Genomic DNA, 72,089 nt, shown 5'->3' with positions numbered 1-72,089 from the left:
TTTACACTGGAAGTACTTGGGATTTGTTTTACAAGAGATTCACTTAACACAAATGTTGAGTCAGTAGTGGATTCTACTTACAATTACTACCGGTTCGGAAATGGGAGCATGTGCGTGCAATCCTTCTGCACAAGCGCAGAGCATTTTTTGATGACGCCCGGGCAAGTGGGAGGAGCCACCCATTGCCCCCACTACCAGTTCACTATACCAGGTCGAACGGGTAACAAACCACCATTGTGTTGGAAAAACAGATCACACCCACATGCATGGAATTTGCTTTTTGGTACTGCCATGGTGCAAAAAAGTAGATCTGTGATTTGAATTCTGCTTATGCTGAAATTATCTGAAATTTGTTAACAAAATAGAGAATGTAGTCCTGTCTGAAGTTTTTAAATGGGTCAATGGTCTGAAACTTTAGCCATCATATCATCATATATTTTATAAATGAGTTAATAACCAAAATTTATAGTATACACTTCCCCCAAAAAACAGGTTTGGCTTATCTGCAAATTGGAATAAGGAGTAATGCTTTTCTTTTTAAAACTGTGTTTCTCAAAATAAGATGACCTTCAATTTTTTAAACAACTACCACCACCACAAAAAAGCATTATATATATGGCTCAGCTTATTTGCAGGTGGCACATTTTTCATAGGTCTTGGGTTGAAAATTCAAGTGTCAGCTTATCCACAGTGGGGTTTATATAGGAATATATACAGTAATCGTATTCCACAATACTGAACTTAAACTCTCTCTAGCCACCTTACAGAAAACATATATTGGTATGAAATCCAGCCTTTGGAGTTATATGACTTCACTCCAAAATAACAAGTATATTTGAGTTTATAGATTTTATGACTATATTTGTGACAAAGATATGTCTTGACACTGGAGAATTTTGAGGATGATTTAAAGCGGTTTTACGGATTGTTTAAGAGTGAAAAAATAAATTATTTTTGTTGTAGTTAGAGAAACGTTGGGGAGAGATATATGATTTGATGTAAATAAGTCTCATTTCTAATTTGTTATCTTCTTATAGAAGAAAAAAATAGAAATACAGTAGGTGCTATACAACAAAAATTCCTGGAAGCATTAAAATGACAAAACTGGCTGATTCCATTATTATTACGGCTCATTTGGTAAAAATGTCTTGCAGTGCTTTTATATTAAGCCCACTTAAATATTAGCCAGATCTGTTATGTAAATATGTATTTTTGCAACAACATGGGGGCAGAAATTTTTAATTCATGATTATTAGCTATCATTATATGCAAACAGAGGTAAACTGAACTGAGTGGATTAAGGTACATAAAACTCAATTATAAGGAATTATCTGTATTTAATTTCATATATCCATTTTAACTTCTCCTCATTTTTTACAACAAAAGTACATATATTAAGCCATAACCCAAAAAGGGGGCGTTTCGCCCTGGCCAGATCAACTCGGCTTCAGCCAAACCGAGGAGTCACCACAGTGAAGGAAAGGCGCCGGCTAAAAACTGAGCGAGCGAGAGGAGAGGGGAGCCCTTCAGCATGGGAAGGAAGAGGAAGCAGGTAGCAGCAGCAGCTGTTGCCTTTTGGTCAAAGGAGCAGGAGGTTCCCCCCTCTAGCCCGCCAGGATTTCTCTCTATGGTGCAGTGTATGGGAGGCAGCCTCCCTGCCTCCTCCTTCTCGCCGCCTCTGAGTCCCTCTTTTTTTTAAGCCTTAAAGTTTTGGGTGTTTTTTGATTTCCCTCACCTCACCTTCTTCCTTTGGCAGCGACTGTCCTCCTCCTCCTCTTCCTTATCCTCCCACCCAAATTCCAAGCTTTTATTTCTTTCCTAATGGGTCTGCACTCATTATTTTCAATTTCAATTCAATTTATTAGATTTGTATGCCTCCCCTCTCCGAAGACTCGGGGCGGCTCACAACAGTAATACAAAACAGTATAACAATGGAACAAATCTAATAATAAAAATTATATTAAAAAACCCCCCAACAATTAAAAACCATACAACACATACATACCAAACATAAAATATAAGAAAGCCTGGGGGAGATGTCTTAGTTCCCCCATGCCTGGCGATATAGGTGGGTCTTGGGTAACGTGCAAAAGACAAGGAGGGTGGGGGCCGTTCTAATCTCTGGGGGGAGTTGATTCCAGAGGGCCGGGGCCACCACAGAGAAGGCTCTTCCCCTGGGGCCCACCAAACGACATTGTTTGGTCGACGGGGCCCAGAGAAGGCCAACTCTGTGGGACCTTAGCGGCCACTGGGATTCGTGTGGTAGAAGGCGGTTCCAGAGGTATTCTGGTCCAATGCCATGAAGGGCTTTAAAGGTCATTACCAACACTTTGATTTGTGACCGGAAACCGATCGGCAGCCAGTGCAGGCCACGGAGTGTTGTAGAAACATGGGCGAATCTAGGAAGCCCCACAATAGCTCTCGCAGCCGCATTCTGCACGATCTGAAGTTTCCGAACACTTTTCAAAGATAGCCCCATGTAGAGAGCGTTGCTTTTACATTGATTCCTATGGGAAAAATTGCTTCCTCTTACAAACTTTTCTACTTAAGAACCTGGTCACGGAATGAATTAAGTTCATAAGTAGAGGTACCACTGTATATCATTTGATCTGAATATTAAACTGGTACTGGCTAGGGCAAAAAAGCCTGAAAGGTGAGTTTTGCTGAACTCATAAAATATTAGCTGCACAGGTTTGGCTGACTCTACATTGCAAAGACATCATCAAGCATTTACTAGATTCTGGGAGAAAGATACATCTTTGGTATAGCATTAAAATGTATGAATGCTTTTGTTTTATTATTGAAGCTTATAGATTATTGAATAATAACTGTCTTTGAAAAGAATAGGTCTGAAGAGCAATCTTCAATTTCTTCCTTGGGCCACTCCTTTCCATTTTAGAATTCTGTTACACTTGGTATATTTGTGCAGGCTGAACATAGATAAATGCTTAATTTATGTAAAAGTAGAACTAACGAGAGAACATCTATCAACATATGATGTCTGCAGAGTAAAGAAGATTGAGAGAACATTTATGCCTCAGCTCTTGAGGATTATTTATAGGGTACCATATTTTTTACTTGAAATCACGGATATTCTGAATTCATGAGAGAAAACCCTTCTGACAAAATTTAAGAATAAATTACTTGCCATCATGATTAAATTATAGCCTGTTATGCAAACACAGAGTAGTACATGCTGAACTGGAAGGAAATAAATAGAATATTATTTCAGTTGAACTCAACCTCTGGTGACATATTTATGCAGAGAGTTTGCTTTATTTACAATAATGCCTTTTGTCTTTTTTCCCTCTGGCGTTTAAAAAAAAACCCTTTCTAATTGGTAACATCCATTCTCAGGTAGTCCCTCATCCAAGTATTCATGAAGTTCAATCTTAAAACAAAGCATAAGGTTTTTTTAAAAGTTTTTTTAAAAAAATTTCCCTTGTCAATCATGTATGCTGCCCCGAGTCTACGGAGAGGGGCGGCATACAAATCTAATAAATAATAATAATAATAATAATAATAATAATGTCTGAGTCCAGGGGGGCATGTTCATCTCCAATTCACATCTGAAGAACAGCATTGTCTGAAGATAATTCTGTGGTTACATGGTCGGTATGACTATGTGCTGAAGGCATGCAGAATATCTTCCCATTGAAGTGGTAACTATTCATCTACTTACATTTACATGCTTTTGAATTGCTAAGTAAGCCGAGCTTTGAAAAATGCTGCAGGGGAGTTTTCAGGTCAGTGAAGGTCAGTGATTTCAGTATAAGCGGAGGTTGGATTTTTCAGCACATTTTTTGTGCTGAAAATCTCGGCTTATACTCAAGTATATACGGTACCTGCAAGTAGAATAGAAGTTAGGTAAATAGGTTCTTTAACTTTGCACGAATAAGGTTTGTAATTTGCAAATGACACAAGAGGGTATGTATAGTATTTAGAGCACACTGTCCTTGGACAAACTTTGGATAAAGCCTAATATGCAGCCCTATTTTTAGAATACTGTATAACAATAAAATAATAACCTAAAACCCCCTGATGGGACATTCTTTGAGCAGTGAGATCTTAACTGCAGTCAGTGCAGCTCCTGCAGTAGTTTGGTTACATGGATGAACCTCAGTACACCCATCACCAGTTGAATTACTGCCAGATGGCCAGGGAGCTCCAAATAGAGTAAATTGCAATATAATCTTAGTCACAAAATGGCAAGGGATTATTTTTGTAGCAGGACATTCAGTCGAAACATTCCTACAGCCATTGCAAATCTACAATGCCTTTGCTCATTAATGGTTATGAGGCTACAAAAGTATACAGAGGATATACATTTTCTCATATCCCTGTTCTGCTTTTAAAAATATATTAGCAATATGCAAGCAAGATTCCTAGTAACCTATGTTCATTCACTAAATATATACGGAACAATGCACCTAAAAGTATTTCTTATGTTGGCAGTGGGTATAAAAGGAGGGTTTGGGAGGAAGGGAGTGCAGAGGAAGGGAGAAGGGGCTTGGCTGGAAAAGAGGAAAAATGGAAAAATCAGGAGAGAAGAAGGGAGATTTGTGAACCAAGAAGATGGAAAAAAGGTGATAGATAGCAGAGGCTTTTGTGGGCCAAGCCTGGGGGAGATAAGGAGATAGGATAGCAGAGGTTTCTGTGCGGAAATTTATTTTATTTATTTATTTTATTTATTTATTTTGTCCAATACACAATGAGGGTTTTAATGGGTATATATCTATATACACATAGTAAAATACATGATGAAGGTTATAGAGGAGATACTCATAGTAAAATATATTTAAGAAATAATAGAAAAGAAGATATAGTAATAGAACATATCAATGAAAGAATAGAAGAAGAGATATAGGAATAGAAGAAAGGAATAGGAGATATAGGAGAGCAATAGGACAGGGGACGGAAGGCACTCTAGTTCACTTGTACTCACCCCTTACTGACCTCTTAGGAATCTGGATAGGTCAACTGTAGATAATTTAAGGGTAAAGTGTTGGGGGTTTGGGGATGACACTATGGAGTCCGGTAATGAGTTCCACGCTTCGACAACTCGGTTACTGAAGTCGTATTTTTTACAGTCAAGTTTGGAGCGGTTAATATTAAGTTTAAATCTGTTGTGTGCCCTTGTGTTGTTGTGGGTGAAGCTGAAGTAGTCGCCGACAGGCAGGACGTTGCAGCATATGATCTTGTGGGCAATACCTAGATCTTGTTTAAGGCGTCTTAGTTCTAGGCTTTCTAGGCCCAGGATTGAAAGTCTAGTCTCGTAGGGTATTCTATTTTGAGTGGTAAAAGTCAAAAATTTGATAAAAAGTATTAGAAATAATAATATTCCAATACATGCAACTAGTAAAAATGAAGAACATTAAGGACAGAGGATGGAAGGCACGTTGGTGCACTTATGATTTACCCATTTGGGCATTTTTTTTCACCTGTTGCCAGGCTTCAGAAAGGCCTACGCACATGCATGGAGGGCTTCTTAACTTTGCCAAATATACAATGCTTTCCTATGGTTGCGTGATGCTTGTTTTTAAGTTATATCTGTTTCACATCAGGTCAGAGGAAGCAAATTCAATTTATTCTTGCAATCATAAAGGTGTTGACATAAGGTAAGTGGTTTTAAAATGCAGAACTGTTCATACTTGTATTTCATTTTAGAAAGAGCTGGCATAGTCTTGACTGATACGGCAAATAAAAACAATCACATATATATTTTTATTAAAAAAAATAAGGAACAGTATGGAAAGAGGAAAAACAGACTACACTTTAAACTGAAATAACACAGCTGGCTATTTATCCTCTTTTAAAAATTCCACCTTGCATTTCTTCTGTCTCTCTATAAAAAACCCCCAACCCTCATGTTTGTTTTAAATGTCTGTAAGCTGTTTTTAAAAGTGATAAGAGTCCTCAGGGCAGTTTACCAATATCTTTAAAATATGTGAACATTTTAAGGAAAAACAGCTTCCTGAAATACAAAGCAGCCTGTTTCTTTGTTGTGTGATTAAAACACGCACCTAGAAATTATTCATACGTTCCTGCTGATTTCACTGAATATATACATTCTTCCTCATACTTGCATTTCTTGAAAACAAATTTCCTTAACATCAGACTTTTCTATGTTTCTCATACTAATGCACGACCGGTGGCCAAAATTGCCCCCGGAGCAAGGGGGACGCTGTGCACGGCTCTATTTTTTTTTTTAAAAAAAATAAATTTTATTGATTTTATAGGTTTACAAAAAACAAACATATAACAGTGCACAGTGCATGTGCCCATCACCAAACAACACACACACACCGTCACCCCCACCACCCCTATAGAAGGATTCAAAGACTTTTAAATTATTTGTCTATCTACAGTATTGATCCTTGGCTCTATCTTGAACGATTTTTACTAAAAGAGTGATTGTAATTTATTTTTCGTATTTACATCACAGATTCTACTTAACATATAATCTTTTACCTTGTTCCATCGCACCATCAGCTTCTCTAGTTTATTCTCATCAAAATTATTTAATCTTATTTCCATAATTTCAAAATGTATGTGATCCACCATGTACCAGTACCAATTCTGTAGTGTCCATTTTGTAGAGTCTTTCCATCCTAATACTATCACCGCTTGAGCACTTTCCAATGCTACAGTTTTAATTTCTTTAGATTCTCCTAGTTCCCTATATTTAATTAAGATTGCTGTTTCTTTTGTAATTATCCAATTAATGTTTAACATTTTATTAATTTCATTCTGGACTACCTTCCAGAATTTCTGTATTTCTGTACATTCCCAGATCATATGCATAAAAATTCCTTTTTTCTGGCATCCATGCCAGCATTTACCCTTCTCTTTCCCCTGGAAGTGTGCAAGTATAGTACCACTTATGTAAGATTTTTCTTCTCATCTCTTTAACTCTCGTGTTTTTAATCTTATATATATTTACTATTATTTCTTCCATTTCTCTTTCGTCTATTTGTAAGTGCACGGCTCTATTGAGCCCCAAACTTCCGGGTTCTGGGAAACCCAGAAGTTCGGCTTTTGGCAGCGCGCCAGGTCGGCGCAGGGGAGGTCCTGGATCGCCGTATTTAAGGGCAATCTGAGCAGGACCTCCTCCTTGCCTGCTGCGTGCTGAAGCGAACACCCGCCCACCCTCCGCTATTAACAGTGTGTCCTAAGGAGGTCGCCTCAGGGCCGGATAGGAATTTTTGCGGCCTCCCCTTTAGAGGCGGCCGGTTTTTCGCCTATTCCACACTGACGGTACAGACTGGATTGATTAGAGGGTGCGGCGCACTTAGATGTCAGTACAGGTCTCCCTCTGGTCATTGGAGTTTGGCAGGTTAGAATCGACTGTGCATGCTCCTTTGGGCATCCTTTAAAGAGTGATGGACCGCCTCTCTCCAGGAACTAGAGGTTGGAACAACTTTGGGGATTGGAGAGAGGCTGTCCATGGGAATCACCGGATCCAATTTCCCACGGGGATTGGAGGGTGAACTCCTCCCACATGATGAAGGGGCGTGGCTTGGATCCAGGTGAAGGTGGCTACCTTCACCTGGTTCAGCAAGGAGTTTTTGCCCAATGTTGCCAAGGAATTTTCTGGTAGGAATTTCCACCCCATTAGTTTTGGCCTCCGCAGGTTCTTAGTTATGTTGAATTTAAATATTTAAATTTACGTATTTAAAGTTACGTTATTTAAATTTATGCTAATTTAATAAAATGACCCTTATTTAATCCACAATATGTCTCAGCGTCTTTACTCCGCTTCCGGGGCAAATTAATAAGCTCATTACTGTGACTACTTCCTCTCAATACACTTTGGCTTGGGGGGGGGGCAGAGATCTTCTTCCATTTCAGATCTTGATCAAGCATGAGAATAGTTAGGGGATGTCCTGTTCAAATGTAAACCAAACAAATTCCTTCCTCATTGTTGCTCCAGGTATAAAACAACTTGGTGGCTCCTGGACATCTGGTTGAGGGATAATCTAAGAACATCAAAAACAAGTAGTTATGGAAAACTACTTTGACATTTTCTTGCGCTACAACTTTTCTATACCTTGACTTCTGCACCATGTAAGTAACTATTACTTACGCTATAACTCCTCCTTTCTGGATATGGTTATATTAGACCAGACATATAGAGCTATTTTGGTTACAGTTGCGTGTTTATCCTAACAGCTAATTTGGCTTTCAGCCTTGGCTTTACAAGGCAAAATACAAAGACTTTATTGTTAATTGTTTGATTTCCCTCAGGGGGAATGATGTGTTAGAAATTTGTTATGTCTCAAAAACAGGGTTTTGTTTGTTTTTTACTGAAATCCTTTCCCTCTTCCTTCATTTCATCCTATGTCTTTATTCCTTCTCTTCTGTCTCATTATATGAAAATCATATTATTGTGTGTGCTTTCTTCTTGGCAATCTAACTAAATTGTACATAGAATACTTAAGTTGGAAATATAAAGATAGCGAAAAGTCATTGCCACAATGTGCATATTTTATATCAGTTGTAGACCTTCTGTAATGCCTTTACAGAATGGTTGCAAAGCCAGCTCATAACACATTAGCTGTTTCTATCCCAGGCTGTGTTTGTACAATTTCTGCAGCCTCCCACTTCAAAGCCTAAATGAATTCTTTGTTAGCAGAATACAAAGTCAGACAAATCATTTCATTAGCTGGCCCTTCCGTTGATGTGTCACCGTCCTTCTGAATGTGGGCTCTTAATTACGGCCTTGCTTTTTTGGAGCCAGGAAATGTTGGGGCTTCACTCATTTGGACAGCTAATAGTGGACTAAAAGTGGAAACCATTCATAATCTTCCACTTTGAAAACCTTTCACATCGCACAGGCCTAAATGTCACGCAAATTGTCTCCGACTCTGAAATTTAATAATGTTTTTGGCTTTCCATGAAAGACACCATAAAAATTACAGTCACAGACATTCAAAGAGTCATAATCACCCAACTTTTGGAAAATAATCAACATGTTATCATTCTGCAATGGATTTTAAAGCAGTTGCATTTTCTTCGAAACGCTATGGAAAACTGACATCTATATATACAGTGTAACATCTGCATCTGTATGACCTCTGGATATTTAGAAAGTACATTGTAGTCTGCACACATTTGTAAGTCATTACATTTATTAAGTTGACTTATCTGTTCTATCATTTGAGAACAGCTGAATTTGTAAATAGACGTATTTCAAAAAATTTTAAAACCCTAAATAAAATAAATAAATAGAATGCAATGGGATTTTCATTCACTGGGTTTTAATTTGCCGTTTTTAAATTTTGAACTTTGGCAGTCGTATCTTAGTCTTGTCTAATGACTCTCTAAAGCTTGTACTCTACTTTGTATAGTGGATTTAAATGGATTTGAGTTTATTTTTCTTAATAGTCAACATTTTGTTTATCAATTTTTGGTGTAATGGCAGCTACATCGTGGCTGTTTTGGGGACCTAAAATGAGACATGATGTTGTAAGAAGAAAAAAAGAACTAGATCTACCTCTTTGGTAACTTTCATACCATTTTACACATGCTGGAGAAAACAGACAGACATATAGAATTTTTAATGCTTCAATAATTAGCCAAAAATTGTATCTGTTTAAGAAATATAAATTCCAATAATTTTCATTGAAATATAAAGAAATCTTTGAGTCTAGTTCCACACTCAAAGAATGCATTTGTGCAATTTTCTTTGGCAAAATTCAGAAACGATTTGCCACAATCCTCACTCCATCCTCCCCAACCTAGACAAACCAGAAACCCAGAAATTCTCACATACACTCTTCTTATAAGTACAGACAGAGCCATCCAGTCCTGCTTAATATCTAAGAGCAGCTAAAACATGAGTATTGCCGTCATATGTTGTTTCACAATGTTTTTCCCACTTGTGGAGCTGGGGTGGGTGTGGCCTGTGCATGATATATCTGGTCCATAGGCTGCCAGTTTAACACACCTGAGCTAAGGTAAAGTAGAAAGAATAATAGAATAACAGAGTGGGAAGGGATCTTGGAGGTCTTCTAGTCCAACCCCCTGCTCAAGCATTCCAGATAAGTGACTGCCCAGTCTTTTCTTAAAAGCCTCCAGTGATGGAGTGCCCATAGAAACATAGAAGATTGATGGCAGAAAAAGACCTCCTGGTCCATCTAGTCTGCCCTTATACTGTTTCCTGTATTTTATCTTAGGATGGATATATGTTTATCCCAGGCATGTTTAAATTCAGTTACTGTGGATTTACCAACCACGTCTGCAGGAGGTTTGTTCCAAGCATCTACTACTCTTTCAGTAAAATAATATTTCCTCACGTTGCTTCTGATCTTTCCTCCAACTAACCTCAGATTGTGCCCCCTTGTTCTTGTGTCCACTTTCCTATTAAAAGCACTTCCCTCCTGAACCTTATTTAACCCTTTAACATATTTAAATGTTTCAATCACATCCCCCCTTTCCCTTTTGTCCTCCAGACTATACAGATTGAGTTCATTAAGTCTTTCCTGATAGGTTTTATGCTTAAGACCTTCCATCATTTTGTAGCCCTTCTTTGGACCCATTCAATTTCACCAATATCTTTTTGTAGGTGAGGTCTCCAGAACTGAACAGAAGTATTCCAAATGTGGTCTCATACAGCGGGATCACAATCTCCCTCTTCCTGCTTGTTATACTTCTAGCTACTGCCTGACAACCCCTGAAGGCAAGCCATTCTTCTGTTTAATTGTTCTCACTGTTAGGACATTCATCCTTGGATCTAGATTGCTTTTCTATTTGATTATTTATTTATTTTTTTCTTTGTTTGGATTTCTATGCCGCCCTTTTCCACAGACTAGTTTCCATCCATTGTTTCTTGCCCTGCCTTCTGGTGCTTTGGAAAATAAAAAGACATTGCCATATGTTTGTGATGGTGAACCTATGACATGTATGCATGCAGAACCCTCTCTGGGCGTGCAAGTTGTTGCCACGGCTCAGCTCCACTGCGCATATGCACGCGACTCCGATCAGCCAGCTGAGTTTTGGGTCTCTACTGTGCATGCATGAAGGGCGGGGTACATTGGAGAGATGTACACATTTGTGCAGGGATGGGAGTCACACATGCATGTGCAGGGTCACACATGCACACATGGGTCATGCGCAAATGCATAGGGAGGGTGAATATGGAGGTCAGGGTACAGGGGGGTACACATGCATCACACACTTTTAGCACACAATGACAAAAAAGTTAGCAATCACTGCCATAGGTGTCTACTATCTTCTATCTACGATCTACTATTTACTACCATTTAATGAAACAATGTCGTTTGGCGGGCCCCAGGGGAAGAGCCTTCTCTGTGGCGGCCCCGGCCCTCTGGAACCAACTCCTCCCGGAGATTAGAACTGCCCCCACCCTCCCTGTGTTTTGTAAACTACTCAAGACTCATTTATACCACCAGGCATGGGGGAGTTGAGATAGCTCTTCCCCCTAGGCCAATACAAGTTATGCATGGTATGTTTGTGTGTATGTTTGGTTTTATAATAGGGTTTTTTAGTTGTTTTTATTATTGGATTGTACATGTTGTGTTTATTATTGTTGTTAGCCGCCCCGAGTCTGCGGAGAGGGGCGGCATATAAATCCAATAAATTATTATTATTATTATTATTATTATTATTATTATTATTATTAATTTATTTATTCGATTTTTTAATGCTGCCCTTCTCCTTAGACTCAGGACGGCTTGCAACATGTTAGCAATAACACTTTTTAACAGAGCCAGCATATTGCCTCCACAATATACAGTAAATTTCACAGTATTAACAAACAACCCTCGAAAACGTCCAAAGATATTTCACCAGAAGAGCCCTTCACTCCTCCACTCAAAACAGAATACCCTACGAAAATAGACTAACTACCCTGGGTCTAGAAAGTTTAGAACTACGGTGCCTAAAACACGATTTAAGTATTGCCCACAAGATCATATGCTGCAACGTCCTACCGGTCAATGACTACTTCAGCTTCAACCGCAACAACACAAGAGCACGCAACAGATTCAAACTTAATATTAACCGCTCTAAACTTGACTGTAAAAAACATGACTTTAACAATTGAGTTGTCGAAGCGTGGAACTCTTTACTGGACTCAATAGTGTCAACCCCCAACATTTCTCCCTTAGACTCTCCACGATTGACCTCTCCAAGTTCCTAAGAGGCCAGTAAGGGGCGTACATAATTGCACTGGTGTGCCTAACGTCCCCTGTCCAATTGTCTTTCCTTTATGTAATATATCATACATATTTTCTTCCTCTCATATACTTTCTCTTCTATATTACATATTATCTTTATATATACTTTATATATCTCCGGGACCGCCTTCTGCCGCACGAATCCCAGCGACCAGTTAGGTCCCACAGAGTTGGCCTTCTCCGGGTCCCGTCAACTAAACAATGTCATTTGGCGGGACCCAGGGGAAGAGCCTTCTCTGTGGCGGCCCCGACCCTTTGGAACCAACTCCCTCCAGATATCAGAGTTGCCCCCTCCCTCCTAGTCTTTCGTAAGCTCCTTAAAACCCACCTCTGTCGTCAGGCATGGGGGAATTGACACTTTCCCTCCCCCTAGGCTTATAAAATTTATGCATGGTATGCTAGTATGTATGATTGGTTTCTAAATTGGGGTTTTTAAATTAACTTAAATATTAGATTTGTTTACATTGTATTATTATTGCTGTGAGCCGCCCCGAGTCTGCGGAGAGGGGCGGCATACAAATCTGATAAATAGATAGATAGATAGATAGATAGATAGATAGATAGATAGATAGATAGATAGATAGATAGATACTACCCAATGTCTATTCTCTTCAATATGTATTGTGTATTGGACAAAGAATAAATAAATAACACCCTCAAAGTCATCCTTTAAAAAAGCCACCAACATTGTCTTGAAGATAAAGCCCTCACAATGTCCAAAATGGCACGCAAGCTGCAACCCCAGAACAATACATAAATCTCCGATATGACTGATGAAAAACTGCAATTGGTTTCACAGTGTGGAGTAGAAGGAAAGCAGGCGTGTGAGCAGGAAAGTAGTTTCCACTTTTCAGAATATAAAACCCCAGTGTTTCTCTGCTTGTGACATGGGCTGCTGGTTTTGGATCATTACTTCACTCATAGTGAGAACATTTTCCCGAGCTGAATGTGTGCTTTGCAGCCATCAAAAAGTTATCCAGCCTTTGGATTATAGCAGCGAAACAAGCCATACCCCAAACGTCTGCTTCCTTTCCATATCAGCAGAAATGCTTGACGGAAAACAGGGCAAAATATGAATATTAGAGACCCGAGAGGGTGATGAGGACACATATATTTCATGCCGAGTTTCCTTTTCCTACAGATTTTTACATGGCTAACTAAGAAGGTGCTTTTAACTTTAAAGGGCAGTCTGCAGTTTTCGCTACACTTTATCCGTGTTTAATGTGCATGCAGATTTATGTTTTATACATAACAATTCTATCATTTTATTAAAATTGCAAGATTTTAAACATGGCAGTCCAATTTTTTTTTACCTACTGTGGTAGGTATTCACCTCCACACTACTAAGAAATAAGAAACATCTATTGCAGTATTGACCTGATATTATAGATTCAATACAGTTGTAATTCTGAGTTTCTGTTCTTTGTGAAAATTCCAGACTTTATTTCAAAATTAAAAAGTAATCTAATTCAATGTACTATTTAATCATGGCTCATGCATTATATATAATTAGAGAATTATAAATTCTTTTAAAATAAAAATAAAAGTTGTTTTTCAAATAAAAGCTAACTAACTAAAACTTTGGTTACTTTTTATTTGAAATCTGCATGAACATTAAACATGGATCAGATGAAGCTAACATTGCAATCTGTTCTTTAAAGTTAATGTACCTTCTTAGCTTTGTAAAAATTGTATGAAAAGGAAAACAGTATAGTACAGTGATCCCTCGATTATCGCGAGGGTTCCGTTCCAAGACCCCTCGCGATAATCGATTTTTCGCGATGTAGGGTTGCGGAAGTAAAAACACCATCTGCGCATGCGCACCCTTTTTTTTCATGGCCGCGCATGCGCAGATGGTGGAGTTTGCGTGGGCGGCGGGGAAGACCCAGGGAAGGTTCCTTTGGCCGCCCAGCAGCTGATCTGCTCGGCAGCGCAGCGAGGAGCCGAATCGGGGTTTCCCCTTTGCGTGGGCAGTGGGGAAACCCCGATCTTCGTCTGCTCGCTGCTGCTGCGGCCACCCAGCAGCTGATCAGCTCGGCAGCGCAGCAGCAGCGAGCAGACGAAGATCGGGGTTTCCCCGCCGCCCACGCAAAGGGGAAACCCCGATTCGGCTCCTCGCTGCGCTGCCGAGCAGATCAGCTGCTGGGCAGCCGAAGGAACCTTCCCTGGGTCTTCCTCGCTGATGCCCCCGCTCGCCCGCCCGCCGCCCGCCCGCTGCCTGCCGCCCGCCAGCAAGAGGGGGAAAGATAGAGAAAGAGAGAGAAGGAAAGAAAGAGATGAGAGAGGGAGGAAGAGAGTGTGAGAGAGGAAGAAGCAAGAGAGAGAAAGAGAGAGAGAAAGAAAGATGAGAAAGGAAGGAAGAGAGTGACGTCATCGGGTGGGAAAAATCGCGATATAGCGTTTCGCGAAGAACGAGATCGCGAAAATCGAGGGATCACTGTATAGTGATTAAGATATTGAATTGCTGAGAGGAATCCCAGTCCAAGTTCATCCTTAGGCTTGGAAGCTCATTTGATGTCTTCAAACTCTGACATTCTCAGCCCAGCCCACCTCAATGTAGTATAACAATAGCAATAGCACTTATATACCACTTCACAATGTTTTACAGCCCTCTCTAAGCAGAAACAGAGTCAGCATATTGCCCTCAACAATCTGGATCCTCATTTTACCAATCCTGGAAGGATAGAAGGCTGAGTCAACCTTGAGCCAAAAATTGAACAGCCAAACTAGGGGCAATAGGCAATCAGCAGAATTAGTCTTCAATATTGCATTCTAACACTAGCTGGATATGGGAGTATTTTATATATGCCACCTTAAATTTCTAAACAAATTGAAAGGTATGATTCTAATTGACTAATTAAAATCTATCGAAAGGCAAAATATTTTAGGACCACTCATGACTTTTAACAGCATCTTAAAACCATCGTGATAAATGAGATAAGTACTTATGCTTTGAAACTTAGAAAAATGTTCACAAAATATCTCTCAACAGTTGTCCACTTTTGATTTTGAAAATCTATTTTACCCACATATTGGACTGGTGCAAACAACAAGGAGATGTCTAAGGGAGACTGACAATAGTCTGGATGCTAAAAAGTTCAAAACCTTCCTAAATTTTGTTGAACGCATGGCCAATTTGAGACTGACTTTGTCAAACATCAACCATTTTCAAATCAAAGTAGTTCTTGATCTAATCTCTAATATCTTTTGGCCACTTTAAACATCGGGGTTGATGTTCTTTAAACCTGCTGTGTTGGGATTGAGTTACACCAACCATTCCAAATCATGTTATTGAGTAACATCTCATTAATCTCAATTTTTAGACTCTATTTGTCCCCCCAGGGATTGTTTAAGCAACGTGGTCTTTCTGGTTTGACCATGTGCAATTATTTTCCACCTAACTGTGCTTTGAGAAAGGATGAACAGCAGGCTCACACATTTGACATGCTCTATTATACCTTTCAAGCATTAAGGACAAGCTGTGCATTTTGTTCTGCTTGCCTGTTCTCCAGTTCATCCATTTCTGTCTCATGCGTTCAAAGTTAAGAGCATTAGACTTTGCGGGAATCTGATAAAACAGATCAGCACAATTCATGACCTGTCTAGTCATATAGAACCCAAAGCATGGTAGGGCCTGTTCTGTCGGGCTCTCTGGTAGACTCCTCCCAAACATTCACAGGTACAAATTTCAGACACACACACGTTTGAAAATTCAAAACAATGAAAATTCACTTAAACCAAGCCCTCTTTTTGTATAGCAAAGAGCACACGTCTCCAACCAAACTGGTAATTTGTACAAGTCCCTTATCATTTCTTAGATACTTAGCTTGCAGCTGTGAGGCAATTCACAGTCCTTCTTCTTTCACAAAGTGAAACACACTTTGCTCTGGTTTAGTTTCAAAGCGGGGAAAAATCAGCACACAAAAAGTCAAAGTCAGTAAAGCAGTCACGAAACACAACGATCAGATAATCCTCCACAATGGCCAAACCCACAGGCTGCCTCACTAATTACCACAGCCCCACCCAACCACAGGTGGCCTCATTTTCTTTGATAATAATATCTCAGTTATTAAAATAAAACAATGATTCATTTCTGGGACAACCCAAACTCAAATTTTGTTTGCCTATCCCAACTCTCTTCTCATTAATTTTCTAAATAGTCCCTTCCTATTCATCTAAATAAGCTGTTTGACCAATTAAATGAAGGAATAGCATTCAATTTTATATATTTTTAAAGTTACTTGCAATCAACCAGAGATAGACAGACACAAAAGGAGAGAGAGAGAGAGAGAGAGAGAGAGAGAGAGAGATTCCACTAGAATTAGAATTTTAATTCTACTCTTTGTTCATTAGTTATAAAGTCCCAAATACTTTTGCTGTCAGAGGAATTGGCAGATATAGAAAAGGAGAGATTCAGCCCGTTAATAAAATAGAAGGTATATATTCCCTAAACTGAATTAAAATGTGAGCCAAAGGAGAATGTCAGAATACATTTCCCTTGTATTAGAGTGTGCAATATGAATCACCAGAGCATTGAATAATCTTTTCCCCCTCCCACAACTTTGCATAAGGCAGAAACAATTTTATGAGGATATGGAATAGCATCTTGCTTAAAACTCCCTGGTAATGTACTATTAGTAGCAGACTGAACATTAACAATATTATTCTCTGGCCACAAGATTTGGGTTTTGTTTTAGGATCAAGCAAAAGTATGGATTATAGGAAAAAAGAACAGTCATAATTTTTCCTTGATACTAAATAGACAAAGGAAGTCACTTTAGCTGACATTTAAATGTCATATTTCTTAGCTAATAAGTTACATCCACTGATTCTGCAACAGATAATCATGCATAGACACAGTTGGATACACACACTCACACACCCATTATACCAACAACTTTTTCTCTTTTTTTGTAAAAGTTTTTTTCTCTCCAGTTTCCGTATATACATCAGAACATATGCGTTAAAACATATCTATAAGATACATAGTTATACATTTTTATCTAATCAATCATGATTCAATATCCTATTTCTGCAACTATTTTATGCTATTATTTATCAGTCTTTCTTCTTTTCTTTACTCCCCTCCTTCTGTCTCCATCTCCTCCCTCTACCTTCTTACTTCTTCTCTCATCCTTTCTACATCCCTCCACTCCTTCTCTTCTCTCTTCCCTTTCTACTTCCTCTTTCTCCTTCTTAATCTTTCCCTGAGTGATCTTAATCCTAATTTATCATATATTTAACTGACTGATAACATATTCCCATACATCTTTAAACTATCAGTGTCTCTTCTAGAATCATTATTTTTATATCATTTTTATACATACAGCTCTTTATTCTAGGTATATGCCGTTAGTCTGATACTGCCTCCTTACAATCTAATTTTGTTACCTAGGTCTATCCCCATTTATTCTCCATTTTCTTCTCTACAATCCAAGATTTTCTTGATTACTTCTCCTTCAGTAGGAATTTTGGCTGCTTTCCACTTTTGTGCAAATGCAATTCCAGCTGCTGTCATCACATGAACAGTTATATATGTATCGTCCTTGTTAAATTTCTGTGGTTTTAATTCTATACATTGTTTCACTATTTTTCCTATCCATATTTGAATCCAACTCCAATATTCTTTGGCCTCTGTAGACATCCACCACATATGATAAAAAGAGCCTAATATCTGCTGACATTTCCAACTTTTCATTGGTTTTGAAAAAGAAGGTTTCATAAACTTATCTAGCTATCCTTTCTGGTAACAGCTTCAACATCAAAGGATTACCATGAATCATCCATACTTTTGTAACAGCATCAGTTGTTGCTGTTTTCATTGACATGTTTTTATTTGAGCTTTCTGAATCTATTCTCAAGCAGGGATCTTATCTCCTAAAATTTTTATTACTATTATTACAAGAAGGAAATGCATAGAAAGGAAAAGATTTACACTGAGCAGTACAATAGAATGACACAAAAGGGAATCCACAGCTGATTGTTGCTAGTTTTTTATCCATCCAAATCTTATCTATTAAAAAGTCTAAAGCAAATGCAAAAAAATAGGGAATAAAATGGGCACCTTTTCCCTTGTGTTTTTGCTTATTTGAATATTTTTGGAGACATTGCCATGTTTGTTGAAACATTTACTATTTGTTATTAAAAGCATGATTTTAAAACTGCTAACAAGAAAGGCCACTCCAGTTTGTCAAAGGAAAATGTATTTTTCCTTTGTGCTTCTATTTTTTTTTTTATAAAAAAATCCCTTTTGTATTTTAACATTTTTGGGGGCCTAAAATCCATCAAGACAATACAAGTCACTTGAATTTTTCATTCAGGTTAAAATAGAAGAATGAGAGTGTACACTAGATAAATTACATTAATACACAATAAAGTATTTTGATATATTTTATTCTGAACAAACGTGACACATTCTCTGGAGTTTCAAGTGTCTGTACTGTATTCATTTCTGAGTTTGTTAGGATATAAGTTAACGAAATATGCAAAAGCTGCAGACCATGACAATCACATGATTAACTGTGGCTAATTACAAAACAGCTGTCGCTAATAACATTAATATCTTGACATTGAGTTAGACAACAAACATGTGTTGATTGTAAAAATAAATAAATAAAAGCAAAGAGAAACAAAAACAAATCTACATGACACGGATCTTGCTTGTTTGGGTACCTGTAAGTCTACCATAAAGTCAGTCTGGTATATTTTTATTTATGTATTTATTCATTTGTCCAATACATATATACATAAGAAGAAAAATAGACATGTGGTAATATATATAAGGGTAAAAGTGAACTTAGAGGAGAGAATATATGAAAGGAAGAGAATATATATGATAGGTGAAAGAAAGGAAAGACAACTGGACAGGGGACGAAAGGCACACCAGTGCACTTATGTACGCCCCTTACTGGCCTCTTAGGAACCTGGAGAGGTCAATCGTGGAGAGTCTAAGGGAGAAATGTTGGGGGTTAGGGGTTCATACTACTGAGTCCAGTAATGAGTACCATGCTTCGATAACTCGATTGTTGAAATCATATTTTTTACAGTCAAGTTTGGAGCGATTCGTATTAAGTTTGAATCTATTGCGTGCTCTTGTGTTGTTGCGGTTGAAGCTGAAGTAGTCATTGACTGGTACGACGTTGCAGCAGATGATCTTGTGGGCAATACTCAAATCGTGTTTTAGGCGCCGTAGTTCTAGGCTTTCTAGGCCCAGGATTGTTAGTCTATTTTCGTAGGATATTCTGTTTCGAGTGGAGGAGTGAAGGGCTCTTCTGGTGAAATATCTTTGGACGTTTTCAAGGGTGTTGATGTCCGAGATGTGGTATGGGTTCCAGACAGATGAGCAGTAGTCTAGGATGGGTCTGGCAAAAGTTTTGTAGGCTCTTGTGAGTAGTGTGAGATTGCCTGAGCAGAAGCTGCGTAGGATCAGGTTAACAACTCTAGAAGCTTTTTTGGCGATATTGTTGCAGTGGGCTTTAGCATTTAGGTCATTCGATATTAGTTTTAGTATAACTATTAAGGCATCAGGTTAGAAAACAGGAGACAATGAGTTCTTGTCCCATCTTGTGTACAAAACTAGCTGGGTCACTTTGGGCCAGTCCCTATCTTTCAACCTTAGGAAGGAGACAATGGCAAACCACTTCTGAAAAACCTTGCCAAAAAAACCCCTCTGAGGTCTTCAAAAATTGGACACAATTGAATAGAAGCAAATTAAATAAATGCATAAATAAAAATATAAAAATAAACTCTTTACCATGTCATCCTAATCTAGTCATATCATATCCCAAATGTAAAACTACAGATAACCAAAGGATGGCAGCAAAGAGTACTTTTTCTGTATTTCTTTCCTTTCCCTGGTGGTAGCCTGGATCTCTGATCTCACTTATGGGATCTGTTTTCTATTTGTCTGTTAATGTTTCCAAAGTTCAGGATAAGTCTTCATAGTTTTGAGAAACGGAGTGCAGTCCATGCAAGTTTTATGCTGCAATAAATAATCAGCATAGAGATAATTAATTTTTCTTACTGCCAAAGATAAATTGAACACCATGCAACGTAAGTTATGTACACACAGACAAGTGTTATTACTGATGCATATATATTGATAACTGAAGAACAATAGGGAAATATTTGCAAGTCTGCGAGTCCATGTGTTTTACTAGGATGTTAGGCCAGCAAAATAGCAGTCTCTGAGCAGTTTATAATGTCACCTTGTTGTTCCCAACAATCTGGATCCTCATTTTATCAACCTTGGAAGAGTGGAAGGCTGAGTCAACCTTGAGCCCCATCAGGAACTCCAATTTATTTATTTATTTATTTATTTGTTTGTTTGTTTGTTTGTTTATTTATTTACTTATTTACTTATTTATTTACTTATTTACTTACTTACTTACTTATCAAACAAGTATAGTATTATAGTACATATTAACATAACATAACATAACACAACACAACACAACACAACACAACACAACATAACATAACATAACATAACATAAGTAGAACGTAGAATAGAAAGGATAATAAGACAATAGGACAGGGACATTAGGCACAGAAGTGCACTTATGCACGCCCCTTACAGACCTCTTAGAAAAGGGGAGAGGTCAATTGTAGATAATGTAAGGTTGAAGATTTTGGGGTTGGGGGAGGCAACAACAGAGTCTGGTAAGGAGTTCCAGGCGGTGACCATTCTATTGCTGAAATCGTATTTTCTGCAGTCAAGTTTGGAACAATTTATATTCAGTTTGTATCTATTACGTGCTCTTGTGTTGTTGTTAAAGGTGAAGTAGACACTGACAGGGAGTACATTATGATTTTATGAGTTTCCTTGCAATAACAGTGCACTGCAACACTACATTCTAACCAGTGCACCATCAGGGTTCCTTTAGAGAAAGATCATTATTAGAGAATAATTTGGAGCAAGCCAATACTGTTTGTAGAAGGGAAATGGATATGTTGTTAAATTAAAAATTATCATAGGCCAGAAAGGAATAGCTGAGGTGCCAATCAACATCTAGTGAAGATGTTGGTGTGTGGGGGAGGGGGTGTTGAAGTCCTCATCAATATTTTGAGGCAGCAGCAATAAATTTATTAACTTTCAAAAATGTTGGTGTGCAGCATATGGCTGATTGCCAGTCTACATGCAGTCTGTGGGTCATATATTTAGCCACATTTTCCCCTTTACATTCTTATTAAGGAATATGCAAAGTTGATTGGATTTTTGTTTTGTTTTCATTTGGGTTTTTGGTCAATGGTACTTTAATGAAGTTGAAAATGTTCAATGTTCCAAGTCTCCCAAATCAGGCAATGATGGAAATCAGTGAATGGCTACGAAAAGTTTTACTACCACACTGTGGGCATGGCTTATGCAGGACACCCTGCATTTTCTTTCAACATCTTTCAGTGCAAATTGGGTGCTCTGGAGTGGAGATCCATTTTTGCTACCTCGCTGCATTCCCCCCTCCCGTTTGGGCAGTAGCCCACCCCTGATGGAAATAAAACTTAGTTCTTACCTGATTTTTGTAATTGTTGGATATCCATAGCATCAAATCTTCATGCATTTTTTAAACAAGAAGCAACACATAGTTTCGGTCTTTTTGCCTTTGAAGTGCTCCTGATTCAAGTTAAATTTGGTTTGACAAACTGAAGCCAGATGTTACTGTTGTCATTGTTTTAAAAGTCAATTAAAACAAAATATCACTCGGCTAAAACAACACCATAAAACCCCGAAACATTTGTAGAGTTCATATGTTCTGTTTTCATGCGCACCAAGGGTTGTTTCTTTGAACACTATCCCAAGAATAAAATGTTGCATATTGATTAAAGGACAACTTTATGGTTCTGCAAAGTGGTTTCATCATGATTTATCAACAGGATGTCATGGTGAATGCTCAGCGGAGTCTGTAGGTGGTTGAGTCTAATGGAAGCCAGAACAAGTAAGGGAACATCCCTGAAGACAGCCCAATATGGAAAATGATACAGTAGAAAATATGGCTGCGAAACCTAGTGACAGGTGATTTGGACACATGGGATGATCCCTTCAGCTGCATGTTTTCTATTTTATCCTTGGAGAGGAGCCAGGTTCCAAGGGAAATTGATTTGTCCAAGGTTATTCATAAGTTTCCATGGTTGACGTTTTGGATCACTGGTATATCTTTTATGGAATCAAATCAAAATCCTCATTCAGCTGTAGAGGTCACTTTGGAGCAATCATAAGCTCTTAGCAAAATTTTCGGTAGAGTTGTTTAGAAGATAAAATCAGAGATGACCCGCATTTAATTGTTTTGATCTACCAAGGGGAAGGCAGGACGTCAGTGTTGTTTTTGCTGTTGTTTCTTTAAAACTAGCATTAGTCTTCAGATATAAAAACAACTATCTGGTGGTTTCATCCCTCATTCAAATTGTTTGCAGGTAATTTTCCTTTATTTTTAAAAAGTATTTTAGCTTAAAAATAAACTTTCCTGTTCTAAATTATAGGATGCAGCCATCACTCTCTCAGACATTATGACACCAACATCTAGACAAATCTGTCTGCCAAAGACAAGGATGAAATCCATTAAGATGTGGTTAGGTGTCATGTGGTAATTTTGGGTGGTTATATAACTTAATCTTGTTGTGATTATGAAATGGGACAGATAAAATATTTAATTAAAGCCTTTGTTAGGGTGATTGATTGCTCTGTTTAGTTCCTCTTAATGGCTCATGCTCTTCAAGAACTATGGGAAAGAGTATTTTCCATAGAACTATATTATTTCAAATCTCTGTTGCTACTGAGACAGGTAAAACGGGGCAATTAATAATAAACAGCAAACTTCTAAATGCTTCAGTTCAGTAATACCTGTGGGAGGACATCGTTGGTGCCAAATTTCATACTTTTGTGGCAATATGAATGTATGTAAGCAATTTGCCAAATTGCTTCTCGCAGATATACTGTGTTTGCCATCTGCAATGCCTAAATTGAAAACCAGAATTAGCTGTTGGAATTCTTGCTGTTAGGTGCACCAAATGAATACACAACCAACGATTTCCCAAGTATCTCTAAACAAATAAAACTCTGAATAACTTTGTCATTGGGTGCTCTTCTCCAAAAAACAATATTATCCCCAATCTTTACATCAGATAGAACTGTAAAATAGCAAGGACCCTGTTGCTCCAAATTGTTTATAGTTATGCCACATGAAATGTATTACCTTTCTTCTCCTGTTTTCCTATTTTGGTGTAACTCTTCACTTATAATAACATTATTTAAAATAGGTTGTGACAAAAAGTAGCATATAAACTTGGTTTTTTATTATTATTATTATTATTATTATTATTATTATTATTATTATTATTTATTGGATTTGTATGCTGCCCCTCTCCATAGACTCAGGGCGGCTAACAACAGTAATAAAAAAACATCATGCAAATCCAATACTAAAAACAACTTAAATACTCTTATTATAAAACTAAACATCCATATACCATGCATAAATTATAAAGGCTTAGGGGGAAAGAATGTCTCAATTCCCCCATGCTTGACGACAGAGGTGGGTTTTAAGGAGCTTACGAAAGGCAAGGAGGGTGGGGGCAATTCTAATCTCTGGAGGGAGTTGATTCCAGAGGGTCGGGGCCGCCACAGAGAAGGCTTTTCCCCTGGGCCCCGCCAAGCGACATTGTTTTGTTGACGGGACCCGTAGAAGGCCCACTCTGTGGGACCTAACCGGTCGCTGGGATTAGTGCGGCAGAAGACGGTCTCGTAGATACCCTGGTCCGGTGCCTGGTCCGGTTTAATAAGAATCCGTCCCTAAACTTTACTTAATTATACCACATTCAACCATAAAGTTGGCTTAGAATATTTTGCTGGAGGAAGGTTGCTCAGATGGCTTCCTCTCTTCTAGTGAATAGCACTGTAAGGCACAGGCGTCACGGCCCATAGAGTTCTTAGATCCAGCCCATGGAGCTGCCCTGGAAACAGGCAGCCTAGAACTCAGGCAGCCCTCACAAGCTCTGTTTTTGCTAGCAGAGGCTTGCAGGAAGCCATCATAGCCAAAAATGGAGCTCAGGAGTCCATTTTCACTGGCAGAGCACTCAGCCCACAACTGGTGCCTCTGACATGAGTGATGTCAAGCTGGCCAAGTCCACCCGGCCATGCCCAACTGGCCCCCAAGGTCAAACACAACCCTGATGTGGCCCTCAAAGAAATTGAGTTTGACGCCCCTGCTATGAGATATGATAAAGGTAAAGATTCCCCTCACACACATGTGCTAGTCATTCCTGACTCTAGGGGGCGGTGCTTATCTCCATTTTAAAGCCAAAGAGACAGCACTGTGCAAAGACATCTCTGTGGCCATGCAGCCAGCATGATTACATGCCAAAGGTGCACGGAACACTGTTACCTTCCCACCAAAGTTGGTCCCTATTTTTTTACTTTGTTATTTTTCACGTGCTTTCAAACTGCTAAGTTGGCCGAAGCTGGGGCAGCTGTTCATCCTGTTACACTGCACTAGGGATTCGAACTGCTGAACTGCCGACCCTTTGATCGACAAGTTCAGCGTCTTAACCACTGAACCATCATGTCTCTTATAATGGTATAAAGTATCTAGATACAAAATTCCACCATCAGTTGCTTCTTTCTGCTGTTTGGCTCCCCCCCCCCCGAACTATTTCCTAGATTAATATATGACTCCTTATAGCATTCATGAACAGGGGGAAAAATCTTTTTTTCCTGGAATAGTAGTGATGACAAAGAATTATTTCCATTTGTAACAGTCTACCCATGTCTCTTCCTTCTGGTCTGAAGTATTTACATAGATTACTACAGTTATCAATCAAAGGATTAATATGTGTCCATAGTTTCCTTTTGCTGAACATATTTTAGGTTCTAAGAGAAATATTTACTGTAAAGAATTAGCATTATTTTTTGTTGACTGCCACCGGAATCTCCCTAACTAAACATTGGTGAAATAAAACTATGGCATTCTAGTAGCAGCATTTTGGCATAATGCCATAGTTCAGAAATTGACCTACTCTGTTAATCTGCATTCTGGTCAAACTAAAGTCAAAATCTTCCCAGCTTTGTAGTTTGATATTATGACAGCTTAATGCCATAAGAATATATTAATATGTGAGATGACCCTTGAAGGATTATTAATATGAGAGTTGTTTTTCCTGCATCTCTGTTTAACTCTCATATGTTTGCATTGAATTGTTTATTACACTATTTATGGTTACTGTATTATAATTTGCTTTAAAATAAATATATACATACAATATCCTGTATATACATATGTGTATACAATAACCCCTCGCTACTTCATGGTTCATCTTTTGTGGATTCACTACTTCACGGGTTTTCAAAGTGGGCTTAAATCCATTAAATCCATTGAAAATTTTAAATCCATTAAAAATTCATAAAATTCTTCTACAGTACTACTGTACTGGTAGGATATCACATGTACTCTTTCAGTTAAATAATATTTTCTCACGTTGCTTTTGATCTTTCCCCCAACTAACTTCAGATTGTGTCCCCTTGTTCTTGTGTTCACTTTCCTATTAAAAACACTTCCCTCTTGAACCTTATTTAACCCTTTAACATATTTAAATGTTTTGATCATGTCCCCCCTTTTCCTTCTGTCCTCCAGACTATACAGATTGAGTTCATTAAGTCTTTCCTGATACGTTTTATGCTTAAGACCTTCCACCATTCTTGTAGCCCGTCTTTGGACCCGTTCAATTTTGTCAATATCTTTTTGTAGGTGAGATCTCCAGAACTGAACACAGTAAATTTATTTTATTTTATTTATTAATTGGATTTGTATCCCGCCCCTCTCTGAGGACTCGGGGCGGTTCACAACATATATAAAAACATAGTAGTACATCTAATCCAATTAATATATTTTTAAAAAATCCTAAAATAATTTAAAACATTCATTATCATTCATTCCATAAAAAACACTAAAAAACATAAATTAAATTTATGCCTAAAATTAGTGTTGGTTTAGATCTGACTTCTTCCCCACCAAGATCCAGGGTATGTCTAGTAATTTACAGAATTCTCCAAACTGGACTAGTTGTTCTCTTGTCCATACCAGAAACATGAAATCTTGCTGAAGTTATTTGTAATGTACCTGTCTCCCCACCTCTCCTTTCCCCTCACCTTTCAGGAATGAAGACAACTGAATTGTATGTGTTTTAATAAGTGGTGGCATATACTGAATAAAACTAAATAAATTATTAGACTGGGTGGATTCTACCTCTCTTTTCAAAGTTTATCTTTTCTATATACAGGAACACTTGAATCAACAGCTACTGCTTTCTTTAAAAATGCATAATTCTACCCAGAGGGAAGCTACATTTGCATAACTCAGATGAAGGGCAGTTGGTACCACTGTAAGATGAATAAATCAAGTAAAGAATAGGCTTTGCATTTGACTTTATGCAGCTTTCTGTTTGTTACTATGATCTTTGGGCACACGCTAAAGCAAAACATCTGTTATGTAATTCAATTAGTATTATCTATAGCACAGTTAAGGCTGCGAGGAGTGGGAAAGTGGTTTTTCTGTGTTGTGTCTGCAGTGAAATTTTACACCAGTTGTATGATCCTGATGACTGAGAAACAGTAAAACAGCATGATCTGGAAAGTATATATGGTTAGAAGTAAAAAAAATTGAAATCAGAAGGGTTGACTTCAAACCAAGCCAGTAGCCGGTTCCTACCAGTACGGATAATTGCGTGCAGCTTCGTGTCTCCGGCACATGTGCCCATCTGTGCATGTGCAGGAATCAAAATCTTATGAGAATATGCACACGCATGAGATTTTGGCCATTTTTTGCTTTTGTGCACAGAGGCAAAACAAATCACCGAAATCTCATATGCTTGTGTATCCCCTCGCAAGATTTTGCTTCTTCCACATATGCAAGACCAAAATGTTGCTCGGATGTATGCGCGCACACCAGAGACACGAAGCGGCACAGAATTATCTGTATCGGTAGGAACCCACTACAGATCCAAGTGAAATAGTTCACTTAATGTAGGAGCCGCTCCGAGTCTGCAGTGAGGGGCGGCATACAAGTCTAATAAATTATTATTATTATGTTCTGCCGGCATGTTTCAACCGCCCATAATTACAGGGTAATTAGTCCAGGAAGACACACACCACACGATAAAAGGAAAACCCAAAGGTTTTCATAAACAGAAAAACAGAAACAGCTCCCTTTTTAAATGTCAAAGGGATTTTCTGGTACACACAAGGCACAGGTTAAATGCAGTCCAATTGCTCACCCAGTAACTGGGAAATTGAGTCCAATTCTAAAGTCCAGAGAATCCACACACAATCTTGAACAGCACAAAAACCACGATCTTGACGAAACAATGAATCAGACAAACTGCCATGAGGCTAAAACACCAGGCTGCACTTTTATCTGTAGCACTAATTACAGCAGCCCCACCCAACCAAAGGTGGCCTCATTTTCTCTTGTAATAATCCTTCAGTTGTTGTCTCCTATGCATCACTCTACGCATGCATGGATGTGTCATTAATTCTTGTTCAGAATCCAGGGATGATACAGATGATTGATCTCCTCCTGGGCTGTCTGCCAAACTCCTGTTTTCCCTGTCATTCATGCTTCCTTGGTCAGAGGAGGCTTCGTCGGCAGATTTCATCGGGAGCAAAACAGGCCTGCGGCATGTGGATGTTTCCCCCACATCCACCTGCACATTCCTTGGGGCAGGAGCTGGGCCAGAGCTAACCACAACATATTATTATTATTATTAATTACCTACTCAATTTTTTTTTACTAGTCTTGTTGAATGTTAGTGGGTGACTTTTTCCCCATTTCAAAATATTCACATTGTTTTAAAGTGCCACCATAAGCCTTCAATTTAGTGCAGAAAAGAAATCTGAAAAAAGTGAATTGTGACAAGTCCTTATGTGTATAACTGGTCCTTGTACCTGCAACCATCCTCACATTTATGTTGCAGCATTCTTGACAATTGTATTACTCATTTCACAACTGCAGTGCTTCTTTTCACCATGGTGACAAGATAGGGCGCAAGACGTAAAATGTGAGGACATTTTTCAGTCCTCTGAGTAGTCCCGATATGCACATGGCATGCCAGATGGTCTTGTGACTTGGTGGGCCTGGCCAACTCGACATCACTCACGTCGAGGGACACTTCTCTTCACCTGGCCTCTCTGGACTGTGGGGACATTGCAATGGTCATAAGTATGAAAAACAGTCATAAGTCACTCTTTTCAGTGACATTGTAACTTCGAATGGTCACTAAATGAACTGTTATAAATCAAGGATTACCTGTACCAAAATGCAAAAAGCTTCTTTGTTTGCAAAAAGCTGCCCTAAATACCAATCATTAGATTAGAAATACCTGCAAGCTGGAGTTACAAATCAGGCAGGGTGCCAGAGCACCTTGAGGAATTAAAATAGTTAAAATGCAATGATAACTATCAGCAGCCAACTCTTACTCATAAAGTGAAACCCTTTCACAACGATGTATTTAAACTCTCCAGAAAGAGCACACCCAGGAGAAGTAATCCTTAGATCCATTTGCACCACTTAAAGATACCAGCTGGTCTCACTCACCTCATAAGATTTCCTAAGGAAACCATCCAGATTTAACCCTGCTGTTCTGTTCGGGTCGTATGTGACCCGAAGCCAAGTTTGAGTCCCTGTAAAAAATTTTCCCTGCATATCTGAAACTTGAAATTTCATGACTATTCATCATTTCAGGGGTTCTCTCTATGAGAATTTTTTTTGGGGGGTGGGGGGCTTAGTTTTTGCTGGGCAAAAAAAGTTACAAATCTTATGTTCCCGGGTCACCCTGACCCGGACCGAAAACTCTTCATTTGCAGTGCTTATGTTTGGTCTTTTTGAAAGCTTTTTTCACTTGGAAAGTAGTCTGAACATTTCTGCACACAATGATATGAAAATTGAAATGAAAAAAGTAAATCTTATTGGTTTATTTTGCGGATATAATGCACGCCCCCCCCGTTTTTGTGAAATTTTTTTCAATTTATGGATAGTTTTGCTTGCAAAATGCATTCTATTTTACTAAAGTTGGTGTGGGATTGGTAGCTTGAACATTTCTGAATATAAGAAAAATATAAAGGAACTGAAAAAAATGATTCTTATTGGTTTTTTAACATCAGAAATAAGGCCTCCCCCCCCCCCCTTGGCTGCTTGCAACCATTTTCACTTTTTATTTTTTTATGCTCCAAATCCGAAATATTCTTTAAAATCTTAGGCATTCATTTACTCAATTTAACAATGCTGATCATCAAAAAATATTTTTGGGGTGGTGGCTAATTGTTTTCTGGGCAAAAAAAAATCATAACTTTGAATCTGTTTCTGTTCGTATGTGACCGGACCAAAAATATTTTTTTTAGGTACTTGAATTTGATCTTTTTGAAAACTTTTTCAACTGGAAAACTAGTTTGAACACTTATGAACATAATGATATGAAAATTGAACTGGAAAAATTGAGACTTATATTTTTATTTTGATCAAAAAGCCCCTCCCCCCATCCTTTTTTAATTTCGTGTCAATTTCTATTTTTTAAGGCTACAAATCCCTAAGGAATTTTCCCCCAAAAGGTTTGATATACTAAATTGAACATTTCTGAATATAAGAAAAATATAAATGAACTGAAAAAAATGGTTCTTATTGGTTTATTTTTGCCACAAAAGGGCCACCCCCCCTCGGCCTTGCTGTGTGCCATTATTGTCACTGTTTATACATATTTGTCTAGAAATATTTGGAATATCCTTTTGAAAATCAACCACATTGTAGCCAGAGAACTAATTTTATGAAACAAATCCATTTTACTAAAAAAAAGTATGTAAGTTTGAAATTAACAGCATAATTTTTATATAAATTGAAATAATTGAGGCATACTTTATGTGCAAAATAAACCAATATGCATCAATTTTTCCAGTTCAATTTTCATATCATTATGTTCAGAAATGTTCAAGCTACCAATCCCACACCAACTTTAGTAAAATAGAATGTATTTTGCTAGCAAAACTATCCATAAAGTGAAGACTATTTAAAAAAAACGGGGGGGGGCGTGCATTTCATCAACAAAATAAACCAATATGCATCAATTTTTCCAGTTCAATTTTCATATCATTATGTTCAGAAATGTTCAAGCTACCAATCCCATACCAACTTTAGTAAAATAGAATGCATTTTGCAAGCAAAACTATCCATAAATTGAAAAAAATTTCACAAAAACAGGGGGGGCGTGCATTATATCCGCAAAATAAACCAATAAGATTTACTTTTTTCATTTCAATTTTCATATCATTGTGTGCAGAAATGTTCAGACTACTTTCCAAGTGAAAAAAGCTTTCAAAAAGACCAAACATAAGCACTGCAAATGAAGAGTTTTCGGTCCGGGTCAGGGTGACCCGGGAACATAAGATTTGTTACTTTTCTTAAACAGAACAGTAGGGTTTTAAGGAAAGATCACATGCTCCCTAGAAAGGCAGTTAAAAAAAATCAGTGCCAAGCTTGCATCCTGCTTCTTGGAAGTACACCCCAAGAGAACAGTGGGCGGAACCACTAAAGCAGTGAAGGAAGACCCCCTTCCCCAGATAAAAACAGCACTTGAGGTAAGCCTAGCTATAATGAAGCAAAGGAGCAAACACAATAGCTGTTGCTTGTTAAACCAATTACAGAACAAATGGACACAGAAACTAGCCAGATTTCTGAAGCTGCTTCTGTTCCTGAAGCTGCTTCAGGAACAGAAATTAACATTTTCCCCTCCAAACAAAGCCGAAAAGGGAAAATTATCCCATTAATATAAACACAGGATTAAACATCACCAAGCACAGAATAAACTTCTCCAAAAATAAGTTTTAGACCTTAATCAGAAAGGTCAAAAGTCATTTGAATGTTAATCTTTCTAGCTAACCAAGAAACCTTGCTCAATGTCACTCATCTTGGTTCCTTGTCGTTAAAAGTTTCTTTATTACAGCTCTGTGCTGGAAGAACTTCAACTGGGGAGTACTTCCTCCCAACAGCAGTGTAAAAGCTTAAAACAAGCCTTCCCATCTAAGAAAGTCAAGAAAATATTTTAAAAGGGACCATCAAATCAAAGAAAAAACCCCAGAGACAGTAAGTCTAGGCGTAATACCAAGAATGTAATAAGGGTTAATGTGGAGAGGCAGTTTCTGTAAGCAGGGCATTAAAGATTAGGATATAGAAACAACACCAGACTGTTAGTGGAAAAAAAGAAAAGTATTTCTTCTAACAACTGGTTCTCCAAACTACTTAGAAAGTCAACAACTGGTACCTGTTACAACTGGTAGAATCACACCTGTGGATGGATATATAATGTTATCAGAGAGCCTAATTTGTGGACAGAGCAGAAAGTTTAAGGAATGTTTCATTTTATATTTTAGGAGACATCTCAATATTTTTCTACTGGGTACTTATTCAGCTGAGAATAAGCAATGGCCAATTTAATTTTCAATGGAAAATAAGAAAATTAGAGATAGCCATTAATGTTTAATGGAATTGTTACAAACATACCTAGCACAACATTTAAATGCTATTACTTTTTTTTCAAATATATTAGAAATACTCAAGTTTGGTTGCAGGCTTTACAATCAATCTCATTTGCATTATTAAATATATCTTATTTCCTAAGCAAAAAAAGGATCAACAAATATGTGTTGTGATGAGAAAAGGCAACCTTCAGGAAATTACAAGGACTCAACATTTGGGATGTTCTGATCTTTAAGCACTTTATAATGCTCAGATGCTGAGATGAGTCATTATTTTGGTTATTGAGTGTTACATCTTTAACCAGAGTTGAAAGCACTATTAGATAATAGGCACATTTCTCCCATTAAGTAGCTCATTAAACTTAGTTAATTGCTTAAATGTAAAAAACTACTTCATTTGTCCGTTGATCTCATTAAGGAATATGCATGTTTAAGCAGCAAACTTCCATATGCGCACACCTAGTTGGGTTAAGAAAGAAAAGCACAAATAAACAGTATGGATTATCTCAATGTTTTTATTTGGGCTACATACATGCCAAAAATCACAAAGACAACCAATCAGCTACTGTATATGCGAAGCAAAATACATATCTAAATATGTATACATACAAAATACATAGAGTGACAAAGATGATTAGGGGACTAGAGGCTAAACATATGAAGAAGGGTTGCAGGAACTGGACATGGCTAGTTTGATGAGGAGAAGGACCACAGGAGACATGATAGCAGTGTTCCAATATCTCAGGGATCGCCAGAAAGAAAAGGGAGTCAACCTATTCTCCAAAGCACTTGAGGGTAGAACAAGAAGCAATGGGTAAAAGCTGAGCAAGGAGAGAAACAGCTTAGAACTAAGGAGAAAATTCCTGACACTTAGAACAATGAATCTGTGGAACAGCCTGCCACCAGAAGTGAATGCTCCAACACTGGAAGTTTTTTAAGATGTTGGATACCCATTTGTCTGAAATAGTGTAGGGTTTCTGCCTAAGGATGGGTTTGGACTAGAAGATCTCCAAGGTCCCTTCTAACTCTGTTGCTATTATTATTATGTACCTTTTCCTTCTAAAGTGTTTTTTATTTCTTGCACCTTTCTTCCTCCCCTTCCAAAATCTCTCTTTTTAAAAATTCCTTCTTTTATCATAACCAAAAACCTCTTAAAATATCTTTAGGAACGTAATCAAACCTGTTATCTTAATCTTCATTACAATATCTGTTCTGTTGGGCTCTCTGGCAGAATCCTCCCAAAAATGCACAGGTACAAATTTCAGACACACACACGTTTGAAAATTCAAAACAATGTTCTTTATAATGAAAATTCACTTAAACCAAGACCTCTTTTGGTATAGCAAAGAGCACTCATCTTCAAACAAACTGGTAATTGGTACAAGTCCTTTATCAGTTCTGCGATACTTAGCTTGCATCACAGTGCTTCTTCTTTCACAAAGTGAAACACACTTTGCCCTGGTTTAGTTTCAAAGTGGGGGGAAATCAGCACACAAAAAGTCAAAGTCAGTAAAGCAGTCACGAAACACAATGATCAGATAATCCTCCACAATGGCCAAACCCACAGGCTGCTCTTTATAGCAGCCTCACTAATTACCACAGCCCCACCCAACCACAGGTGGCCTCATTTTCTTTGATAATAATCTCTCTGTTGTTGTTGCCTATGCATCGCTCTCCTCATGCGTGGCTGTATCATTAACTCTTGTTCCAAATCCAAGGATGAGAAAGATAATTGATCTCCTTCTGAGCTGTCTGCCACACTCTCCTCCTCCCTGTCACTCATGTCTTCTTGGTCAGAGGAGCCTTCATAAGCAGATTCCACCGGGGGGCAAAACAGACCTGCAGTATGTGGATGTCTCCCCCACATCCACAGTCCTTGGGGCAGGAGCTGGGCTAGAGCTAACCACAACAAATATCATTATAATTTTTTTAAATAATTGAGATTTCAGTAGAACAACTTGCCTCCAGAAGTTGTGAATGCTCCAACACTGGAAGTTTTTAGGAAGATGTTGGATAACCATCTGTCTGAAGTAGTGAAGTAATCTGAAGTAGTCCCTACCAAAGCAGGGGTTTGCACTAGAAGTCCTCCAAGGTCCCTTCCAACTCTGTTGTTGTTATTATTATTATTATCTGGTTGAAGTCTTCCCCATCCCATCATACAGATTATTACCACGCAGGGATAAAATGCTCCTGGTTCACTCGTGGCTGTCGGTTGTCGGAGAGCCACTCACGGAAGGAGAAGCTCCGCCCATCTGCCCAGATGCCACCATTTGGGTTCTTTTACCCTCGGCGCATGCGCAAAGCATTCTGTGCATGCACAGAGGGTAAAAGAACCCAAATGGCAGCATCTGGATGGGTGGGCGGAGCCTCATCCAATGCTCTCCAATGACCAACAGCCTCTCCAATGACCAACAGCCAGGAGCAAACCGGGAGCATTTCACCCCTGTTACCATGTTATCTGTCTGATCTGATTTATCTCTTTCCAAGATCAAACTGTTGGAATACTTTCCCTTTTTGCATGATACAGAAAATACAGATATATTTATTTATTTTATTTATTTATTTTGTCCAATGCACAATGAGGGTTTTAGTGGGTATATATCTATATACACATAGTAATAGAACAGTCCGCAGTCTGCATTGGTTGCCGATCAGTTTCCGGTTACAATTCAAAGTGTTGGTTATGACCTATAAAGCCCTTCATGGCACCGGGCCAGAATATCTCAGGGACTGCCTTCTGACGCACGAATCCCAGCGACCAGTTAGGTCCCACAGAGTGGGTCTTCTCCAGGTCCCGTCAACCGAACAATGTCACTTGGCGGGACACAGAGGAAAAGCCTTCTCTGTGGCGGCCCCGACCCTCTGGAACCAACTCCCCCCAGAGATTAGAATTGCCCCCACCCTCCTTGCCTTTCGTAAGCTGCTTAAAACCCACCTCTGCCGCCAGGCATGGGGGAACTAAGATACACTTTCCCCCTAGGCCTTCACAATTTTAGGTACGGTATGTTTGTATGTATGATTGGTCTTTATATAATGGGTTTTTTAACTGCTTTTTAGTATTGGATTTTTTTTGTACTGTTTTACTGCTGTTGTTAGCCGCCCCGAGTCTGCGGAGAGGGGCGGCATACAAATCCAATAAATAATAATAATAATAATAATAATAATAATAATAATAATGATAATATAAATGAAAGAATAGAAGAAGAGATATAGGAATAGAAGATAGGAATAGGAGATATAAGAGAGCAATAGGACAGGGGACGGAAGGCACTCTAGTGTACTTATACTTGCCCCTTGCTGACCTCTTAGGAATCTGGAGAGGTCAACCGTAGATAATCTAAGGGTGAAGTGTCCCAACACTTCACCCTTAGATTATCTACGGTTGACCTCTCCAGATGACACTATGGAGTCCGGTAATGAGTTCAGGTGATCGTGCATTCTTACCCCCAAAATCGATATTGTTTCATACCAACAACACTGTCAAAAATATTTAACTGCATTTTTTCCATTCTCTTTCAGCATGCTGTATGTTATTAAGTGCATACATCCTATTTTCTTTTCTTTTAACAAAAAAAAAAGAACATGGGAGGGAGAATAGTGTCTGCAGATTTGGCAACAATAATTCCTATGATGTAAATAATGGAATTTTTTTTCTTCATTATTCATGTTGTTCACATGCAAAATGAGATCAAACCAAGAACTATAGTTTCTGTCACGGCAGGATATTTTTTTTCTTTTTTTTCTTTCTTGCAGCTATATGGCTCTTCATCAAAATGCCTTTCCATTCCTTTTTCCCTGTGCCCTAGACAACAATATAACATTCAAATTTATTTCAGCAATGGCAAGATTGTTTTGATAATGGGAAAACCAAAGTCCAAGTTAAAATATGGAGCCTGACTCACTGACTTTCTCCATTTATCTCTTCCGTGGCTCACGTAATTATCCACCCTAGCTATTTTCTGTACACATTCTTCAAACTATCAAGAAAGCCTCAGTCAAAAATCCTTTCTTATTATACAAGAGACAGACAGTCTAGGCACAGTATTCATGCCCTGGAATATTTGGTATTGCAATTTCTTTCTGTGAAATCACCAGAGCAATGTACCACATGTACTTATTCACACACAAAGTGCTTTTCTGAGGTCTTTGTGTTATTCAAAGACCTGGAACTTTAACTGGGTGTTTAACATTGTCAACCTTTAACCTCATTATGGTTAAAGTTTGCTTTTCAATAATGCTTAGCATTAAACTGGCTGTATCTGGGGAAACATGCTTAGGTTTCAGTGCCATTGAAATCTTGTTAGGATCTTTGTGGCTGGCAGAAATGGTCTTAAAATAGTTAGGGGGAAAGGCAACATTTAAGGGGAGAAAAACCATTAGAAACAATGTGGTGACATCATACAAAGTAGATTGTTGTTTACTAAAAGTAGAATTGATTGATCTGGACTTACGGTATATGTCAGACCACACCTGGAGTACTGTGTTCAGTTCTGGTCACCACACTTCAAAAAAGACATTGAAACTCTGGAGAAGGTGCAGAAAAGAGCAACCAAAATGATCAGGGGTCTAGAAACCAAGACTTACGAAGAGAGACTGTGGGAACTGGGCATGGATAGCCTAGAGAAAAGGAGGGCCAGAGCGGACATGATAGCAGTCTACAGGTATACAAGGGGTTGCCACAGAGAGGAGGGGATCACTCTATTCTCCAGGGCACCGGAGGGCCGGACAAGGAACAACGGCTGGAAGCTGACCAAGGAGAGATTCAACCTGGAAATAAGGAAGAACTTCCTGACGGTCAGAACGATCAACCAGTGGAACAACCTACCAGCGGACGTTGTGAACTCCAATACTCTGGACATTTTTAAGAGGAAATTGGACTGCCATTTGGCTGGGAATTTTATAGGGTTTATAGGCAGGGGGTTGGACTTGATGACCCACATGGTCCCTTCCAACTCTAACAATCAATCAATCAATCAATCAATCAATCAATCAATAATAATAAAGTCTTCCAATCTGTAAAGATTTGGTCCTGAAAGTTGTCAGTTGCTTCTCCCCCCTACAGATTCAACATGTTGCATGGAACAACTCGAGGACAAGGCCCCCAAAGTTCAAACCACATGATTTAGCCAAGTAAAATGCAGCACGGAGAAGAGGAAAAAATGAATAAAAGAAACTGATTCAAGGATAAGATTTAGTGGCTGGTAGGTGTTTTGTCAAATCAGAATGACTATGTTTACAAGGCAATACATTATTTGCTCCAATTGCACAGCCTGTTAAAAATGTCCTGGGACAAGATTTGGTAATTCTAGCATTTTGCTTTAAGTTATTTTATTGTTGTTTGGACTCTCATTTTCTGAACTGTGTTTGCTAGCTGACATGGTTTAATGACTGTTTTATCACATGCAAAGAACAATCTGTTGTTCTATTTACTTCTACCATACTCTCCAATCATTAAGTTGCTCACATTCAAGAATGGGCATTATCTCATCCCTTACAAGCAATACCTCATCCCCTTGTAAAGCTTCTCCTAATGTGCCTGTTTAACACTGAGTAAAAAGCATTCTCTATAAAAAAGACCATTAGCCCTGGAAACTTCATTGTCTTCTTTACCAGGACAATAAAGTTGCAAGCATGAAGATTGTTGCAAATACCTGCACAGATGTTTATGGCATTTGGCACCATTCCCTTCTTAAAACATCAGTTTGTTTCCATTAGACTGAGAAGGAAAATAAACCAAAAACATTATTTCTTATGCTAGTATATGACAATCACAACTGAATTTTTGGCTGCTAAGTGATGTAGTCATTAAGCAGGTCATCACATGATAAGGCCCAATTTTATGATTACTTTTAGCATGGTTGTAAAGTGAATCAAATATTCATTAAAGGGATTGTGCAGTTACTATACAAATCTGACTTTTTCCCCATTGATTTTGCTTCTTGGATGCTAGGAGAGTCACAAATTGTAATCATCTGACTGTAGGGTGCTGCAAACATCATAAATGTGTGTCTGTTGCAATGACACTACAGGGGTTGTACAATAGTCGTAACTTCAATCACGGATTGTATGTCACATTTTTCAGTACTGTTGTAGCTGTCATTAAATGAATGGTCATAAATTGATACATCCACCTGCTTTATTTATTCATTCATTCATTCATTCATTCATTCATTCATTCATTCATTTATTTACTGGATTTGTATGCCACCACTCTCCAAGGAATTGGGGCAGCTCACAACATAGCAAACAATACACAATGTACAAATCTAAAAATCCACTTAATTTTACTAGAAAAACTTTAAAACTCTACTAACATTTAAAACCATTCATTCCCATTCAAATAACAAAACATACTACATTTGTCGGCCAGGGGGCAAGGGTCTAATAGCCCCAAGCCTGGTGGCACAGATAGGTCTTTAAGCTTTTAAAGGAAGGCGAGGAGGGTGGGGGCAGTACGAATCTCTGGGGAGAGCTGATTCCAGAGGGCCGGGGCCCCCACAGAGAAGGCTCTTCCCCTAGGTCCCACCAAATGACATTGTCTAATTGACAGGACCTGGAGAAGCCTGACTCCGTGGGACCTAACCGATCGCTGGGATTCATGCAGCAGAAGGCGGTCCCGCAGGTATTCTGGCTCAATACCATGTGATAGTTTTAATGGGATTTTCCCCGTCCCCCTCAGATCTCATTCAATGGTGGGTTGCCTACCATTTCATCCCGGATTGGGCAAACTGGTAGCGGCAGTGGCAGGAAGCTCCACCCATCCATCTGGACGTCATCATGGACAATCTGTAGAAGGGCCAGTGAAGCAAGCACACTTGCACATTCACAGTTCCGAACCAATAGTAAAGATAAGTGAAACCCTCTACTGATCTCATTCCATCTTCTTGAAATGATCCAGACCAGATCAGACCATTTCTAGATCTTTGCATTAGGACCTTCAAAACAGATTATTTGCCCTCTGCATAGGTTACCTGGATATCCACATGACAGCACCAACATTTTCAGGAGGAACATCTACCTTTAAGCAGCTACTTGTCCCCAGTCCCTATAAACTGCTCCTTACAGATAGTGACACTAATGTTTAAATCCCTAAAGCAAAGGCCCATGGGACAGTTAACAGTGAAGACAGTTATTGCTACACCCCAAATAATATGTTGTTTCAGTAGGACAGTTACAAAGTGGCTTGAAGGTGACAGCCTTTCGTTCTTGTTGAAATATACGAAACCAATATGAGTCTAATTTGAACTAACAAGCCTAATTTGTCAAATTACTGGAAGGCATTAAGCAAATGACACTTGCTTTGCTTTGCAACAGCCTCATACATCTTTGGCATAGACCTTACATAACTGATCTATGTGTGGTGACTGCTATGCAGAAATAAGCATTAGCCTCCAGGTAATCTTTTATTTGACACGCTGTCATTGGAATGCATGCTGTGTTTACCTGAGAAACTTTGGATGGTGGGCGTAGGAGGGATCCGCCTTTTTCAAAATACTTTCTTGCTCAAGCTATTGTAACTTTCCTATGAAAAGGAGGTAATCTTTTCTGAGATGAATATTAATGATTAGATATTAATATAGCATAACTAAAGGAAATTGTTGATCTCTCCTGATTCCTAAGAGGTCAGTAAGGGGCGTACATAAGTGCACCAGAGTGCCTTCCGTCCTCTGTCCTAATGTTTCTCTCTTACTAGAATAGAATAGAATAGAATAGAATAGAATTTTATTGGCCAAGTGTGATTGGACACACAAGGAATTTGTCTTGGTGCATATGCTCTCAACATACACAAAATAAAATATACATTTGTCAAGAATCATGTGGTACAACACTTAATGATTGTCATAGGGGTCAAATAAGCAATGCAGAAGCAATATTAATTAAAAAAAAGATATGCACAATAGAAATTCGGACCAAAATCAATACAACCCCTGTCTGAGTTCAATCCACTTGATAATTACTAGAAACCTACTAATATTACAACCTACAATTACTTCTCACTAACAAAGACAACAAACATAATCAAACTAAGCCGTCACAATCCAAATGCCTGCTAGCTTGCAGGTCCTCCTCCTCCTCTCTCTTTCTCTCTCTTCTCTCTTTCTTCTTCTTTTCCTTCTTCCCGCTTTCCTTTTCTATCCCTTTTCTTTCCACGCTATTCTTGGACTATTAAATATTACAGCTATAAGATTATCCAAATAAGAATATTGAATACGAAATATTTACATATAGACAAATACTCGGAATGTGTATACAATAATATATATAAGCCGTTGTATAATAATACTGTTTACTCCCTCCCCCTCCCACTTCTCTTTTTTTGTATTCCCATCCCCTTTTCCCCTGTTTTCTTTCTTTTTTTATAAACTAATAAAGTATATTTTTTAAAAAATCTTAGGATATAAGCAACAAGTTAAAGTCATACAGTCAACATTGGAGGAAATGGGTGAAAGGAATGATGAGAAAAACTAGTAGAATAGAAGTGCAGATTTAGTAGAAAGTGTGACAGTGTTGAGGGAATTATTTGTTTAGTAGAGTGATGGCATTCGGGAAAAAACTGTTCTTGTATCTAGTTGTCTTGGTGTACAGTGCTCTGTAGCGTTTTGAGGGTAGGAGTTGAAACAATTTGTGTCCAGGATGTGAGGGGTCAGTAAATATTTTCCCCGCCCTCTTTTTGACTCGTGCAGTATACAGGTCCTCAATGGAAGGCAGGTTGGCAGCAATTGTTTTTTCTGCAGTTCTGATTATCCTCTGAAGTCTGTGTCGGTCCTGTTGGGTTGCAGCACCAAACCAGACAATATCATGTATATAGATATTATATCTTTGTCTACCACTAATATGTACTTGACAAAACATAGAAATGAAAATAAATAAATAAATAGTTGTGGTTTCACAAAGCTGTGGCTTTCAGTTGCTTACATTCACAGGTTTCAGCTGCCCTTCTTGGCCATTAAACAAGTTTGGAAAAGCTTGGATTAAAATGTTGATTAATAGTACTAATTAAGATATTAATTAATTAAGAACTAAAGATAAATTTCTTAATGGTGGGAACAATTAGCCAGTGGAATGACTTGCCTTCTGAAATCATGGATGATCCAACACAGGAGGCTTTTAAGATAAGACTGGACAGCCAATTGTCTGGAATAGTTTAGAGTCTTCTCCTTGAACAAGGGATTGAACTAGAAGACCTCCAAGGTCCCTTCCAACTTTGTTATTCTACAATTCTATATTACACTTGATAAGTAAAATAAATTTTCAATGCCAAATAGTGTTGCAGAGTTGCAATAATTTAATCCATTGAATTGAGTAAATAAATTTGGTAAGAATTTAACCTTTGTAACTATATCTGGTTGTCCATTAAAAAAACCATTAAGTTCTATGTATTTTGTTAACCTTGTAGAAGACCTTCTGCATAGCATTTGGATAAGGGTTAAGTCATACTCATTATTAATTTCAATTTTCTAGTCAAGAACAGGTTTGCTAGGTTATTTATATACCGGTAACCCATCATTTAGATAATTGCAATGTACTTTATGCAGGACTATCCCTAAATGTGTCTACAATACATTGAATGGAATTGTAAGATTTCATGAGGGACCTGCCTTCTCCATGTAATCTCATCTCTTCCCCCTCATTTTTAGTTGCAACATATTGTATTTTATTGCAATGTTAATGGGATTTTATATGTTTATTCATATATTTATTGTAAGCTCTTCAGAGTCATCTCGTGGTGAGATGTCAGGCAAATAAATTAGATGATAGATAGATAGATAGATAGATAGATAGATAGATAGATAGATAGATAGATAGATAGATAGAATGATGGATGGATGGATGGATGGATGGGTAGGTGGATAGATGGACGGACGGACAGACAGACAGACAGACAGATAGTCAGACAGATAGTTAAATACAAATTTCAGTCCTAAAGTGTTGCAGTCTCATATTTTATCAATAGACCTAATACTGAAGGAAAAAAATGAGTAATTAAATCCTTTTTTTCCCTTGTGTAGCTTTTTACTTATGTATCAATACAGGAAAAAAAGTGAAAAAAACCCTTAATGCAATTGATTACATTAAGTTAAAATAGCCATCAAACTGGCAGTTATTTGCCTGCAGTACCAGATTAGCAAGTATAGGTGGGTACTGTAAATATTTGGTTTACCAAAAATGTTTGGGCATAACTCAATTATCAGCTAATAAAAAAACTTGGCACCATTGAAAGACCTGAAAAACAGGTTAGGGACAGATCATCATGGACAAAACTCTAGTATGTGATCCCTAGGAGTCAAATACAACTTAGCTTAATTTATATGGTTAAGCTAAAATAAACTAATCAACACAATGCAATGCATTGCAACCCAACATAATGCAAAATTGGACTCTAGTAGAAAACATGCACACTGCAGTGGTTATGATATGCTATACTGAATTCTTCTTCTTCTTCTTCTTCTTCTTCTTCTCCTCCTTCTTCTCCTTCTTCTCCTTCTCTTTTTCTTTCTTCTCTTTCTCCTTCTTTTTCTACCATATCCATCATCAAATGCTGGTGATCATGTTGGCGATCCTATTTTTATCAACCGCTACATGAAAAAGTGCTGCTGAATTTTATTTCCTTACCTTTCTCATTCTTTCCAGATAAATTCTGCATATTGCACTTATTATCAATCAGCTGATCATAAGGCTCAAATCCTAAATATGCTCCCCTAAATATTTTGCCACTGCATTTTCCTTTAGTAGGAAGCTGTCTTGCCCTTGGTAGTCTGTTAGCTTATCAAACACCTTGTCTATTTTATCCTTCTGATAGTAGAACTTGCTCTGTAAAATTACTGGAAATACCAAAAATTCGACTCTAGACATTTTGCAGTTTGCGCTAGGCCAGCACTCTCTAAGCAGTTTACAGAGTTAGAATATTTTCCCCAACAATCTGGGTGCTCATGTTACCCATCTCGGAAGGATGAAAGACTGAGTCGATCTTTAGCCTGGTGTGATTCGAACTGCCAAATTGCAGTCAGCCGGCAGTCAGCAGAAGTGGGTGCACCAGTTGCGGCCCTATCTGGATAGGAGTCACTGCTCACAGTCACTCACGCCCTCATCACCTCGAGGCTCGACTACTGTAACACTCTCTACATGGGGCTACCTTTGAAAAGTGTTCAGATCGTGCAGAATGCAGCTGTGAGAGCAATCATGGGCTTTCCTAAATATGCACATGTCACACCAACACTCGGCAGTCTGCATTGGTTGCCGATCAGCTTCCGGTCACAATTCAAAGTGTTGGTTATGACCTATAAAGCCCTTCATGGCACCGGACCAGATTATCTCAGGGACCGCCTTCTGCCGCACAAATCCCAGCGACCGGTTAGGTCCCACAGAGTGGGCCTTCTCCAGGTCCCGTCAACTAAACAATGTCACTTGGCGGGACCCAGGGGAAGAGCCTTCTCTGTGGCGGCCCCGGCCCTCTGGAACCAACTCCCCCCAGAGATTAGAATAGCCCCCACCCTCCTTGCCTTTCATAAGCTCCTTAAAACCCGCCTATGTCGTCTGGCATGGGGGAACTGAGATATTTTTCTCCCTAGGCTTCTACAATTTATGCATGGTATGTTTGTATGTATGATTGGTTTTATAACAAGGGTTTTTAGCTGTCTTAGTATTGGATTGTCACATGCTGTTTTTACCACTGTTGTTAGCCGCCCCGAGTCCACGGAGAGGGGCGGCATACAAATCCAATAAACAAAAAAACCCCAACAACCTGCAGTATTGCATTCTAACCATTGTGCTATCTCAACTCTTCGAAGGACAAATCAATAAACTCGGAAATATTTAACAGAATATACCTAACTACCACAACATAAATGAATATTCAGGATTGGGTCTGATAAAGGGTGTAATATTTTTTGCTAAGCCTTTATTCCCCAAGTGTCACCTCAACTGCTCAAATCAGCAGCTTGGTTGAAATTTTTCAAGTAAATGATTATCAGTTAGTGCTTGCTGAATTGATTAATCCTGCGGAGCTGCAGTTTTCAATAGGGAAAAAGAACAGGTATAGCAACTTATTATTCTTTACTCAAAGGAATGCCTATACTTAAAATAATAACGAAGACAACTGGTAACTGGTAATCATAGCTTAAATTGCAGACTTCATTCAGCAGTTATAATGCTTCAGTGGGGAACTCAATGAGAATGTCCTTAAAATTCCCACAGTTACAACATGGCAAATGGCAATAAGACATAGATCTTTCACAGTGGTATTATTCAACTCTGAATGAAATTATTTGGAATTATTTGGAAAATGTTCTGCATATCTCCTGAAAAACTGTCTGATTTTATAACTCATGTTTCGAATGTGATGTTTCAAAGTTAAAACTCACAAGGCTCAAATTACTAAAACACACAGTGGGCCCGCACCAACAAAATGATGTTCAACATCGACAAGAGCAAAGTCCTTCACCTAGGTAAAAAAAAACCTGGACACACATACAGCCTGGAAGAAACCCCTCTTAGCAGTAGCGACTGTGAAAGAGATCTCGGAGTCTTGGTGGATAATCAACTAAACATGAGCCAACAATGTGCAGCAGCAGCAGCCAAAAAAGCCAATACAATCCTAAGCTACATCAACAGGGGAATACACTCCAAGACCAGGGAAGTCTTAATACCACTCTACTACGCCCTGGTCAGCCCACACCTGGAGTACTGTGTTCAGTTCTGGTCACCACACTTCAAAAAAGACATTGAAACTCTGGAAAAGGTGCAGAAAAGAATAACCAAAATGATAAGGGGTCTAGAAACCAAGACTTACGAAGAGAGACTGCAGGAACTGGGCATGGATAGTTTAGAGAAAAGGAGGGCCAGAGAGGACATAATAGCAGTCTACAGGTATACAAGGGGTTGCCACAGAGAGGAGGGGATCACTTTATTCTCCAGGGCACCGGAGGGCCGAGCGAGGAACAACGGCTGGAAGCTGACCAAGGAGAGATTCAACCTGGAAATAAGGAAGAACTTCCTGACGGTCAGAACGATCAACTAGTGGAACAACCTACCAGCGGACGTTGTGAACTCCAATACTATGGACATTTTAAAGAGGAAATTGAACTGCCATTTGGCTGGGATGCTATAGGGTTCCTGCTTAGGCAGGGGGTTGGACTTAAACAATAATGTAAAATTTCAGAAATGGCCATTTCCTGTTACAAAATACCCTTGATTGGTATGCATGGTGATAGGTCCTTTGCATTGTTGATGGAACATTCTGAATCAGTTTCATGTATGTATAGCTCTTTGACACATTTGAGTGGATGTTAGGAGTGGAAGAGACTTTCAAAATCACTGGAAAACAATTTTCAGTGAAGAACTATTGAATGAACATGTATATGAACAAAGGTTTAGAGATGAACACTATTTAAACACATGTATTTAATCAGGCAGGTCATGCAGGAAAATCAAAACAAAATAAACACACAAAAATCCCTGTTCATTGCTATTGGAAATATAATGAATCCCAGAACAAAGAGAAAGGTGCATATTTATTTAGTTATTTGTCTCCCACCTATAAACAACGCCTTAAACAAGATCTAAGTATTGCCCACAAGATCATATGCTGCAACGTTCTGCCTGTCGGCGACTACTTCAGCTTCAACCACAACAACACAAGAGCACACAACAGATTTAAACTTAATATTAACTGCTCCAAAATTGACTATAAAAAATATGAGTTCAGTAACCGAGTTGTTGAAGTGTGGAACTCATTACCGGACTCCATAGTGTCATCCCCAAACCCCCAACACTTTACCCTTAGATTATCCATGGTTGACCTATCCAGATTCCTAAGAGGTCAGTAAGGGGCGAGTACAAGTGCACTAGAGTGCCTTCCATCCCCTGTCCTATTGCTCTCCTATATCTCCTATACCTTTCTTCTATTCCTATATCTCTTCTTCTATTTTTCATTGATATGTTCTATTATTATATCTTCTTTTCTATTATTTCTTAGATATATTTTACTATGAGTATCTCCTCTATAACCTTCATCATGTATTTTACTGTGTGTATATAGATATATACCCACTAAAAACCCCCATTGTGTATTGGACTAAATAAATAAATAAAAATAAAAATACATAAATAAATAACTCAGGTAGCAAATGCATCCAACTCACCTTCTTCCTCTATTTTCCCCACAATGACAACCTTGTAAAGTAGATTGGGTTGAGTGTGAGTGACTGGCCCAAAGTTACTGGCCCAAAGAGCCGGGGTGGCGCAGCAGGTAGAGTGCTGTACTGAAGGCCATTGAAGCTGACTGTAGATCTGGAGGTCAGCGGTTCAAATCTCATCACCGGCTCAAGGTTGACTCAGCCTTCCATCCTTCCGAGGTGGGTAAAATGAGGACCCGGATTGTGGGGGCAATATGCTGGCTCTGTTAAAAAGTGCTATTGCTAACATGTTGCAAGCCGCCCTGAGTCTAAGGAGAAGGGTGGCATGAAAATCAAATGAATAAAATAAATAAATACTCATTTGGGTTTCATGGCTAAGGAGATTAGAATTCACTCTCTCCCATTTTCTATTCTGGTACCTTAACTTCATCTGGGAGAGGAAATAGAAGATCTCCAGAACAGAAGGTCCGAAACCCAAAGGCACTGAGTCATTTGGGCTGTGCTAAATCTGTTGTGCCATGTCTAGAGCCAGGCATTGAGACAGAATCTCCATACTCTTACAGATCAACAGAGTTGGAAGGGACCTTGTAGGTCATCTAGTCCAATCTCCTGCTCAAACAGGAGACCCTAGACCATTTCTGACAAATGGCAGTCCAATCTCTTCTTGAAAGTCTCAAATCATGAAGCTCCCACAACCTCCAAAGGCAATCTGTTCCATTGGTTGATTATTCTCACTGTCAGAAAGTTCCTCCTTGTTTCTTGGTTGAATCTCTCCTTGAACAGTTTCCATCCATTATTCCTTGTCTGTCCTTCAGGTGCTTTGGAAAATAGTTTGACCCCGTCCTCTCTTTGACAGCCATCAAATATTGGAACACTGCTATCATGTCTCCCATGGTCCTTCCCTTCACTAGACTAGTCATGCGCAGTTCCTGTTACTGTTTTTCATATGTTTTAGTCTCCAGTCCCCTAATTATCCTAGTTGCTCTCCTCTGCACTTTTTCTAGAGTCCCAACATATTTTTTTTATAATGTGTTGACCAAAACTGGATGTGAGGTGTTACTAAGACTTTATAGAGCAATATTAGTACCTCTCTTAATCTTGATTGTATCCCTCTGTTAATGCAATTTAGGATTGCATTGGCTTTTTTGACTGTCACTGCACATTGCTAGCTCATTTATTTTATTTATTTATTTATTTATTTATTAGATTTGTATGCCGCCCCTCTCCGTAGACTCGGGGTGGCTCACAACACAATAAAACAGTTCATAACAAATCTAATAATTTACAATTTAAAATATTTTTAAAAACCCATTATTAAGCAGACAAACATACAAACATACCATACATAAATTGTATAGGCCCGGGGGAGATATCTCAGTTCCCCCATGCCTGACGACAAAGGTGGGTTTTGAGGAGTTTACGAAAGGCAGGGAGGGTAGGGGCAGTTCTAATCTCTGGGGGGAGCTGGTTCCAGAGAGTCGGGGCCGCCACAGAGAAGGCTGTTCCCCTGGGGCCCGCCAAATGACATTGTTTAGTGGACGGGACCCGGAGAAGGCCCACTCTGTGGGACCTAATCGGTCGCTGGGATTCGTGCAGCAGAAGGCGGTCCCGGAGATATTCTGGTCCGATGCCATGTTTACATGGCTGTCCACTAAGGCTCTGATGACCTGGTATGGAAATATAAAACTGTGTATCATCATCATAAATACATGACCATGTATTCTGCAAAAGATTTCCTTTGAATCCTTATTGCTATGCAGTGTTATTTTTGTTTCAGTTCATTGAGCTTTGGCAGATAAACACTTGACATATGTGTGCTATTGCTGGTCAAGATTTCTTTTGAAAATGGTCAATTCACTGTACAACTGTGTTTGGAGTAACACAAACAGTTGGACACACATAATTCAGAAATTTAAATTATGCATGCAGAAGGAGAAAGCCTCTATGAAGCCAACTGCTAGAAAGAGGCTGAGCCTCAAAACAGACATCAGGAAGAATGTACAGCAGGGAAAGCTGTTCGGTAATGGGGCAGCCTAACTCAGAAGGTGATAAACTCACTTTTCCCTTAAGCAGAGGCTGAATTATCATCTGCTAGAGAAATTGGATGGTGGATTGCTAAACTGGACCAGATTGTTTCCAACAATGATGTTCTGTGATTTTATTCTTACATATATAGAAACATAGAAGATTGATGGCAGAAAAGGACCTTATGGTCCATCTAGTCTGCCCTTATACTATTTCCTGTATTTTATCTTAGGATGGATACATGTTTATCCCAGGCATGTGTAAATTCAGTTACCAACCACATCTGCTAGAAGTTTGTCCAAGTATCTATTACTCTTTCAGTAAAATAATATTTTCTCGCATTGCTTCTGATCTTTCCCCCAACTAACCTCAGATTGTGCCCTCTTGTTCTTGTGTTCACTTTCCTATTAAAAACACTTCCCTCCTGAACTTTATTTAACCCTTTAACATATTTAAATGTTTTGATCATGTCCCCCCTTTCTCTTCTGTCCTCCAGACTATACAGATTGAGTTCATTAAGTCTTTCCTGATAAGTTTTATGCTTAAGACCTTCCACCATTTTTGTAGCCCATCTTTGGACCTGTTCAATTTTATCAATATCTTTGATTAAATCTTACTGTTCATTGCAATATTGAAGCAAAAGCACCTTCTCTTGGGCTTTATACTTGAGCTTCCTGTCCTGTTCAAGAATATGTATTCTATTGGCTGTTGTCAGACTACCATGAGGCCATGTAGACATTATGCAGGAGTCATAGCTGGCTCCATAGGCAAAGTTCAAATCCTATGATTTTGTCTGAGCTAAATTTGGTTGAAGTTTGGGCTTTCTTTTATCTCCTTTACCTTAAGAAGAACCCACAAGATCATATGCTGCAACATCCTACCGGTCAATGACTACTTCAGCTTCAACCGCAACAACACAAGAGCATGCAACAGATTCAAACTTAATATTAACCGCTTCAAACTTTACTGTAAAAAATATGACTTTAACAATCGAGTTGTCTAAGCATGGAACTCATTACCTGACTCAGTAGTGTCAACACTTAACCCCCAACATTTCTCCCTTAGACTATCGACGATTGGCCTCTCCAGGTTCCTAAGAGGTCAGTAAGGGGCGTACATAAATGCACTAGTGTGCCTTTCGTCCCCTGTCCAATTGTCTTTCCTTTATCTCATATATCATATAGATTTTCTTCCTTTCATATATCTTCTCCTCTATTTTTACATATTATCTTCATACATATTACTTCATGTCTATTCTCTTCCATATGTATTGTATATTGGACAAATGAATAAATAAAATAAAATAAAATAAATAAATAAATAAATAAATAAGTAAAGACACCTTAATCAATGAAACGGGAAAATAATCCTGGAAACGATCTATTTGTTATCTGTTTCTACTTCTCAATATATTCACCAGCATCAGAGACACAAGGCACATAAAAGAGCACCACACTTTGCTGCTCATCCAGGTCCTGACAATTCTTTCCACCTCTGAGTTATCTGAGTGAACCTTATTGGGGAAAAGGTAGGTCTGAATTATATGACGGGTGTTTGGTAAACTCCAACTTCACTGCTATTTTTTGGGTGATTGCTGAGATGTAAGAGCTAGTAATATCATACTATTGCAAGAAGAAATATCCATCTGGTTCAGTTCCAAACCAGAAGTTCTGGAAATATAATGGAGGCTGATTGGAAAAATGGTCCATTTATTGACGAAGCAGAACCACATGTTTCTAGGGAGCTGATCAAATGGAATTGAGAGTTGGGAGAATGTTATACATTCTCTTTGGCTTTGCACTTGTTCCTGTGCAAGAATATGTATTATTTTGGCTGTTGTCAGACTATCATGGGGCCTTGTGAAGATTTTGTAGGGATCATAGCTGGTTCCATTGGCAAAGTACAAATCCTAGGTCTGAGCTAAATTTGGGTAATGTTTGGACTGCTCTGAGATGATGCAACAAAGAGGACCCTTGTGTTCTGAAAGGATATTGGGAAAATACCATTGTGGCTTAATGGCTTTGTCTTGTGTTGGATCTTGAGTCAGGGCTAATCCTATTATATCCTCAAGAATAATCTCATCATCTTGGAGCTGAAAGTCTTTTGTTTTGTATCTAGGCTGGCCCAGTCTTTCTTAATGGGCGCAAAATATTTGCTCGGGTGGGGAAATAGTAGTAAGAATGAGTCTGCTTCCTGCCTCTTTAAAAAAAATGTTTCCCAACTTCTCATTTAGAGAAATATAACATTTTGTCCCCTTTAATCTTCCTCAAAATACTTCATTCTTCTAGCAGGGTGGGTGCTGAATTCTATAATATAGTATCAGGTCAAACCATGCAATTAATTCATTAATACATGTCACCAATATATAACCATGAATTGTCTGGATAGCCAACCCTTAATTCCTCAGATATGTGATAAAATTCCATGGGCTGATATTTTATTTCTGGATCCTAATGTTGAACCTAAATCACATTGCTGTGAAGAAACCTAACCTCCAATTCCCATAGCATAACAATGATTTGCTGGCAAATATATCAACTCCTAAAACTTTCAATTTTGCCATCAGCAACTAAGGAAGCTTGTACAAACATTTCAGTATTAATAAACATCAAATAATGTGATTGACATGTTATTGTAAAAGGCTGGTCTTGACAGCAGTTTCCCTTTGAGTAATTCATTGGTAGGCTCTAATAGTCCACCAACATAAGTGAAACTCTTTGGTTGTCATAAATCACTACTTCCTTTTTCATTACCCAAACCAGTTCTTCCCTATTAACATTCATTCATTCATTCATTCATTCATTCATTCATTCATTCATTCATTCATTCATTCATTCATTCATTTGTCATATAGATATAGTATTGTATTGTAGTATATTTAACATAATATAAGTATAAAGTAGAGATAAAAAAAAACATTAGGATAGGAACAGTAGGCACAAAGGTGCACTTGTGCACGCCCCTTACAGACCCCTTAGAAAAGGGGAGAGGTCTTTGTTTTCCTCAATGCTGCCATTTATTCTCCTCAGCATAATTATCACCATTCCTCTTAGAGAAAAAGATAAAGATTCCCTTGTCCAATTTTGTCCAGTGGTGCTCATCTCTATTTCCTGGCCCAGGTATCCAGTGTGGTCAAAAAATGCCCCCATGGTTATGTGGTTCGCATTAATACAGTATATGCTAAGGCAGTGATGGCAAACCTTTTTTTCCTCGAGTGCCGAAAGAGCGTGGGCACGCACCATCACACATCCACACTCATAATTTAATGCCTGAGGAGGGCAAAAACGCCCCCACTGGAGACCAGAAATGGCCTTTTTTCAACTTCTGGTGAGCCCAGTTGGCTTGTGTTTCACCCTCCCCATGCTCCAAAGGCTTCCCTGGAGCCGGAAGAGGGTAAAAACGGCCTCCCCCATCCCCGGAGGCTTTCTGGAAGCCAAAAGTGCCCTCCCAGAGCCTCTGTGCAAGTAAAAAATCAGCTGGCCAGCACACGCATGGATGTTGGAGCAGAGCTAGGGCAACGGATCACCTGCCAGCAGATATGGTTCTGCGTGCCACCTGTGGCACCCATGCCATAGGTTCGCCATCACTGTGCTAAGGCATACAAAATGTTGTTACCTTATTACCAAAGTGTTACCTATTCAGGTTTGTATCAGTTTGGGTGAACCAGCTGGCTCCGCCCACCCATCCCCGCGCTATCCTATCTTATATTACTTGGTTTGTCATGTAGATGGTTGAGTGGTTCAGGGTGGGGAATTTGTAGTGGGTGGGACATTTTATTCTATTTTTTATTCTATTTTTTATTCTATTTTTTATTCTATTTTTTATTCTATTTTTTATTCTATTTTTTATTCTATTTTTTATTCTATTTTTAAATTTACCAATTCTCATTTTATGTATGGTGGGACTGGTCTCTGGGTGTCACATGACTTTCGTTGCCAATGACAATCCGTTGTTTTTGACAATGACAATAAATTTATTATTATTATTATTATTATTATTATGTCAGTACAACACAGCAAATGAGATCACTATGCTGGATTTCGTATTTCATCACCAGTTGGGCGCTTCCCAAGCCCCTAGGACTGCATGATGTAGCGGCGAATTATGTTTGCCGATCCCAGTAAAGCAGCCTTTTGCAATTGACAGATGGAGATTTTGTCAATTCCGATGGTTTTCAAATGTCCGCTGAGATCCTTTGGTACTGCGCCCAGCGTGCCAAGTACCACTGGGGCCACTTTCACTGGCTTATGCCAGAGTCGTTGCAGCTCGATTTTTAGATCTTCGTATTTCACTAATTTCTCTAGCTGCTTCTCCTCAATTCTGCTGTCTCCTGGGATTGCGATGCCGATGATCCATACTTTCTTTTTCTCCACGATCACAATGTCTGGTGTGTTATGCTTCAGAATTCGGTCAGTCTGAAGTCGGAAGTCCCACAGTAGTTTTGCCTGCTCATTTTCGACCACTTTTTTGGGCTTATGATCCCACCAGTTCTTTGCCACTGGTAAATGGTAGTTCCGGCACAAGTTCCAGTGGATCATCTGTGCCACAATAATAATAATAATAATAATAATAATAATAATAATAATAATAATAATAATAATAATCATAATAATCATAATAATCATAATAATCATAATAATCATAATAATCATAATAATCATAATAATCATAATAATCATAATAATCATAATAATCATAATAATCATAATAATCATAATAATCATAATCATAATCATAATCATAATCATTATCATAATCATTATCATAATCATTATCATAATCATTATCATAATCATTATCATTATCATTATCATTATCATTATCATTATCATTATCATAATGATTATTATGATTATTATGATTATTATGATTATTATGATTATTATGATTATTATGATTATTATGATTATTATGATTATTATGATTATTATGATTATTATGATTATTATGATTATTATGATTATTATGATTATTATGATTATTATGATTATTATGATTATGATTATATTTATTTATTTCTGGCTCAGCTGATTTATGCAGCACATCTGATTTACATGCCTCCACTGTTCTACATACCGGGGCTGCCTTAGAAGATAAGCATCTGAGCTTCAAATTGCTGCATTTTGAATACTGTGTGCAAGTGTATAAGGCAGCGTGCATGCACATGCAAAGCGCACAATCACCAAACCACTTGTTAAACCGATTGCAGCCCACCACTATACCTATTTATCAACTGACATTTGCATACTTTCAAACTGCCAGCTCGGCAGGAGAGGAACCCCCTCAGGCAATTAAAATTCAATCACAGGATGCTGCTTAGACACTGATGAGTACTTATTGCAAACTTCTATTTCACGAAGAATGCAACATATCTTTTTCTCACAGCAACCCTGTCAACTGGAGTGAAAGAACAGATTTAAAGAACATGTCAGAGCTTCTAGCAGGTCTATTGCTGACTTGAAACACTGACAATATTCGGCCCTCATAACCATTTCAGGCAATGTTCAAATTTGCAAAAGGGGTTCGAGAAGACATAGAATAGAATAGAATAGAATTTTATTGGCCAAGTGTGATCGGACACACAAGGAATTTGTCAAGAATCATGTGATACGACACTTAATGACTGTCATAGGGGTCAAATAAGCAATGAAGAAGCAATATTAATTAAAATCTTAGCATATAAGCAACAAGTTACAGTCGTACAGTCAACATGGGAGGAAATGGGTGATAGGAATGATGAGAAAAACTAGTAGAATAGAAGTGCAGATTTAGTAGAAAGTCTTACAGTGTTGAGGGAATTATTTGTTTAGTAGAGTGATGGCGTTCAGAAAAAAACTGTTCTTGTGTCTAGTTGTCTTGGTGTGCAGTGCTCTGTAGCGACGTTTTGAGGGTAGGAGTTGAAACAATTTGTGTCCAGGATGTGAGGGGTCAGTAAATATTTCCCCCGCCCTCTTTTTGACTCGTGCAGTATACAGGTCCTCAATGGAAGGCAGGTTGGCAGCAATTGTTTTTTCTGCAGTTCTGATTATCCTCTGAAGTCTGTGTCGGTCCTGTTGGGTTGCAGCACCAAACCAGACAGTTATAGAGGTGCAGATGACAGACTCAATGATTCCTCTGTAGAACTGTATCAGCAGCTCCTTGGGCAGTTTGAGCTTCCTGAGCTGGCGCAGAAAGAATATTCTTTGTTGTGCTTTTTTGATTATGTATTTGATGTTAGGTGACCATTTTAGGTCTTGAGATATGATAGAATCTAGAAATTTGAAGGTCTTTACTGTTGATACTGTGTTGTCTAGTATTGTGAGAGGTGGAAGGGTGGAAGGGTTTCTCCTAAAGTCTATCACCATTTCTACGGTTTTGAGTGTGTTCAGTTCGATTGTTCTGGTCACACCACAAGGAAAGTTGTTCAACTTCCCGTCTGTATGCAGATTCATCATTGTCTCAAATGAGTCCGATCACTGTTGTATCATCTGCAAACTTCAATAGTTTAACAGACGGATCGTTTGAGATGCAATCATTAGTGTATAGAGAGAAGAGAAGTGGTGAGAGTACACAGCCTTGGGGGGCACCTGTGCTAATTGTACATGTATCTGATGTGATTTTTCCTAGCTTCACCTGCTGCTTCCTGTCTGTTAGACATATTCAGGTTGTAGCTATTGCTACAATAGCTGATAGGCTTTGTTAAAGTAAATCCTATTATTTGGTAAGTTCACCCTGACTGCTGGTTTGCTCAAATATTCTTAGAATTAATTGTCATAGTTGTCTATGGAATTTTACACATTTCTCTTTTTAAACAAACATTTTTTTCTTCAACAATATTTATTATCTTTGATGGCAAACAGCATTCATCCCAGCCCTGGATCATGAGAAAACAAGTTGTTTTTCTGAAGATATCATTGTGATTTTTGGTAGAATATTGAAATCATTTGTAAATTGAGTGCATCTGTCAATTGACTGCAGTTCTTTTAAATGATTTGTTAGACTGATATCTGTTTATTCGTATGCATCATTGTGAGATTCTATCAATATTTAAATAAATAAATGATTTACAGCAACATAGCCCAGCATGTGTTCTGTTACTAAATCTCTCTTTTTTTTTAATGGTCATTATGTTTAATAGCAGAAAGCCATAAATGGCTTCTACAATGTTTTCATAAATTTCATTCAGAATTGTGAAGATTTTTTTTTAAAAAAAAATTAATTTTAAAAAAATTTAGCCATAAAGAATAAAATGGGTTGAAACTTTCATGGATCAGTATCTTTTTTTTGTTGGTTAGAAATTATATGTCTCATTTGTCCTAAAGACAGTGATAAAACTCATCTGAGAAAATATTTCACAGAATTTCTGTGAAATGGAGGAGAAGACAAAAGGAAAAAATACAAACAACAGCCTTTGTTCTGTTTAGAATACCTGCCAGTGACTTCATCCCCGGCTCGTTTTGCGGCAGGGCCAGGGAGACATGGCCCTTCCCACAGTCGCCATCTTGAAAGGTCGAGATCTTGCGAGATTTTGCAAGATCTCGGCCAACTTCGGGTGGCTTCGGCCTACCTGATGACGTTGTCCAGGGCGGAGCCTGCCAGCCCTATAAAAGGGCTGGGCAGGCTCCAGGGCCTCCTTTTTGCCCTGGACAACGTCAAAGCGAACACCCACCCACCCTCCCTATCTTTCAGTGTGCCAACGAGGGTCACCCTTAGGGGGGGCCGAATAGGAATATTTGGCGGTCTCGGCACTTTCTGAGACCGTTTTTTTGCCTATTCCACACTGCGGCAAAGGATAGGCGGTTAGGGGGGGTGCTTCGCCCCTGTTTAGGCTAATTGGCTTACCTCTGGTCATTTGGGTAGGCAGGTTAGGGGCGGAAGACTGGGTGGTGGTTTAGCAACTGCGTGTTCTCCGTTGGGCATCTTTGGAGATGATTGACAGGTTCTCTCCAAAGGCTCATGGTGGAAGCGACCTGAGCAATTGGGGGGAACCTGTCTTTGGGTCCCGCCCATTTCCTTCCCCTTGTAGGGATTAGAAGGCGGGACCTCCCACATGCAGGTGCATGGCAGTGACTCAGGTAAGGGCATGGATCCTCACCTGGATCAGCATGGAGCTACGCCCATAAGTTGCCCCGGAAGTTTTTCTGACGTCATTTTCCACCCCGGAAGCAATTGTTTGACCCTGCGGGTCCTTGTTAGGGTTATAGTTAATTTATGCTAATTTATGCTAATTTATTTGAATAAATTATGCAAATTTAATTAATAAAAATGACCCAGTTTTAAATCCAGCTCTTGTGTCCATGTCGTTACTCCTCCTCTGCTGCAAAGCATTTTGATGGAGAAGCTATTTTGCAGAAGAAGAAAACATTTGGGAGATGAGATTTGGCACAATAATCAATAACTTTCAGATAATAAGATAAACATTTAAGCAACATTCTATCTCGGAATTTGAATTTTCATCTGTTAGCATTTTCTGAAAAAATTTGAAGAAACTTTAAAAAAAAAATAGTGCCATGCAGAGCAAAGATCAGTTGAGGGAAGCTTACCCATCATTTTCCTGAACAGTCATATGTCCCCCACCCCCCAAAAGGAGGGATAATAAAGGAGAAACAGCATGTATTTGAGTAAGAGGACAACTTGACATAATAGTGCTTATATTTCTTATATTTACGAAGCAATTCTGTAATGACTTCTTTTTCAGCGATCTCTCAAACAAGCTCTGATGCTATGACCTCATGAGTTACCAAAATGTATCATATGCTGAATATTTTTATTTCAAAAGATGATTAGGTTCAGTGAAGCATTTTGCAGAACTCCTCTGTGCAGTAAATTATATGACTGAAGAAACTGTTTCCTTGGTTCCCTTCGTTCTGTCCATGAGCTTCGCAGCACAAAATCCTTTGTTACTCCAATCATTTTCAGGCAAAATAGAAGGCTATTGCTGCCAAAACAGAAATGTAAATATTAATACTGGAAGAGTTAGCCTGTAGCCTTATAACAGCATTTTTATTTATTACATTTTAAGGATTCCACTTTTTTTAGATAATTAGGAATACTTTAGGTTTAGTTGAGAGCAATGTCATGAGTAAATATTTTGTTATTTCCCCCAATCTGTGCAAGAAGTATGTATGCCCAAACTGTAGAATAGTCTTATTTCCTTTCTCATCATTCAATAAAAATAATTTGTGAATGGAAATACAGTGGTACCTCATCTTACGAATGCCTCTTCTAATGAACTTTTCAAGATACGAACCCGGTGTTTAATATTTTTTTGCCTCTTCTTCCGAACTATTTTCACCTTACCAACCCAAGCAGCTGCTGCTGGGATGAAGGGGTTTCTTTCCCCCCCTTTTTTTGAAGAAAGAAAAGGGAGGGGCTGCTTGGAGTAGGAAAATTTTGCCGAGAACAAGGTGCTTGCAAAGGAATTGAAAGGGTGTCTTTTTAAGAAAGAAAAGGGAGGAGGGAGGGGCTACTTGGAGTAGGAAAATTTCGCCGAGAACAAGGTGCTTGCAAAGGAATTGAAAGGGTGTCTTTTTAAGAAAGAAATGGGAGGAGGGAGGGGCTGCTTGGAGTAGGAAAATTTCACCGAGAACAAGGTGCTTGCAAAGGAATTGAAAGGGTGTCTTTTTAAGAAAGAAAAGGGAGGGGCACCCCCTTGCCTTTCTTCCTTCCCACTCACCTTTTAGCCTAGCCTTGCTTCTTCCACCCTCCCCCTTTAGCTGCTCCTCCCTGCCCTCTGTTCGCCTCCCTTCTAAAGTTTGGGATTTTCCTGAAGGATTTGCACGCATTATTTGCTTTTACATTGATTCCTATGGGAAACATTGTTTCATTTTACGAACTTTTCACCTTACAAACCTCCTCCTGGAACCAATTAAGTTCGTATGATGAGGTACCACTGTAGTTTTACAAGCAGCACATAATCAAGCTTTGGAAATTATAGGTGTGAGATGTGACTGGGCACCAGTTTATAAAGCTTTAAGGGGAGACTCACACTCCAAGGAGCTATCTGTCTTAATGTCAGTTTATGACTTCCTGGATCATAGCCATTGACTAAATATTATGGGACTTCATACTGTGCAAGGATTTGAATGTTTGCTCTCCATATATTTAACCTTTTATCTAGAAATTGGCTTTCTGGATGAGCCTCAGCTAGAGGTTTCAGATTGATTTTATACTTCAAAGAAGAATAAAGACTACTGCATGTTCCAGTCTATAGACTGGTTGTATGCTTCATAGTTTAAAGATTTGAATTCTTCACTCCAGCCTTTTCAAGTCAATAGATGTTTAGCCTTGATAGCCTTGAAAGTCCTTGATTTGGGTTGACATAGTGGCTCTGTTTAGCTTAGGAATTTTTGGTTGTAGTCTTACCAGCTTAATTTGTTATGAATACCATCTTTGAAATTTATTTATTTGTTTGTTTGTTTACTTATTTACTTATTTACTTACTTATTTACTTATTTACTTATTTATTTACTTACTTACTTACTTACTTACTTACTTACTTACTTACTTACTTACTTACTTACTTACAATTTGTGTTGGAAGGGTCCCTGTGGGACTTCTAGTCCAACCTCCTGCTGGTGCAGGAGAGCCTATACCATCCCAGACATATGGCAATCTAGTTTCTTCTTGAAGGTCTCCAGTATCGGGTGTTCACAATCTCTGCAGGCAGGCCATTCCACTAGTTGATCGCTCTCACCATCAGAAAGTTGAATCTCTCCATGCTCAGCTTCCATCCATTGCTCCTTGTCTGGCCCTCTGATGCTTTGGAAAATAGTGTGACCCCCCTCCTCACTGTGGCAGTCCCTCAAGTATTTGTAGACTGCTATCATGTCCCACCCGGACTTCCTCTTCATTAGACTATCCATGCCCAGTTCCTGCAGCCTTTCCTCATGTTTTGGTTGCTAGTCCCTTTATCATTCTGGTTGCCCTCTTCTGTATTTTTTCCAGGGTTTCAATGTGTTTTTTTTTGTAGTGTGGAGCCCAAAATTGAATGCAGTACTCTAGATGGAATAAATTTAGTCCTTCTATGTCTTTCTAAATTTCTTGAATGACTCTTCTGGGTAGCAGCAAAGCGTCACTTCAGATATGACGAGGCAGATGCAGAGTCCTGGTGGCAGCTTCTCTTTGAGGACACCGGCAGCAGCTGCAGTGGCAGCTTCTTTTTGGGACAGCGGCGATGGCTGATGGGCGGTGGCTCCAGAAGCTTCCTTTCGAGGAATACCAGCGCCAGGGACATTACCTCCATGCCCAGGCCCCCAGGCCCCCACCGCCCCTGCCACTGTCCCCTAAAAGAAGCCACCACCACAGCCAGTGTCCTCAAAGAGAAGCCGCTGCCGGGACCAGTAAACTCAGCGCCTGCCTCCTCATAGCCGAAGCAACAATTTGCTGGCCCCCTGGTGAGAGGACAAAGGCTGAGAGACAAGAGGTAAAGAGGTAAAGAGAGGGGGTGAGTGAGGGACAATGGGGGGTAAGGGGTAAAGAGGTAAAGAGAGGGGGGCAGGAGTGAGGGACAATGGGTGTGGGGAGAGAGAGAAAAAAATCCTCAATTTTCAATTTTCCCCATAGGAAATAAAGGCTGGGGACCAATTAAACCCATTTCCATTATTTCCTATGGGGAAAATTGTTTCAGTTAATGACTATTTCGGTTAACAACCAACCTTCTGGATGGATTGTGGTTGTTAACCGAGATACTACTGTATATAAATGGACACATAACTTAAGAATTCCAAGCAGCAAAGCCACTACTTTTAGATTTTCACAGATATTCCAAAAATTTGAACTGTTTTTGAAGCACATTCAGTATGTAGACATTGGTGTACTGGATGTGCTTCAACAACAGTTCAATTTTTTTTTCATGCATGAAGCATAACCAATAGGTGTGTACATTGTCGTCATTTTAAAAACAAAGAAACAATTATAAAACTGAATGTAGTAGTTTAAATTACAGGTTATTTCCATGATTAACACCAAAAATCTATCTGACACACCCAAAAGTGTTCAGGAAGCAAAATTGTCCAGTGAACTTGATGAACCTTTATTTTCTATCAGCATGTCTGCATGTTGGCTTGGCTAAGCTTCCAAATCCATGCTAAGTCATGTACTTGTATTTGAAATATCAATATCTTAATCTGCCATACATGATTTTCTATAATAATTTAGATTCTTCTGTAATGTAATAGAAGAAGACAGCAAAATCAATATTTCTTGTTCGTAGAGATAATGATTGCTTTCTAAGTAGATTGCTGGATCTTTGCTGGATATGAAGGACCTTCACTACTGAGGAGAAGAAAGAAAATAAGTAGGTAATTAACAAAAAATTATAGCAACCACAAAGGAGCACTGTATATTTCAGCATTAAAAATTATTTCCACTTAGAGATCATTTCTATTAAACATAGAAGGGAGTGGGGGAGGGAGGGAGGGAGGGAGGGAAGGAAGGAAGGAAGGAAGGAAGGAAGGAAGGAAGGAAGGAAGGAAGGGAGATTATAATAGTAGATATTTTCAAATTTTCATTATTATGGAATTTTAAAGATAATACAGTACATTCAAAGCTTTTGAAATGGAATTAGTCAGAAGACATGATAAAAAGAAGAAAAAAGAAAGGAAGGAAGAAAGAAAGAAAGAAAGAAAGAAAGAAAGAAAGAGCCATAATCACAGGCATAGACACAGACATACAGACACAGTCAAAAAGACATTTTTCCAAGCAAGTCAAAAGCAGAATTTCCTGCTTTGATGAACAAATTGCCTGTTGAAAATAGAGAATAGAACAAACCTTTACACCCAAAGAAAAATTGCCATTCTAAAAAAAGGTATCACGCTATTCTCTAAAGACTCTCATTCTACAGAACATTCTATATACAGAACAAAAGCTAAATACAGGTATCAAGAACCTATGGCTCACAACGTGGCTAGATTATAACTTTCAGCAACTATTGAGCAAGAAAGCTGTGATTTTGGGAGATGAGTATAAGATTTCTAGACCCAGCATCTAAGGGAGAGACAAGGACACAGATTAGCATAGTTGGAAGGGATCTTATGGATCATCCAGTCCAACCCCTCACCTAGCAGGAGACCTACACCATTGATGGTAAACCTTTTTTTGCTCAGGTACCAAAAGGGCATAAGCACCTGCAATAGTGCATCGGCATGCACCCCCACACATAATGCAATGCATGAACGCACAACCCCCCATGCTGTCCCAACATTCATGTGTACAGGGTTCACTGAAGCCTCTGGAGCCTGTGGATGGGGGGAAATGGGTTCCAGCTTATTTTTGACCTTCTGGAGGGTGGGGGAGGTCACTTTTGCCTCCCTCAAGCTTCAGGAAAGCCTCTAGAACGGAAGGTGTAAAATGGACCCAACAGTGCAATCAGAAGTTTGGAAATGGTCCAACCAGAAGTTCCTGAAGCCTTTCTAGAGTCTCAACTAGCTTTCAAGTGTCTGAAGTCATCATGTAAATGATGATTTTTAAAATGCTGTTAAGCGTTCCAGTGTGTGAGTTAGACAGCCATATAAATTTGCGTAATAAACAAATCAAGGTGCTGTCCATTAGTACAAACCTCTCTTTTTTTCTTTCTGACAAAGCTGCTATTAAAGTTTGAAAGAATATCAGAAGCCATGGATGGCAGGCTGTCCCACCTTGTTTCAACCAGTTTTTAAACCAGTGGAATGGCTTGCATTCATTCAGGAATTGTTGGTGCTTCATCACCTAGGCAAGAAAAAACCCTGGACACACATACAACCTGGGAGAAACCCCTCTTAGCAGTAGCGACTGCGAAAGAGACCTCGGAGTCTTGGTGGACAATCAACTAAACATGAGCCAACAATGTGCAGCAGCAGCTAAAAAAGCCAACACAATCCTAAGCTTCATCAACAAGGGAATACACTCCATGACCAGGGAAGTCTTAATACCACTCTACTATGCCCTGGTCCGACCACACCTGGAGTACTGTATTCAGTTCTGGTCACCACACTTCAAAAGAGACATTGAAACTCTGGAAAAGGTGCAAAATAGAGCAACCAAGATGATTAAGGGATTGGAAACCAAGACTTACGAAGAGAGACTGAGGGAACTGGGCATGGATAGCCTAGAGAAAAGGAGGACCAGAGCGGACATGATAGCAGTCTACAAGTATACGAGGGGATGTCACAGAGAGGAGGGGATCACTTTATTCTTCAGGGCACCAGAGGGCCGGATGAGGAACAACGGCTGGAAGCTGACCAAGGAGAGATTTAACATGGAGATAAGGAGGAACTTCCTGACGGTCAGAGCGATCAACCAATGGAACAACCTACCAGCGGACGTTGTGAACTCCAACACTCTGGACATTTTTAAGAGAAGATTGAACTGCCACTTGACTGGTGTGCTATAGGGTTCCTGCTTAGGCAGGGGGTTGAAATCGATGGCCTTCATGGTCCCTTTCAACTCTAACAATAAATAAATAAATAATCTTGTGCAGAGGGTTGGGCTGGAAGACCTCCAAGGTCCCCCTCCAACTCTGCTATTCTGAAATTCAAAATAAGTAGGAGAAAAGGTTGAGGTCATTGAGAAGATTGATGCCGCTGTGAATTCAGTTTGTAAACAATATCCAATTATATTTCCTGATAACATTCTGACTCTGATGCCACCCTTATTAGAGGCTCATAGGTTGAGTTGGCCAACAAACATTATTTCTCTCAGTTAGCCCTTGTCTGGTATACAAATACTGATTTCTGAAAAAGCACACTAGTGCGAGAAGTTGTCACTGAGCAGGAGTTTTCCATTCTTAGGACATTTGTACAAACTGTGTGCCCTGATAGTGTTAACACCCACAGGAAGTACAGGAAGAGCCTTATTTCACGAAAGGCAATATCAATATGGGGATAATAGAAGCCCAAAGGTTAAATACCAAAGTGGCATCGACAGCAGAGTCCAGCGCAGTGTGCTGGACATGAATGAAAAGTATTATTATGTGACTTGCTTTGAATATAACCATACATATGTCTAACGGTCTTTAAATAAATGTGTCTGTGGTAGAAAATCAATAGATTTCAAGAGGTGTACTTTATCAAAGCACCAGCAAATATTGCAAAAGTCCAGCAATGAATATTATCATTTACTATTCTTTGTAAAGTTCTGCTGAGAGAAAACTACCATACGTGTGCACAAAGTATAATTATTGTAAACATAAATTTCCTATAGCTAAATAGTTTAATGTACAAACAGTTTTGGAACTAGAATATTTTCTCAAGACATCATTAACTCCTACCTAGTCAACATCCTGTTTCCCACAGTGGTTGTACATATGGGAATCCCTTAAACAAGACATGAGAATCATAGGGTTTTTCTACATTATTTCTCCCCCAAGGGACTGGCATTATTAAAATGTACAGTATATTGCCTCTCATTTTGGAGATAAGTCAATCAGCAGTAGTAGAAATAATAGTCACTGATTGTTTACTGCACAGGAATTTATTTAATCCCGTTGTAGAGGCTTAAAATACACCACAGCACATAGAATGCATCTTATTATGCTCTATTTCCTGTTTATTCCTAATTTTTTTTTAAAAAAAATCAATGCCTGATTTAGAACACTTATTCTTCAGTTCTTTCATTGTTAAGGGGAAAATGCTCAATTAAAAAAAAACCATGGACATGCATGGGTAGATAGATAGATTATCTATCTATCTATCTATCTATCTATCCATAAATGTCCATGTTTCTACTTTCTACAGTTCTACTTTCTTATTCATAGATAGATAGATAGATAGATAGATAGATAGATAGATAGATGGATGGATGGATGGATGGATGGATGGATGGATGGATGGATGGATGGATGGATGGATGGATGGATGATAGATTAGATAGATAGATAGATAGATAGATAGATAGATAGATAGATAGATAGATAGATAGATGAGGTAGAAAGAGAGGGAGAGGGGGGAGGGGGGAGAGAGACTCCTAAGTTGTTTTATACATAAGGTGGGATTAAAAGTTAATGGTTTCTAGCCCATTGCCTTAACTACCACACTAAACTGGCTCCCTTTATCTCTGTACTCATTACACAAAGCTTTTAGGGCAACTAACAGGTGGATGGATGTTTTGGGGGCTTAAATTGGTTTTCCTTTTTCTTTTTAATAATAATTTCCATTGTTGTATTTTAGTTATTAATGTAAATTATAGGGAGGGAGAAATTCGTGTCATCTTAGTATACTGTACATAGTCATGATTTAGTTGAACCTCCAGTGGTTTATGATTTTAAAATGTAATGAATAAGAAAGTAGAACTGGATAATACAGCTAGTAATTGTCTATTTTGTTTTTAGTTGTTATATTGGCCAAAATAGCTTCTTTGGAGAAATTCACTATTTTGAAATGCACTGTGTGATGAAACATTATTATCTATTGTGATTCAGCTTTATAAAATAATGTGAACTCTAGCGCTATACCATCATGAGAGAGAAATCTTTTCATTTGTTTCTAAATAAGGTTCGGATGAAATCAGAATCTTATACCAACCATAAATCAAAGATTGTGGTGTGTATCAATTGTTTCCCAGTTCAGATTTATATACCATGTTCATTTTTACATCTTAGAAATGGATAATATATTCTATTAACTTAAGTATTAAGCGGCATATAACTCAATGCTAAGATCTTTTATGGCGACAAATAACAAAAACCAGATAGCTTCTTTATAACTCCCTGCATTTTATTTAAAGTTACCATTTTTTTCCCTTACAACAGATGGAATGGAGAACTTTTCATTGCCCCGGAAGTGGAGTAAAGATGCTGAGACATATTGTGGATTAAATAAGGGTCATTTTATTAAATTAACATAAATTTAAATAACGTAACTTTAAATACGTAAATTTAAATATTTAAATTCTACATAACTAAGGACCTGCAGAGGCCAAAACTAATGGGGTGGAAATTCCTACCAGAAAATCCCTTGGCAACATTGGGCAAAGACTCCTTGCTGAACCAGGTGAAGGTAGCCACCTTCACCTGGATCCAAGCCACGCCCCTTCATCATGTGGGAGGAGTTCACCCTCCAATCCCCTTGGGAAATTGGATCCGGTGATTCCCATGGACATCCTCTTTCCAATCCCTGAAGTTGTTCCAACCTCTAGTTCCTGGAGAGAGGCGGTCCATCACCCTTTAAAGGATGCCCAAAGGAGCATGCGCAGTCGCTTCTAATTGCCCATTTCCAACCCTAACCTGCCAGACCCCAATGACCAAAGGGAGGCCTATAATGACATCTAAGTGCACCGCACCCCCTAACCAATCCAGTCTGCACCGTCAGTGTGGAATAGGCGAAAAAACGGCTGCCTCTAAAGGGGAGGCCGCAAAATATTCCTATTCGGCCCAGAAGCGACCTCCTTAGGACACACTGTTAATAGCGGAGGGTGGGCGGGTGTTCGCTTCCCAGGGCAGCAGCAACAAGGAGGAGGTCCTATTCTGATAGGACCTATTCTGATAGGGCGATCTAGGACCTCCCCTGACTCCCAGCAGGTAGCGCGCCGACCTGGCACACTGCCAAAAGCCAAACTTCCGGTTTCCAGAGAACCCAGAAGTTCGGGGCTCCACGGAGCCACCCACAGCGTCCCCCTTGCTCCAACGGTTTAAGCCGCCGGCCGTGCATTAATGAAAAACTTCTTAGTTTATCATTACTCAAAAAAGGAAGAACAGAAGAGAAGAATCAAGGTTTGATAGACTTTCTAACATCCATGCTATCACCTGAACAAGGAGAAGAGAGACAAGTCTCAAGTGCCTGTGAAAAGCAACTTTATTAATCAGGCCTGAAGCATTTCAAATCAATTTTTTTTCTTCGTTACAACTTGCATCTTTGCTTACTCTCTTTTAGCTTTTGGAGTTTTACTGCCTGTTCTCTTTTTCCGCTTTTATCTTCTGAATAAAGTCATTTTGTTTGCTGAATATTTTAGTGAGTCAAAGTGAGTCAATGTAGGGTTACTACATTTAAATCCCCAGACACTTCTCCAAACAGCATTTTTAAGAGCTAGCTTTGCTGGCTTGTTTATTTGCTTATTTATTTATTGCAAGTTTTAGAAGTTCTGAAGTAGAAGAAGCTTTCCTTATCTTGCTTATCCCAATTACCAATATTTTTGAAGATTTGAGTTAGAAATTTTGTGTAGTGCTCCCTACCTAAAGCAAGCAACGGATCTGTCTTTAGAAACTAACATTTCCTACCCTATACTTATAAATCAGGTTATGGGAAATCACACAATGAAAAGAACATTTTCTTGTACCGTAATTCCAAATTATTGCTGTGAGATTAGCTGCTAACTGTGATCTAAAGGGCAATCTTGATAAACGAATTCAATTTCACTTTGGTAGTGTTGGGAAAAGCATTTCCAATTTATACCAGATCAGGGTCTTGGCCTGCTGAAAAATTTGCCCTATTCTTAGTGACCTTAACAAAATATCATGGCAGGAGGTGGGGGCACAGGGCAGGAAATCTGCTGAAACTAAAAAATAATAATTTTCAAATGTAGAATTAAGGACCTCTCCTTTCTATTTCAGACATGATGAATAGACTAATGATATTGGGGAAGAGGAATACATGATTAAATGTAAACTTCTGGTGCTCTGTTGACTACTTCTGTTCTTATGATCTAATATCTCCTTAGAAAAAAAACCATATCTTATTTCTGCACATAACATACGTCTAACTACTGTTTTAGATATATTTTTATATTAGTAATTTTACTAGTAAGTTATTCATATTTGCTTGTTATTCAGCAAAATCATTTATATTAAATACAATCCGTCTTGGGATTAATACCTAGAAAATGAGCATGAGAAAGAGATAGAGAGAATTCAAAATAAGGATATAAGGAATACCAATAAAGGAGAATATTTTGTAGCTCAGGATTGAAATAAGGGATCCTGGGTGTTCTCTGAGCCTTGTTGTTTTCTTGCAGATGTTTCATTACCCAAACCAGATATCTACTCAAACTAGGTACCCAAAATGTTCTGTCGGGCTCTCTGGTAGACTCCTCCCAAAAATTCACAGGTACAAATTTCAGACACACACACGTTTGAAAATTCAAAACAATGTTCTTTATAAGGAAAATTCACTTAAACTAAGCCCTCTTTTGGTATAGCAAAGAGCACTCGTCTCCAAACAAACTGGTAATTTGTACAAGTCCCTTATCAGTTCTGTGATACTTAGCTTGCAGCTGTGAGGCAATTCACAGTCCTTCTTCTTTCACAAAGTGAAACACACTTTGCTCTGGTTTAGTTTCAAAGCAAGGAAAAAGCAGCACACAAAAGGTCAAAGTCAGTAAAGCAGTCACGAAACACAATGATCAGATAATCCTCCACAATGGCCAAACCCACAGGCTGCTATTTATAGCAGCCTCACTAATCACCACAGCCCCACCCAACCACAGGTGGCCTCATTTTCTTTGATAATAATCTCTCAGTTGTTGTTGCCTATGCATCGCTCTCCACATGCGTGACTGTATCATTAACTCTTGTTCTGAATCCAAGGAGGAGCTAGATAATTGATCTCCTTCTGAGCTGTCTGCCACATTCTCCTCCTCCCTGTCACTCATGTCTTCTTGGTCAGAGGAGCCTTCATCAGCAGATTCCACCGGGAGCAAAACAGGCCTTCAGCATGTGGATGTCTCCCCCACATCCACAGTCCTTGGGGCAGGAGCTGGGCCAGAGCTAACCACAACAATATCTAGAAAATGAGCACAATAAAGAGATAGAGAGAATTCAAAATAAGGATATAAGGAATACCAATAAGGGAGAATATTTTGTAGCTCAGGATTGAAATAAGGGATCCTGGGTGTTCTCTGAGCTTTGTTGTTTTCTTGCAGATGTTTCATTACGCAAACCAGGTACCTACTCAAACTAGGTACCCAAACTAGCTAACATCATCAGTGTTAGACTAGCCCTGATGATGTTTCCTAGGCTGTGTTAATGAAATATCTGTGAGAAGATAGCCAAGCTCAGAGAGAACCAAGAACCCCTCCTACAAGGAATACATAATGTGACTATCTGTATGCATTCTTGCATATGTACAGTAAATCAATTGTCTGATGTAGAAGAAGAGTTATGTATATACCTTCTACCCTGCCCCTAGCTGTGCTACTTAATCCGGGCAGGAGGAATGTTCATGTGAGAAAGACTAAAGGGCACCAAGAGAAATGATTTTCTGAAGTGATCTTCACATCTTCAATCCAAGGTGATTTCAGCTGCCCAGCTGAAGCAAGCAGACAGCTATATCAGGCAGTAATAACTATTACTTTGTGACAACAAAAATATTGCTTCATACCATGCAGGAGAAGGCAGTGGGAAACCATTCTTGTATTTTAATTTTTTTTAACCAAGAAAACTGCATTGATTTGATAGCATATAATCAATTAAAAACCACCTTCCTTCCAATAAATGGCAATCTAGGGAGCTTGAAAGGCAAATTAAAGTCTAAAAAAAAAGATTAATAATAAATCCTGCTCATGCTTCTGGCTTTTGGGTTATTCAGGTGATGGTACCTGCAGAATAATTATTAATTATTAAATATATTTATAATACAACATTGTTGTGGTTGGCTCTGGCCAAGCTCCTGCCCCAGGGAATGCGGAGGTGGATGCAGGGGAAACTTCAACATGTCACAGGCCTGTGTTATTGCCGACAGAATCAGTTCAGAGTTTAGTTTCCTCGGACGAAGAAGAAGGTGGGAGTGACTCGGCAGAGGAGGGCTTGGCACACAGCCAAGGCAGTCAATCTCCCTTATCTTCCATTGATTCAGATGATGACGTTTTGGACCCACGCAAGTGCAGAATTATGCTTAGAAGAGACCAAGTAAGAACATATTACAGGAAATAAGGGAGGCCACCTGTGTTTGGGTGGGTCCCCAATAATTAGGGCTGCTGCTATAAATAGCAGCATGTGGGTTTGGCTTTTGTGGAAGAATATCTGATCACAGTTTGACAGGAATCTTGTATGCTGGACTTTGTTGCTTTTTCACTCCTTTGAAACCAAAGCAGAGCAATGTGTGTGTGTGTGTCTCACTTCATTGGAAGAAGAAGGGGTGCTAGCTGCTAGCTAAGTACTTAATGACTGTTTAAGGGACATTGTACAGACTACCCGGTTGTTTTGGGAAGAGTGCTCTTTGCAATTCAAAAAGAGTGCTTTGTTTATTTTGACTTTTGTGATAAAGAACAGTTTTGAATTTTCAAATGTGTGTGTGTCTGAAATTTGTACCCTTGAATTTTCGGGAGGCTCCTATCAGAGAGCCCGGCAGAACAAACATGAAAATGAAAATATATTTGGGGCCGAGATAACATTCAGAGAGGGGCAGGGATTGGGACTAAAATATGTGCCTGTCCTCTATTTGAGTCGTTATGTGCACCTAAAAAAAAAGAATATTATGGCTCACAGAATATTCTTAATTTTAAAAATGATATAGGATCCTTCCAGTCCAAAAAGAATTATACTAAGTTATATCAAAGTTAGCAGCTTTCTGCTTTTATTAAAGATTTTCCTTTGGTCACCGCATTTATTTAGGCCTGATTTTTTTCCTAATGACATTCCTATAATTATAATGTCAAGATATCTGTGTATATAATTGTGTCATTGCACTGCAGGGTAAAACAGAATTGCAGCAAAGCTTCATTTTCTTTTATAAAGAAAAATGTAAAAAAATCCTATTTCAAAACTATGTCATATTCAGGAAAATCCATATAAGATTCAGTGGATGAAATAAGTAGGGAGGAAAAGGGTGATTCAATAGAGGGTAAACTTATGATTGCATCATAAGATGTGAGGACTGACTGGGAGCAAATATTATTGAGGGAGGAGATGAATGTTGATGGGGAAATTAAAAATCCACATTGAGTAATTAGATGTTTATTTGGATCATTTCGCTAATGGCAAATCGCTGATTCCCCCTAACCAAGCTATTATTTGGTTTGAAAGCAATGGCTTAAAACTGCCCTCCCAAATCTAGCTCTACTTCTATAAATAGATTCTCAGCCTCTTAGGAACAATATTATTTCCATGGGCTGTTTCCTATTTGCATGGAACAATGACAGTATGAAAATAAACTTTCTCCAATTCATTTAAAAACGTAGATTAAACCTATCTTCACCCCAACTCTGAAAAAGCTGTAATATTTGCATGTGGAAGCTATGAAACATTTTTTCTTCTTCTTTCCACTGATAATGATAATGCAACCCAGTGGTAAAATCCTTTTTTTTTAATTACCAGTGGTGTGGCTTGGTGGGCATGGCAGGGGAGGGATACTGCAACCAATACTTGGAATATTGGAATTGTAACTGCAATATTTTTTATGGCCAAGTGTGATTGGACACACAAGGAATTTGTCTCTCATAAGCTCTCAGTGTACATAGAAACAACAAAGTGATGTCATAGATCATAAGTCATAGGATGCAATCATAAATCATAAGATGAAAACAAGTGATTTATCTTAGATCTGAAGAGAAACCAGAGTATAATTTATCTGGTGTTTAAATTATCTCAATGGACGAATGAAATAAGATACAGTGATACCTTGTCTTACAAACTTAATTGGTTCTGGGACGAGGTTCTTAAGATGAAAAGTTTGTAAGATGAAACAATGTTTCCCATAGGAATCAATGGAAAAGCGATTAATGTGTGCAAGTCCAAAATTCATCCCTTTTGCCAGCCGTTTTTGTGCTGCTGGGATTCCCCTGAGGATCCCCTCCATAGGAAGCCCCACCTCCAGACTTCTGTGTTTTTGCGATGCTGCAGGGGAATCCCAGCAGGGGAATCCCAGCATCGCAAAAACGAGCGCTTCGCTGGCAACGGAAGTCCAGAGGCGGGGCATCCCAGTGGCAGCGGTGGGTTTGTAAGGTGAAAATAGTTTGTAAGAAGAGGCAAAAAAATCTTAAACCCCGGGTTTGTATCTCAAAAAGTTTGTACGACGAGGCGTTTGTAAGACGAGATATCACTGTATATGTAAAAATTAAGGTTATCTATTTAAAACCTCCTTGCTTTCTTATACTCAACTCTTCCTTTTATTTACTTATAATTTAGATTATTAGCTATAATGTAACGGGCTACAGAGAATATTTATAGCTCATACTCTCAATACAGATCTGCCGTCCACCCGCCCGTCCTTTATTGTTTGTTGTTATTGTGCATTGTTTATCATATGATTCACTGTATAATTCTTGGTTTTTTCTTTGTGTTTCCTTTCCCTTTTTTTCTTCTCCTTTTCCCCCTCTTTTTACATGCTTGTATTGTTATTTGTACTGCTATTGTGTTTATTGTATATATCTTTGTAAATAAAATTTATTTTAATAATATTTTTTTTTTAAAGGAAAGATAAAAAAGATTAGAAAGATTAGAAGAAGAGAAGGATAATAGCAATACAGCCCTAATACATGGATAAATTTCTTTAGGCATAAGACATTGCTGTGACAATTAGGTGTTTAACAAAGTGATGGCATGGGAGCGGGACGGACGGACCTGTGTTTAGTTGTTTTGGTATTTAATGCCCTATAGTGGCATCCTGAGAGTAGAAGCTGAAACACTTCATGTCCAGAATGTGAAAGGTCTATAAATATTTTCTTAGCCCTCCTTTTGATTCATGCAGTATACAGGTCCTCAGTGTCTTAGTCTTAGAATAACTTTATGTCACTTGAATGTACACTAATTTGTTCTGCCGGTGTGTGCCACACGCCCTGAATTACAGGTTAATTAATCCAAGCAGACACACACAGAGAATAGAATGCAAATAAATGTTCTTTATCAACAGAAGAGAAGAAAAAACTCCCTTTTAAACTTCTAAGGGATTTCTTGTACAAACAAGGCACACTTGGAATACAACCCAAGAACGATGTCCCGTAATAAATCCAATTACTAACCCAGTAACTGGGAATTGGCTCACAGCTACTGTTGTCCAAACACTGATAAACACTCACAATGAATTTTAGTTCAGAGTCCGGGAATCCTAACAAAGTCTTGAATACAACAAGGCACGGTCTTGATGAACTACGATCAGATAATCTTCCACAAACACCTGCTGCCGAACAAATCCCAGCGACCGATTAGGTCCCACAGAGTGGGCCTTCTCCGGGTCCCGTCAACTAAACAATGTCGGTTGGCGGGCCCCAGGGGAAGAGCCTTCTCTGTGGCGGCCCCGACCCTCTGGAACCAACTCCCCCCGGAGATTAGAACTGCCCCTACTCTCCTTGCCTTTCGTAAGCTCCTTAAGACCCACCTGTGTCGTCAGGCATGGGGGAACT

Source organism: Erythrolamprus reginae, chromosome 4 (genome assembly GCF_031021105.1).
Source record: "Erythrolamprus reginae isolate rEryReg1 chromosome 4, rEryReg1.hap1, whole genome shotgun sequence".
Taxonomy (NCBI): Eukaryota; Metazoa; Chordata; class Lepidosauria; order Squamata; family Dipsadidae; genus Erythrolamprus; species Erythrolamprus reginae.
The sequence above is the reverse complement of the archived record's forward strand: the minus strand, read 5'-3'. Positions refer to the sequence as shown.